The following is a 72089-nucleotide window of genomic DNA, read 5'->3' on the forward strand; positions in this document are numbered from 1 at the left end:
GATTTTAAATGGGGTATTATGTATTTTCCAGTCACATGGTGCCATTTTATACCGTAATCAAGCAAATATGTTAACTTAAGTCGTCATAAAAAAAAATTCAGTTTATATCAAAAACAACTTTTAAAGAAACATAATTTTGCATCTGATTGCTTCGAAACTGGACTCCGTCTCTTTTGGAACCTCCAAACAAAAAGTCATGGAAAAGTGCAAATGTCTTTGTGACCTTCAGTTCAGAAAATGAAATTCACACATTATATGGACTCTGACACATGAAGCTAAATATGTCAAGTGTTTATTTCTTGTTAGCTTAATGATTACAGATAATGAAAAACCCCAAAAGTCAATGTCTTGGAAAATTAGAACAGTATTGTGAAAAAGTGAAACTTGCGGTGGCATGCCCTAATTAGCTAAATAAGTCAAAACACCTGCAAGGGTTTCCTGAGCCTCTGAATCACAGGTGTCAAACTCTAGTCCTTGAGGGCTGCTGTCTTACAACTTTGAGGTCTGTCTTTCTGTTAACACCTGATTACGAAAGTTAAGAGGTTTTATGAGGTAATCTGTTTACTTTAAAATAACTTTTTCCCTGCCACTATTTTTTTTAACTATTACCTAGAACTTGAATGTTGGGGTTTTTGATGAGCTCTATGCCACTATTGTCAAATTAAAATGTGAATAATCTTCATACTATACACATTTTACTGTCTGGAATGAGTGAAAATAATGTTGCATTTTTAAAAATATTGACCTTTGTTCTCTTTTGTCCTCCTTGGTGCTCTTTTCAGCGGAGGAAAGTTTCGTGTTCTTCCAGGATTTCAGCCTCGCAGAACTCCTCAGACTTGGAAATGTCATTCTGGTGGTAAGTCGTTGTTTTAATAGTTCATCATAGACCTGATGTAAACTTTTTATTGAAATTTATGGTTTGAAAATGAACCTAGTGAGTAACACAAACTGGCAAAGTTTTGAGAGTCCTGGTGAACAGACTGATTTTATGTCCCTAAAGCGTTTCCACGTACAGCAGCGAGAGCAGCTGATGTCAGCAAAACACACTTTTTGCTAAGTGCAATCTACAGTTTCCATCATCATTGCTCCATCTGTTCTTCTCTAAAGTTTACAGTTGTTCTTGTGAATTTTCTGCCACACATGGGATCATATTATTATTGTCCAGTTTGTGCTGAAATGACTGCAGCAGAAGCAGGTCCTCAACGTTTGAGTAGCAAGGTGTGTCCCTTTAACTGTTCCAGACTTCAACAGTCTCGGATCACATCGAGCCCCGACTCAAAATGAGTCAGGTTCATTTTACAGGAACTTTAGAAAAGAATTTACGATTACATTAAACAATAATTTTACAGCTAATATTGTTTGTGTTATCATTATACTCAGTTGACTAATAAGTAAGTGCTTGCACACATAACAGGGATGACAAGCGTTTTTTTTACGTTTTGTTTCTGACAGATTGCATTTCTGCATTCCTTAAATGACTTCTCTTGGTATGTCTTCCATTTTGACCGTCTTCTCTTGATGCACCACTCTGCCTGTCTTTGTTTACAATGAAAACAACGAAGCCATTTAGGGACCAAGTCATGCTTCTGGTTATAAAACGGATGAACTGACAGACGGTGCAACGTTTTAATCAGAGACTGGCAAGGTCTTAAAGTGAGAATAATTGGGGATTTTTCATTGAGTTATTGCAGGAACATAATCAATTCGCCAGTCCAAACATCCGTCTATTATCTTCTACTTTGGTCATCCTTCGTCCCCTCAGACGTCTTCCTAAATCGGCTATTCACGCCTTCTGGTTCCCTTCCCCATGGGTAGTGAGTCAAAGTCATTGATATTCTGACTTTTGACCTGTGCCTCATTTTTTGACTACCTTTCTAAATTGTGGATTATCTGTTTAATTTGATTTCATTCCTTAATAAAGATCCGGTCTTCTTCTTGGACTCTGAATGTTTGTCACGTAGTCCCCCCAGCGTGTTCTGGGGCCTGGTTTGTGATTATTTTTTTTCCCCCTGCAATCAGTGGGTCGCCGGTTTGGATCCTGGCTCCGTCATCTTGCCACTATCGGCGTGTGAGCAAATGACTGAAACACTGTGAGGTCTTTTTACCTGGATGCGTCCAGTGAGATGCGTCCTAATCTTAGGGCATAATCTTTTTTATGCATTAGGTTATTGTAGAACAGGTTTGTGCGTGGGTACGAATATTGTTATGTAAGATTATTAGTAATATGTGGCTGGAGATTTACCGTCATGAGCTGTTTCCTCATTTTTTGTTTCCTCAATTTATTGGTATTCACTGTTGGTGTATTTCTTGTCATTTTTACCTTTTAGGTGTGGCTCCCTTTACTCCTCCCAACCTGCTAATTGCTTAACTCTATCAGCTGGCATAAACACTGCAGTGCTTCATTCTGCTTCCTTATCTATCTTACTTACTTGTTCCAAACCAAAAGAGCCTGCCTCTGGTGTTGTTGAGTGAGATGATTTACCAGTTATACACGGAGCAAACGCATACCAATGCTAGTCTCTCTGGTCAATCTCTCTGGTAAATTTTAATTCATTTAAACCCGTATGCATAGTGGAGACCGCTTTACATAAATGCTTCATTATTTCTAACCTGCTATTTTTCAGGAAGCCAGCTGGCTTTCTGCTAGCTGCTAAAAGTTGGGTTGGAAGAAGCCTTGGATCCAAAATGAATTAATCTGCTGTTTGTGTATCCAGTAACTGTCTCCTGGTCCCAAAATAATCCTGAAACAGGCTCATCTTGGCTCCCCACAGAAAAGAATGTTAAAGAACTATAGCTTTCCCAAGAGAAAATATTGTCCCTGATTACATCGACAAACTGTTTATTTGTCCTGAGAGAAGGTTGCATTTGAAACCACAGTTCTGCATGCTGCACGCATTTGTTAAAAAAACCAAGAGTGGTTCTTTGTTCATCGGACTTACTCATTGGACATCCTTCTGTTCCCAAGAATGGTTCAAGTAAGGAGTTGTGTTTGGGCAAAGAAAGTTGGTTTAAGATGAAACAATTGGAACATTGTTTGCTTCATTTTGTGGTGCTGAATCGTTTGAGTGCAAACAGGCCAAGTCAGAGTTTTAAAAAGTGGCGCAAAAAGTGGGTATGCACGGTATGCCGCGCATAGACTGAGTTAGAGGGGGCGCCAAAACGATGTGGGGAATATTTTTCTAGTCAGCATTTTCTGTATTTAACAGCTGTTTGTGCATGCATGAAATGATCAGAAATAGAGAAACGGTACTGATTAGGGTCCAATCATTAGGCGCACCCCCACCCAATCGTCCTGCCGCCCCTCCAGGTAGATTGAGCACGCGCCCCTTCCAGATCTCGCTGAGGCACGTTTTTTTCTTTTAAATTTGAATGGCAGTTCATTCCACAACATGGAGCTAAAGATGGGGCGGCAGAAAAAAAAACAACCTCCGGGCGTAAAGTAGAATAATGAAGAGGGGGAGGAATAAAGATGTTGGAGAGACGAAGAAAAGCTTTTCAAAGTGGTTGAAAGACAGAAGATAAGTAATGTCAGTGTATCAACAAGAGGGTTGTAAATATTCAGGTTAGCTTAAGCTAGGCTACAATGACAGGCGGTTGTTGTCTTGTTAGGGTTGACTGTTAATTGTTATGTGCCTTATTGAACCGATACCGGGCGCAATTTGTTCGGTATTTCTATATATGTCTGACCTGTCACACAAATCTCAATAATAATGACCAAAACAAAACATGGTAAATATTAAGGTCAGCTAAATTATCCTGGCGGGAGCTAAATAGGACCCCTGGACGCTGTTGTCATGGTTACCTGGAGACGGACACTACGCAGCCGCAGTGAGCTGCTATCAACCCGCGTCTTTTTAAAATGGCCACCCGATAAAACACCGTCCTTAGAAGCAAAACCTCTGGCAAAAAATACAGACGGTAGTGGGAAGACGGACATTCCGGGCTGAATAATTTCACTAACCTCAGAACCTAAAGAACCAGACATCAGAGTCTCTTCATCTCTCAATCATTTCCTGAGACCGAAAAATAATATAAATGGCAATTTAAAGAACAAATCATACAAATAGATTAATAAATAAATTAATAAATATTCTGAAGAGAAATCGTTTATTTTTTAAACATTAAAAAAGTTTGTTAGGATTGTGTAGGAAAAACGTTGATATCTTTTATAAATACAGTGTTTTGTGGTCAATATCATTTCACCATTTTATTAATGTGGGTTGCCAGTTTGGATCAGGCTTCCTGTCAAGCTATAAGAATGTTAGAAAACATGATGACAAAAAGCCTCAGACCTGCAGCCCACAGGCGGTTCTAGACACAGGCTAACAGAAGTGGCTCTTTGGCTCACTTATATATTAGGTTATGAAATATTGCCCTGTTTTTTGTTTCATTCTTTTTTTTGTTTTCTAGGCTGAAATTTATTAACACATTTATTATTATTTATACTTTAATTAAAGATGAGTTGTACAAGTTTATGTGTGTATCAAACAAATTAATCTTCAGTGTCACTATAGCCCTTAGACTCAAAAAGGTTGGTGACCCTTGTCCTAGGACTTTGCAGGGAGACACTTGAGTTTAAATGTCTTTACACAATATTACTATTGTTGTTGTGATGATGTTGTTGTTGTGTTGTGATGTATCTGATAAGTCAGATCAGATGCAGTGTCCAGTCAGTAACTGTTATCCGACAAGGACATCATTTAAATAATAAAAAAAGAAAAATCATTTTTATGTGCTTTGACTGCTGTAATTTTAAACCTACTTAACACAAAATTAATGTAATTTGGCTGTGAGGATGGAGAGAAAGAAAAGATGAATCAGGACAGACAGGGGAAGGCAACAGGTTGGTCTAATATTAGGTGGAAATGAGGGAACAAGCAATATTTTTTAAGCATTATTTTTAAAAACTATAGTAAGATCTGTAATTCTTTACAATTAATATATAATACTTTTTTGACCATATGATTTAGTGGAGAACACTAAAGACGAGGGGTGAAGGAGTGAAGTCAGTGATGGAGGAAACAAATGATGACATCAGGAAGGAATAATAGCATTAGGGAGGTAACAAAAACCTAAATACCGTGATGGTTTGAATTTAATTACTGTATTTTATAAGTGCAGGAATAAGGGAGAGCTATAGGGACATATTAAACCTGGGGAAGGAGAGGCGTGACATGTTCGCATACACGTCAGAAAGTATGTAGTTGCGCCCCTGGTTTTAAAAAGTGGTTTTGTAAAGTTAATGACTGGAAAAGACTTACCATTCGTATCTTTGTGCTAAAGCTAAAAGCTGTATTAATGGTAACATGCTACTCACTATTTGTGCTGCTGTCATCACAACCTTTTCTATTCATGCAACAAATGGGCGAAACACACTTTCAGGATTGTTAATATTGGTATCAATTGTACTGCAATGGTACCTTAAGCACTAAATAATTATTAGTTATTCATAGACTATGAATCACAGCCAACCAAGCCTGTTACTTAACAGATACTAAAAAAAATCTGTGGCACCCTGACCTATGTGGTAATTGAATTGTGTTTCTTGCAGACAAAAGGCGATGTGGGATTGTTAATTTACTATGACATGATGTCTTCTGATATACTAAGCCACGATTATCGACAAAACGTGGGATAAGAGTGAAAACAGCTGGTTTGTTCCAGAAATCTGGAATCAACCAAGTCTGGAATCATGTTCCAGCTGTCTGGTGGTAATTACACAAAACAGAAATTAGAGGCTTATGTTTAAGAAAATATAATCTTGTGTAGGTGTGACCAAATCCCTTTGTTTACCCTGAAATCTCCACTTTTGACTTTAATAAGTTTTTTTTAGGGTACTAAATTGTGACGTCTTCCCCGACCTGCTGCCTAGTCGTTAGCAGATGATGAGGACGACAAAGTAGAAAACAAATTCCTTTCATACCTTCCCGGTTGCAGCAAATGGGGGGAGGAGTGCAGCTTTTACATAACAGGCATACGTGTTTCTGTGTGTGACAAAGGTGCTAAATTTCCCCTTAGGTCAAATTGACACTAAAACTATGAAAAGGTGGTGCAGAGTGAGAGTTTGTCTATTAAATTCACTGAGGAAGATGAAGATGTAACCCAAGACTGGTGTGTAAAATCTTGTTGACTTGTGAAAGCCTACCAAAAGTTTATTTGATTATTCTTCCTTAGCACATAGGGAAGTGTCCTCTTTTACTTTATATTTGGAAATCTAAATAAGATCACTCCAACCTTGCGTCAAAGTGAGGCGCCATAGCCACTGCAGATCAAATAAACCAACAGATCAAGAGCAGAAGAAAATAAGAATCACACTTTGTTTTTAGCAGAACGAGAGCTGCTATTTCCCTAACTAGATAATGTATCTCAGCTAACAAAAGCGACATTGATTTGCTTTATCAAGTTATTTCATTTTCTTCTGTAGCAGACTGTTCACAAAACCGCACACCTACCACCCACCGAATCCATAACAACACACAGGAGAGCAACTGACCTGCTGCATTTTCAGGCCAGAGTAGTCGGGAAACTCAATTTGACTGGACCTGAGACGACCAAAAATATCAAGCTGTTATTTGGTCTGGCCCACTTTCACATCCAGTAAAAGCGAACCAAGCTGGTGTAAACTGGCAGACCAGTGGGCAGCGCCTCTGGTCCATTGTCCAGAGGCTAGTCCTCCACTAAGCTGTCCTGGGTCGCAAGTTTTCCTTTCCACTCTCTGGACCCTTTTCCTGTCTACAAAGCTGTTGAATGAAGACCACTAGTGCCACAGAAAACCTTAAAATGAAAAAGAAAAAATGTAAAAAATCGACTGTGTAACTGACTGAGAGCAATGCAGCCGTACAGAAGCATGACGGAAAGCAGAACGATTTGATGAGCTCTTAAGGTTGACCAGGGTTGATATGAAGGTTTACATGTGCTTTCACACCTGCCTAAGTGAGCTGTTCAAGGAAAACAACTTTTGCTCCCTCTAAAGCACTCCGTAGAGTCAAGAAGTGGCATTGGCTAATCTGAAATCTTAAAAATGCATTCAGGCATAATTGCTTTAAAGTTATTTTATGGTACTTTAAGTGTGACAAATGAGCTACAACGTATGACTACACTGGCAAAACACGAGGCTAACGTAAATACAGGTCTCATTTGATTATCCGAGTTTAACCGTGGATAATCTCCGCTCTTAGTTTCTGCATCATAACTAACATTTCCGTCTATTTCGAGAGGCCCGCAAGGTATTCGTTATGACGATTTAGTCATCTTTGTCACATCTGCGCACTTTCAAAGGTTTCTTTGCATTTGCGGAATGAATGAGTGAAGCTTCTGAATCAGAACCGTATTTCACTCGTCTCCAGGTGTGTGCCGAGAGCCGCGCGACGCCGTTCATCCCGTTCTTTCAGACATAGCTCCGTCAGGTGTGGCGGCATCCGATGCATCCGATCCAGCACCGACCAGTCTTCCCATTGTGTCAAAGAAAACGTGTTAAAACAGCTGGCTACAATTCAGACATGCAAACATTCGGGAGTGAATAGGGATTTGGAAAACGGAGCCGAGACACACAAAGCACATTCCAGATAGACGAAGATTAAATTGAATTAAATTACACAGGCTTTTCAATGGAAAGAAAATATAATGATTGACTATTTTGCAGTTGCATTCACCTCTCCACCCCCTCTTTTTTAAAACCACATTTATGAAGCACCTTTTTCACAGTTTTGACATAATGCAGTTTAATTCTTGCCACATTAAAAGCAAAGACCAGAACATTAAGTGACTGTGTGTTTACTTTGCACCGTTCCAAATGGCAGACAAACAAAGGCTGTTGAGCAACGGCAAAACTGCTTGGAATGTTGTGAAGAAATTGTCAGTCATTTGTTATTAAAATGATAAGATATGCCTTAGGCTGTGTCATTCAGAACCGGTTTCAGGAGTTTTTTTTAGTTCAGGACTCAGAAGTGTTAAGTACGCTATGATTGTGAGGTTGGTATATGTGTACCTTTTAAACAAAGAGATCTCTTAGGGGTTGATTTTGTTTTTCGCAGTTTCTAAACCTAAAGCAAATATGAACCAAGATGTTTTTTTAATTACATTTTTGGCACTCGTGGCCTTTATTGAACAATTACTTGACAGGAAAGAGGGTGGTGAAAGAACGTGTAACAAATGGCTCAAGCCTGGGAACAAAACCCAGGACAACAAAGCCAATGACTGCAGCCTGATCTACCGGCTAAGTTTCCCAAAGCCCCTGGAAGAAATTTAAAATCAATGTTTGCTACTGAATCGGTATTTATTACTTGGAAAGAAATAAGTGGTGTGAAAGTAATGCTTCTGAAATAGTTTATTTTCTAGTTTTCTTTATGGGTTCTTTTCTTTTAAAACATAATCCCACTTTATTTGATGAGCCAAGGGCAATTTATTATTATTTTCAACTGGAAACATATAATCGCACTGAGAAAGTGACTCAGTGCAATTGTCTGACTTTCAGCCAGTCAAACAAAAAATTTATATCAGATTTTGTTTTTCCATAAATAACGAAATCTCATTGTGAAGCCTCACTGCACTAATGACACTCTTCCATGTAGCTCCTCTTTGCTTTTACTTTTGTTCTTCTAAATTCCTAAAAAAGGGACCAGAATTTCAAAGTTTTACAAAAAAGAGATCAGAAATCAGAACTTTTGCTAACAATGTGTAAAGTGTAGTAAGAGGTGGGTGGTGGAGAAATAAAACCCTTAAAGTTTAAACTACTTGTTGGAACATTGCTGTATCATCAACTATAAATGAAACTGGTTAGGAATGTGTTATTTGGACACTTCGCATATCTGAATAAATACAGTAATTGGACACAAAAGACGGACAACCCCAACACGGTTCCCAAATGGCGTCTGTAAATATTCCTGTGCTCTATTTTAACATAGCACGACCATGGATGGTATACATTTTTACTTTATAGTGCTTGGATTGTGTTTTGACATCTTTTACTAACCACCTGAGTTTAATTCCAAACCTTTGCTGTTTTGACCTACAAAATTAAGTAAAAATAAAAAATTAAAAAATGGAGTTCAACGAGTGCAAAACACCTCCAGCAAGATTCCAGACTCCAGATGTTAATCAGAACCACTGTATCATTGTATCAGGACACGCAAAACTGAAAATTCCCGTCCAGGGCCATTTTGAACAAGTGTGAAATAAAGAAACGTGCACTCGCAACCCACCGAGAAACACCCCAGGTTTTGTGGAAAGCAAAACAAAGGAGATGACCCTACTTGACACTGAAAAAAGAAAATAACAGGATGACCCCATCTTTTTTTTGTTTTTTTTGTTTTTTGTTTCATCGTTCCATGAAACGATGAAGGAAACTTGTGCGGCCAGTTTCTGGAATGACACAAAAGAAGAAGATAAGATGTGTTGTGCTAACAGAGCGTGTCGCCCTGAGCTGTGATTATTATTATTATTATTTTTTTATCAGCATACAACTTCTGTCTCCATTATGGCTGATATGACGAGCTGTTAAGTTGACCAATACAAAACACTTGATTCTACCTTTTTTAACAATCATCCACTCGTTGCCATTGCATCTGTTCTTTTCTTTCTCTTAAAGAGAAAATATTTTGTAATTTCCAGACACATAGTGCCGTTTTATAGCACAAACTATGAACAGTTGTTTTAAAAAAGCTAAGTATATCAAACATGGCTTTGCAATATAATTCCTTGAACTTGGGCCTGAATTTTCTACTCTTTCAGACAATTCAGCACGTCATCACAACTATACATGCCACCTTCGCTCCATTTATAGGGCTTCTGAACCCCAGTTTTTACAAGATGACACTTATTAAACTTGATCAAATCTAAATAAATAATTGATCTTAGTTTTGTGGGTTATGTGTTATTGTCAGAGAACCACGTTTCCTTTCAGTAAACCTTAACGGGTTTCCATGGGAGCTCATTGAAGTGGGTATGAAACCCGGAAACTGTCCCAAACTGCAGAAATACAAAATGGAGGTTTGAATTACAGCACCAGAAAGGCATCGAAACCTCTGTAACTTCAAGTTTAAAGCTCCAAGGAATCTTGAATATATTTAGGGCCTTGGCGATGAAGTGCCCCGACCATCAGGACTAATATTTTAAACTGTGTCCCATAATATACAGGGAGCTTGGTGCAAGGAGGCTGGAAGAGGTGTAACGTCTTCTCTTTTGTCCTCATTAGGAATCTTTCTGCTCCATTTTGTAAAGTCTGAAGGTGATACAAACAGAGAAACTGTGTGGCTGACAGGGTCCAGGGCCTGTGCTAAAGTGATAGCACTAAATCAGTTTCCTACTTTGATATGTGTTGGTACAGAAGACATCGCTAATTGTTCCCTTCAATCAATTTAATTTTTCACCTTCAGAGTTAGTAATTACTAATAATTACATTCCCAACACATTCATTGTTTTAAGTTCTGCTGATCAACCCATTTCTCAAGTTGGATGGAAAATGGAGGATGATATGAGGTCTCCATTCGTTGTAGGTCGGCGGACTGAAGAGCTGCGAATCACAACATCACACTTGTCTTGCAAATCCACTTTCTCTTTGCAGTTCATAGCTGTTGAAACAGGTTTTTAAATACCTTCCGAGGTTGAACAATGGTGTAATATTAGTGAATTCCACCCCCACCCGCCGTTCTGCGTCGGGACATTTCAGCAGATTGTGAGGCATAATAGACACGAAACAAAAGGACTTTTTGAGAGAGGCTTTGGAAACTCCAGAGGTGTGTCAAATCTGCTAAAACATCCGGTTCAAATGTTGTATTTTGCATTTCATAAGCATTTCAAATTCAATAAGTCTAAGGTCAGAGAGTGAATTAGCTTAGGTTTTACTTAAAAAAAAAAAAATTAAAAAGCTGATGATCTGCCTCTGGAGGGGAAAATTGCAGCAATAACACTCTCATCTGGAATTAAAGAGAAGCCGTCCATCCTGTTAAATCGGCTGGTTCACTGGAAATAATTTGAGAGTGTTGGTGTGAACTTTCGTAGCTCAAGCACCTCATTATAGCCTGGACTCCAAGCTTGTCGAACTGGAGACAATTAAGATAATTTGACATTTGATTTAAAACCCGACGCGATCGCTGCTATCAAGCAGCCACACCCTGGACTTGCCCTGCAGAAGAAGAGCTCATACCTTAGTGTGAGATCCGCAGGTTGCGATTATGATTCGGATTATTTGCCATCATGCCTTTTTCAGCGCTATTAACCTCTATAAATTAGTGTATTATCTATATACAGTACAGACCAAAAGTTTGGACACACTTTCTCATTGAATTCAATGAAAAAGTGTGTCCAAACTTTTGGTCTGTACTGTGTATATATATATATATATGTATATATGTATGTATTTTTAACCATTGTGAAACACATTGCTTGTGAGCGAGCAAGTTTTGTGCTATAGTGATTGCTTCAGCATGCAGCAAAATTTGCACTGAATGCAGCCTATTGTTATGAAATAATGGGTTATTTTAATATCCTTTATGTGCCAGAGGTTTGATGTTTGGTTTTTTTAAACAACACTCTTCAAGAGAAGCTCTGAATTTTAGGTTCTTTCTTTCACCACACAGTGGCGCTGTGGCTCCAGATTTTATACCGCCTTTTTTTTTTTGCACTGAAACAGTTGCATTAAAACCATGCTGTGTGCAGTTCAGTACATTTAGTGTTGCACAGAAATATCCGAATCATGCTTCTACTTTTATTTCATTATTTATTACATATTTAATCAGTGATATGAGTGGAGCACATAAAGGTACAAGAGAGTTTCTTTGAGCTCTGCAGCTGATTTTATTGTCTAAACATATTTTTGGATTTTTATATACTGTATATATATATATATATATATATATATATATATATATATATATGTATATAATTTCCCTTCAAAAAGCTGAGAGGACTTTGTAGGACATGTGAAATCTGTTCAGACATATTTCAAAATCTAATCATGTCACTTTTATTACAGTACTCTGTCGTTTCTGGACCACCTTAAAGCAGATTCAAAACACAGATCCCACCTCTCTCCCTTTCTGCTCGTCAACGGGAACAGAAATTAAAATTTCAGAGGCAAAGGGTGAGATTGACACTTAGATATGTTTGGCGAACTTCTGAAAAGGTCACGCCAAAGAGAGGCTCCAAATGTCAAACATGCGTCTCTGAAGTTTAAACCTTTGTAAGATCTGATGGTGGGATTTTTATTTTTTTACTTTTTTGTCTGACTTCAAAAATGTCATTACTCATATTTTGAGAGCAATTTTTTTTAATTTAATTTTAGAGAGTAGTGATAGAATGCTGGACTACCAATGCATATGTAGGGAAAATTGTGAATATTATCATTTTAGCTTTAACAAACCAAAAGAAACCCAACCTATACTGACTTGGTTTCATTCTCAGTAAACAATTATCAGTATAAGTATGAATGCTGTGAATATTTTATGTGTGTATTTTTTTTATTTTATTTGGATGATTATCATGGCAAAAGAAAAAAATTATTGCAAGAAACAAATCTTTTTATATTCCACATTAACTTAAAAATTAAATCAAATAAAATAGAACGTGTTAAAACTAAAATACCTTGAGCTGCCCTGTTGCTATTTCATTTAAAATCTGTCCAGACATATTTCAAAATGTCTAGCTTTCGTAGCAGTGGCGCGTATGTGCAGCGCATGTTGGGTTGTGACGTCAAAAAACTCCATCGCAATCTGAGATCACAATATGAATGACAAAATTTGCATAAAGCTTTTTTTTCCTCTCCACGCTCCATTGAATACTAAAGTGAAGCTGAAGACAAAAATCTCCCATTTGCAGGACTTCCTGATTGGTGGATTTCACTTCTCTTGACAATAAATATGACTGCTTACGTTCTTGTCTATAAGAAAGTCGCACTCTCTGTCCTTGTGACAGAAAACGAACCTAACTTAAAAACAACCCACCAATCAGGTTTTTTTAGGAACATGTTGAGACACAACCACCATTTTTCTCTCAAGATATAAACTTCAACCGACAGTAGTCGTATCTATTTGTTCATCTGTGATATTCCAAATCAATCAACCATTCAACCATATTTTTCTTAGTAAATCTTTAACTCAATCCACCAGATTTTAATGCAAGTCAAATTTATGGGGATCTTATGGGTTTTTATGATAGTGCTGTTGTGATTTTCCACAAATCTCAACCTCCCCATCTCACAAGATAAAAAAATAAATAAAATAAAATCCTGGTTGTGGAACAAAATCTTGGAAATGGGCATTAATGAAGTGACATTCACATCCCAAAAAGAGACGTAGGATGAAACAACCAGCATATGTGTGTATTCTCTCAGCAAAGGGTGAAGGATAATATCCTGATAAGAAAAATGGTTAAGCTTACTTTTTTTTTTTTTGGATTATATTTGCTCTATTGCTCTGTGTGTGCTCCTACTCTGGATGTAACCAAGATGGCGGATGTATTTTGAGCAAATATCACTGACCTTTTTTTGCCCTTGGTGACCTTTCGAACCACAATCTCATTTCCAACAGTGATAACCACCTGAGACCCTATACAGACGGAAAGGGTATATTAACGGCACGGAAGGCAATTGTAATGTGGCAAATGTCACTGTTTGAGGGGTGAATCTCCAAGGCGAGCGTCTGCTCACCTCCCACGCAGGTAACATATCTGAGGCTTTTTCACTTGAAAAGAGGGCAGTCATTTTTTAATTTTGGAAATAAGTGACTCCCTAATTGAGTCTTCTGTTTTCATCCCAGGTGTTAGACCTTTGGATGTTTCTTTTTTGATTATTTCTTTGTCTGTTTGCATGGATCTTGCCATTTCAAAAAATGTCATTGTGTTAGTTCATTTATTCTCAATGTTTGTGTTTTGGACTTGCTTCCGAAGATTAATTAGTTTCAGGTTTTTCCTTGGCTATGTGGTTTCCCTGTGTCTAAGCTTTGTTTCATTAGCCATTCCTCAACCCATCAGCCTGCTTCTTCTTCTTTGGTGCTCATTGGCGGTTGGCAAACAACAAATCCCAGCCCAGATGCTTTCCATCTCCTAATTTCCCTTTGCCTGCACTCTCTCTCATCTGTCGCTCATTCTCATCTGATTAGCTCCTCTGGTTCCTCTGTTCATTGTCCAAAGTGCATGTGTGGCATTTTGGTTTCACTAACTGTGTTTTCATTGACCATAAAGTTCCACAACTTGGAATTATGAAAATACATTTGCTTGCTGGCAACGGGCCAGTTGTGGGGATAAAAAGGATGCTTTGGTTTTTCAGCTGAATCAAAACTGGCGTTTTGGCGCAAAACTGCAATGGAAACACATTTTTTTTTTGCATCATGCCAGTTTGAGTACAGCAGCATCGCTCTTATTTGAGAGCATTGGTCTCTCTGGACTATGTACAGCTGGCTCCACCAGAGGACTTATAGCAGTGTATAGTTCATCTAAACTTGAGTTTGTACTGTGAAAGTATTGAATCCATCGCTCTTCTGTAAAATTGGCCACTTAAAATGGTGCGCATGTAGCCCCTCTCAAGTATAAGGGGCTTGCTGCTCCAAAGTCTTAGAAAGATGCTCATGACTCCTGCGATGGCTAATGGATAATTTTTAATGATTTATCAGGTGAACAAGCTTATTTATGTTTGATTTTAATTAAACTTCCTATTTAATGGAAACACCACAATTGGGAATTTGTTGGGGTTTTTTTCGACATTAGCAGAATACCGAAAAAGTTTTGCGCACATTTGAAATAGAAACATAGCTATTGTTCTCCACTGGCTCTTTCCATTTCACTCCATTTAAATCCTGTTTCTTTTTTTTTCTTTTAAGTCATTCTTATCTGCAAGTTTTTAACACCCGGGTTCTCCTTTATTACCAAACATGTCAACTTCATAATGTTGGGTTCAACTTTTAGAGAAAGTTGCCCATTCACAGACAGGGCATGTTATTATAATGACCTAATGAAAAACTGGTTCTAAGACATTTTTTAAATAAACCAATAAAAACCTGGCAAGTACATGGTTGCATGAGCGTGAGAAACTCTGGCAATACAGTGTTTCTGGGAAATCTATACACAATCAAGACTTTCTTGTGGTCATGGGTTAACACTGTTTTCAGAAATTGGAAAACCGGTTTTGGGTCTGTCAACATCAAACCATCCTGCTCTTCAGACTGCATATTTTTAGATTTGTCGTTACTCTAAAGCACGTGACTTAAGAAGAACGTATTGCCTCCGCGGTTTCCACTAAGTTACTCAGAGGCCTGTCAGTGAGGTATCAAATCGAGCCGCTGCTGGCTGGCAGCACGTGAAAGTGGAGACGTGTCCAAAATATTTCAAGCATTTCACTTGGTAATTAATTGCCAGGAAGGAGGAATAACAGCTCGGTAAATTACAGTATGTGTCTGCGGGAAAATGTGCCTCCAGTTCTCGCATACTATCACTTTGTGGTTTGTTTTCCAGTCTAAACGTGTTTGGCTTTCAAACGTTTTGCGTACTGTGAAGTGTTTCTCATGTACTAGATAAGGAGAAGCTTTTTGTTCGTTGAGTAGAGGCGTATTAAATGAAATTTAATGAACAAGTCTATAAAACAATGAGTTAAATTAGGCAGTTGCTAGCTAAGTCTAGGAGAAAGAATTTAAAATGACAGGTTATGAAGGAACAACAACAGGCCAAAGTAAAAAGAAAACAAGAAAGGAATGAGAGATTACCAAGGTGGTGGAAGATGAGTAACAAACAACAGGTGGTGACAGAGTGAGCTCAGGATGAAGTGAACGTGTTGAGGACATCTAGGGGCACAGACAGGTAACAAAGAAAACACATTTAGACACAGACACAGAAAAAACAAAAACTACATTGTATAGCAATATGCTTATATTGGTTAGCAGAACAATGTGCTTTCTTAAGCAGCAGAAACCCATTGTGTTTGGTGTAACTCTGTCATTTTTAAAAAATTCAGTTACATTCGTTTAATTTTTGTTGATATTTTACATACTAGTCCTAAGAAAATGCCATAGGAGGCTTTTTTATTTTTATTTTACGTATATATGATATAGCGTTGTACTCTAAATACATTTATTTACTGTTGCCAGGACACTAAATTGTCTTATGTAACGAAACCAGTTCGAAATAAAGGTAAAAGGTTACATAAAGGAACACTTTGTGACTAACTCTCCACAATGTGCTGTCAGTTTTTTGTTTGTTTTTTAGTCCAGTACGTTCCGGAGCAGATTACATGTAGCAAGTCAAATCAAGGCACTTTTAAAGTGACAGTACATTTGGACGTAGTCATAGCTAACTCTTAGTACCTGCTGTTGGTATACAGTCTGTAATTTCATGTCTGCTGAATCTTTGCTATTAACTGAGCAGATCTCATTAGCTAATACTAATTCCTCTAGGTTTGACCCATGCACAATTACATTTCTTTTGAGATGATTTATCAACAAGTTGTATCAAAACTGAGAGAAACATGCTAGCACTAGCTTACCATATCAGAAGCTTTCGTGAGGACAAAATCGCTGACTTTTGAGGAAAATTGAACTCAGTCAAAAGAAAATTCCTTATCCCAATATTAGCTTCAGAAAGATGCATAAGGTAATATCTTAGGTTTCAGATATAATGAGTGACATACTGTATTCTTTCATAATTGATAGTAATTCATCTAGTGCATTTTTACATGATAATCTTTCCCTCCTGGACCATCATTGTCAACCTACAGCATAACTTTACCAGTTAAAAATAATAACATACACTAATAATGTGAGTATGTTGATTGAAAAACACTATTTAACTGGATTCCATTTTCTCTTGCCAGGCAGTGGAAATTTTCACATACATTTGCAATTATATTTCTTCTCAATTGTAGTCACTGACATGACAATATCAATCAGTTTAAATTTTTAAGAGTTGAGGTCCCACATGTTTTGTACACATATTTGCTCTGAATGCGTCTGTTCACATGTAAAAATACTGAATCAGACTTTGGCAACATTCAATAATATCCAGTAATAAAGTGGTTTGACTAGTGAGTAAGAGGCAGTAAAGTTAAGTGATTAAAACCAATTAACTCCGCATAGCAGAGCCAAAACACACCATCACAATGACAAAGTTAGATTTAAGTTGCTACGTAAGTTGCTTATTAAGAGACTTTTTTTTAGTTATACTTGTACATCTGAAATTTAAATTATTGCTGTTTTAAAAAGAGCTTTACAAGACAAATTCAACCTTCTGAAATGTACAGAAACACTTTCATTTATACTGTTAACAGAGTACAATAAAATAATGATCTAAATTAATTTACATGTATTGGACAACATGTAAACCCTGATATGGATAATGTATACGTCTTGATTCTTACGTGAAGTCTTTTATAGACTTTGAGAACAAACTGCTGTCGTCACAAAGAGCACATCACACAACTTCCAGCATCAGTAGACGATGGCAGCACTTCCAGGAGAACGATGTTTGAACTCTTTCAGTTTGGAAGATTGCATCACCAAGTCTGAACTTATGGAGCTTTGCAAAAAGTCTATGCCAGCCTTTCAGTTGTTTAACTTTTGTATCAAGGGGCTAACACAAAGTTTTTAGAAACAGACGAGAGCAACGATCCTTTAGGCCTTTTTACAGCTTTTCTTCGATTAAAAACGTGCACCGGTTCTAAATAAATGATTTTTAATAGAATCTTTTTTTTTTTTAATAACATTTGTGCACTAAAAAGTTATATTTAAAACCCCCATAGAGAAATTGGTGTTGTGCTGGATGGGATAAATCTTAAATGATATCTTTTGGCACTACCAGCAGTCTGCCAAAAAATATGCATATTTTTTTCCCCTCCATTTCTCCTGTAGCAACAAAATAAAAAGGTGAAGATGACAGTTTGACAGGCCCAAAAAAAAGCAGCTTCACACCAAAGAGGAGATACCCAAAGAGCTGTTAACCAAAAACTTGTCAAAATGTGGCACAGTGTGCAATGCGTCTTTAAATTATAAGGGCATTTGACAAGTTGGAAACAAAATTACAAATAGCACAGCTGAAAACTCAACAGGAGACACAGAGACCAGGAGCAAGAAAAAAAAAAAAAAAAGAATATAGCAAAATCTAAAAGGCATCTGAGAAGTTTACCATCTCTCTGTTCATCAGTCTTCTGGATGCCAAGTTTTGATTAACAAATCCCTGGAAACTGTTTGGATAAAAAAACCTTCATTTTGTCTGCTGGCTCCACCAACACAACCGGCATGTTTTCTCATCCAGATCTTCTCTATTCTGTGCAGACAACCCTGTTTCAGGGTTTGAGCTAGGTGCCTTTGTTTATGCATTATTCATAGATCAATAACTCACACAGCAAGACCTTAAATTATCAATATAGTCCTCATCCCTGGAGTAAACTACCAGAAGATTTGAGGGTAGCTTAAAGTGTGGAATCTTTTCAAACACATCTTTTTAATTTTATCATTCATTTGAGCTCTAAATTGTTCAATAATCTTATCATTATAATGTAACTTTTGTTGACCTTTTTTTTAACTGACGTATACTAGTAATTTAAGTTTGAAATGCATTTTCCCAGTTTCATCTGTTCATTATTCACCTATACATTTACTTCTTAATTCATACTTTTTAAATTCCTCCATATTAGTAATTGGACAATTTATATTAATCCTTAACTCTTTTTTTTAGAACACACACACATTTGTTGACAATGCTACTCATGGCCACACATCTCCACAAAGATTGGGCCGCTGCAGGAGCTCAGTGACTTCCAAAGCGCACCGTATGATTGGAATGTCCCAAAAGTCCATTTGTAAAATTTTCTCTCTATTAAGCAGTCCATTCAATTGCTATGCAATGTTTCCAAGTTAATTTTAGTTCAAACATGGAAAAAAAAATCTGACTTTGACTGGTCTGCATAAAACTTTAACCTCTACAACCTGACTTCCTCACTTTTAGGATAAATTAGAGAAGAGAATGTAAACTAAGTTTACTTGTCCAACATCAGTGTTTGACCTCACAAACACTCTTCCGAAAGACTGGACAAAATTACCAGAAACATACTCCGAAGCATTGAGGCCAGCCTTCCCATAAGAGTTAAAGTTATAGCAGTAAAGGGTGGGTCACCACCATAACAAAAGTGACCAGTAACGTGTGGTCAGGGGTCACCACCATAACAAAAGTGACCAGTAACGTGTGGTCAGGGGATAATAAAATGGCAAAAAAACATTTCATGTATGAACTGATTTTCTATAATTTAGCTTATGTATATATTGTGCAGTGTTTTTTGTCACCAACTGAGTGTGTAACGTGATTTGTGTGCTGAGGAGCGATCAGAAACGACACAACAGATTCGAGGTGAGGCAGGCAGTTCTCTTGCATCATGGCAGGGGGCGCTCATGATCCCAGACATTGTGACTCCACAACTGCAGAGTAAGAGACAGTGACAGCGAGCTAGTGATACAGTAAAGTCAAGTGCAGCGATATATTTATAGTTTTCTCCTATTACCACATCAATCACTTAATAATCGCAAAATAAACATTAAGCCTAAAACCATGCTACTGCAACAGACTGAATGTTCTGCTCTTTGTGTGGGAAATATTTCAGTGTTTTTTTGTTGTTTTTTGTGTGGCGTTGATGTCAGTTCCTATGGCAACGTAGCTGCGCTGAGCGAGAAAGAAGGTTTTTTTTTTGAGTTGTATTTTAACGGTTTCCCCCTTTGCTGTGGAGCACAGCACTAAATTAATAATATCTACATGTCCACGTTTGATTAAGTTTTAACGGAATTATTCTACGGCGGCAGCGCGGCTATACATGACATGTAAAAGAATAATGTTTTTGCCCTCCAGCGTTGTCCGCATGCGCAAAATGTCCTTAAGTAAACAATAACATGCAGGGGGTCTGTATTTGTAAGTCTGATTATGATTAAGTCGGTGCCTCACCAGCTATGAACCTCACCACACGTCACTGAAAGTGACACATCATCAAAGTTATTGTTTATGTAAGGAAAGTGACTCAATACTTTTGGGAATACAATATATGGAACTAACTATATATTTTTTATTCTACCTCATCTGTGATATTTGTGCATGTTTAATTTTCTTTCTTTTTGAGGGAGTCTTTTAGGAGGGGAGTGATGTTTTTTTTTAATGTAAAACAATTTATGTACACTGGTGGAAGTTGAAATAAATTCAGATGAATTGCGGATTAATTTTGCTCTTTAGAAGCAAAACAATAAAGACTTGAGTTTGTCCGAGAGTTTGGATGCGAGTCTGTGGGGGCACTTGGTGGATTTTAATAGTACTATTTTTACACGAGGTGACAAATCAGGAGTTTCATAAGTGCAGCAGCAGCGCCCTCTACTGCACAGACGTAGACCACAAGATTTTCTGACTAATGAGCTTGAAAATCTGAACATTTAGAAATGGCTTTTCTGTTTATGAATGCATCTCAGCATTAGGGAAGGTGATTTGAGTGACGGCATGGTGCTGAGAAATATGTTCAAAGGAAGATTTGCAAGATCCAAATTCTGCTCAGGTACCACTGGACGTCTCTTTTGAACACTAACGGAGCAAATGGGGTGAACTGAGACCATTGAGCGCTATACACTTTGTTAGAATAGATCCTGTGTTTGTTACCTTATTATGGTAGGTTGTGTGCTGCAGCCTTGTTGAACATTTCAGAGATTATGCGGACGCGCTACATTATCATATAATTATTATCTGCCCTGTGAGCCGCTGATTAAAGCTTGGCAAGAGGTGCTCAAGGCCTGTGAGCCGTGCAGTGACGCCGCTCGGGCTTAAAGCTGTTAATGGTTTTCAGCCATTTGGTGGAACTGACAAAACACAGCCAAGCACGAGTCACGGTGACCTCAGGTGCCTGTTGTTGCTTTGTTCTTTATCTTAAGTGTGTTTCTTTCTTCTGTAGTTATTAGCTTCTGTTATTTGGTAGCTAACGAATTCAACACTAATGAGAACAACATAAAGGAACATGTGTGTTTTTGTGCTGCATGGTTCGGGGTTGCGTTTTCAACCTGGCTGTCGCATGTTGCTTTGAATGAGTGAATCATATTCCCCCCGAGTGGAGACTAACTAAAGTCATGAAAGACTCCATTAACCACATTTGGCTGAAAAAGCGGTGAGAAAAAACAAAACAAAAAACCTGTGGGATTATTTTTTTCTTTTACAGCAAACAGGAGATGTTCTGTGATACATCTGAGGTGCAAATGATGATTCTGGGATAAAGTCATTTTTTCACCTATAGACTGTGTTGTCTATTTTTCCAGATTCCAAATACATAGATGTAATTATGCAGATGTAAATGCATAACTTCCGATTGCTTCCTAAATTGGCACAGCTTTGTTTCAGACTGAAGGATCTTAGTTCACGTTATTTAGAATATCCGATATTCTAAATGGTAGAATTGTAGTTTCTGGTTTTATCCAGCTGTTTTTGTTTTCTTTATTTTCAGATGTCTGCCTCTCCTTTTTCTGTGTTTCTCTGTATCCTTTTGTGTTTGTATTTTAGTCACTTCTACATCGAATTGTTCTGTTTTTGTGTTCATCGTTCCTAATGCGGAGTGTCAGGGCCATTGTAGGTCAGAGAAAAAAATGTTTTCCCTAAAGGCACGGAAACTTCACAAATCATTTTATATATTTACAGAAGAAAAAGTTCATATTTTGTAGAAAAGGTTTTGCATTTGCAAAAAAATAATAAAAAAAGGTACATTTTCCACTACTTGGGAAGGAATTTATAATATGGAAACCAGGATATTCTTTGACATTGTAATGCCAAAAATATGATTTGTAAGCTTCTTAAATTTATTAGGGAAAAATAAATAAAAGGTTTTTAGACATGGCAATTTGATGCAGCTAATGCTACAATATTCCAGAGATGTAAATGGTGAGCCTGACGAGAAAAGAACCTAGATCCTGGAAAATATCCAAGTGGGAGATCTCACAAATTTACAACTTTATCTTGTAGGACCTCTGGCATTTTTTTGTCCCCAACAATCTCAGTGGACCTCAAAGATTTATCATACACATTTCTAACTTTATAGTGGCAGAGAGTATAGTTCAAAGATCAGAAATGTATGCCTTGGCTTTAACCACGGAAAACTATTTTTTCCTCTTGCAAATGTGGGACATTTCGGCATCAGAGAATATCCAAGTTTTGTGTTGTAAACGCGTGAAGCCATTTGGTGGAATAATTTTTACATTTCTTTTTGGAGGACATTTATTTTTGTGAACCACAATGACCCTAATACTGTATTTTCTTGTTTCTTTGCGGCGTGTTAAATTTCTGTTCAGTGATTTATTCCGTTAGATTAGCTGTATCTACTTCCCCACTCAGCTGCTCTGACTCTGGTGAATTAGTCTCCACCAGTGTCTTGTTTCCTAATTGATCGCCTCTCCTTAAAGTATTCCCTTCTGAATTCATTGTCTCTGTGTTTTGATTCTGATCTTGGCTATATCTCATTAATAATATCTGGGTGTTAGTACCGTGGGCATTTGTGTTTATTTTGATCGTTTACACGGAGCCCCTCTTCATTTAAACCCCAACAGTTGCTCGTTTACGTGACACCGGCACTTTTCTCTTTTTTTTTTTTTTTTTTTGGAAACCGTTTCTCAAAGTGAAACTTTTCTGCAACTCCCCGCGGAGGTACAGAGTAGCCTACTCTGATGGTGTGGACGTCCTCACGTACAAGACGCACGCCGTCAGAAACCGGCAGAAAACAATAACAATGGCAGCTAGCATTTGTGCTACTTCACCTGTTGGGTTTAACACAATTTCTGATTGTTGAGGAATAAACACTTCGTTCATGGGGCACGGCGACGGGTTACTGTTTACAAAGAGGTGGAAGCTTCAACACCATGTGCGTTCGATGACATGCTAACATCACAGCGCCATGTAGTGGCCTGGCATGAGAACTACAACTCTAAACGTGAAATTTCGGTGAATGTTCTGTCACATAATCACGTTAGTGAACACATTAATTAACACATTAATGTTGTTTTCACCTGTATTCCTCCTCTATTTATCCGCCTCCTTTCCTCAGCCTGTCATGTTGCTTCTGTTCTCTCATGCCTGCGCTCTCTAAAAAAAAATCCACTTTAAAATATTTTTGCTTTGCAGGTACTTTGCAATTGGGTGCCATTTAATTTCTTCCTCCTACTTTAACTTCTGTTGATCCTCCGCCACAAAACTCTTAACTTTGACAACACGACTCTGTACTGGTTGGCAAACTTACATGGCAAAAGGAGAAGTTTGATGGTAACAAAACATGTCAGTGAATTAAACATAATGGTTCGGATGGTAGATCGGGTGGAAATTGTTTCTTTTATCAGCAGAGTTGTTCAAATCTTTGGAGCAAATTTTAAAGGTCGAATTACGTTTTGCAGTTTGAGTAACAGGTAATGAAAAACACGGCATACTGTCACCTGAACTGACGCCTCTGTGTTTATTAATAGAGTTCAATCAGAGGGCTAGGGGAATAATAATTGGGGGAGGTGCCACGGATCAAAGGGTGGCTGAGTTTGGAGGTTGAGTCAGGGAGTGTAAGGTTGTAGAAAAATCGAGATCTTAGATGTTTTTGAAGATTTTGCTGCAATGATTCAAACTATAAAAGAGCCAGATACTACAGGTACTACAATGGTGACGAGAAGTAAGCTGGAGTCAAGTGGTTCCAAACTACAATAAAATTAAGCATTATTTGTTTTTCCTTGAGATGTAAGGAGGAAGTTAGATGTGTTTCATCTGAAGCGTATTAGTAACCCAGTAAACAACCAGATTTCTCCCAAGTTTAGACAAAAAAAGAAATGCCAGTGTAGTTCATTCAAATGCGTTTAAAAAAAAAAAATCTTTACACTGTGGTTCTGTTTGCTTCGGGCGGTCATTGACCGTGAAGTCAAACTTTTTTTGGCTAACTCTGACCCTTGTTTGTTATGTAGCAAAGTGTTGCTGCAAGCATTTCAAGATGCTTAGACCAGGGGTGTCCAAAGTGTGGCTCGGGGGCCATTTGTGGCCCTCGATGAAATTTTGTGCGGCCCTCCATCACAGTACAAAAATGGCAGCTCAAAGTTGGAGGTTGATGCAGTTAAACAAGTCTTATAGTGAAATGTTCACTGACTTTCAAAAAATCTACAGAGAAAGTCTTCTAAATATGGAAATTACAACCCAAAGTACTCATTCAGTTAACTTTCATATCTACCAGGATCACAAATACACAGCAACTTTTATTCAAGGGCAGATTTTGTTGCACCCTTTCAGAAAATCTTAGTAAACTCTAATAAAAAAGGAAAAGTTTTTAAGAGCGGGCGACTCATCTTGTTCTTGTTGCTAAGAATAAATATAAAGAATTCAAAGATAATAGAAAATCCATCAACATTTAAGATCTTGTTTGTATTTTTTGTTTTGTTATTTACAGCTTGCCTTTCTATGGAAATTAGACGTGTTTATTTTATTAAACTATTATAATATATTAGTTGTGCAGATACAACTATATCATTTAACTTTATTTTCTATTTTTTATTATTATTATTATTAATAAAAACCTCCCTTTTGTGGCCATTGGTTCCGTTCAACTCGACAGTTTTGGCCCATGAGGTAAAAAGTTTGGACACCTGGTTTAGACGGTCATCTATTTTATCTATCATCGTTACGTACCAAATTGAAATATGAAATAGCCTTTTAACTTCCCACTTTCAGTCGAATCAAAACACCAGTTTGAAATAAGAGTTCCCCCATCCTCCCTTCATAATTTACAAACCGTTTTTAAAAGTGATCAAATATTTTGTGAACACTTTTCAATAAAAAAAAAAAAGACTCATCAACTGGATCACTTGTTCTGTAACAGAAAAGAGAAAAAAAAACGCAAAACAAAAAAGCATTTGGGTTTGGTGAAAGCCTTCAGTCAGGTGGATGGTAAATCAATACATGTCACCACCAAACGACAGCAGATGAAAATAAATTTTAGACTTTAAATCGTTTTCAGGCGCATCCATCTTTTGTCTTCTCCCAAGACTTGGATAAACTGCAAACTTTACCGCTGTGGAAAGAACAATATCCCCTTTTTTATTAAATATTAAAGAGGCATGTTGGGTTTTTGTGATTCAAGGGTCTTTTTTTGAGTTGTAAGAGCTTAGAGGTGTGCACTGAATATACAGCACCGCCAGGAAGTATTCACAGTTCTTGGTTTTGATTGTTTATTCTCAAAAATGAAGTACCACAAAACAGCTTTGTAACACTAGGGAAACCAGATTAAAATTTTCTTTATTCATCCTTTATGTGCTGCATTTATTAGCGATGCAAACAATTGCTTTATTAGATTAAAATCAGCTCCACATCCACTTAGAACTTTTTTCAGTGGTGTAGTGTGGCCACCATCCAGCAGAGGGCACCGCTGGTCATTTTTAAGTGGCGCCAACTGAGACAGAAGTAAAAATGACAGAGAAACAGGAAAGTGAAACGATCCCAGTGAACTTGTTGGTGGGGTCGGGCGCCCCATGTGGGAAACGCTCCTGTGTTTGACTTTCTGAATGGTTATCATCCTGCAGCACAAGGGAACATTGAAGTAGTGCTTTAATGACCTTTGGGTTCTCGGTTCTCTCCTTTACCGTGACCCTTCTTCCAAGAAGACTCGGTTTGGTGGAGTGGCCAGGATATAATCCCGGTGTGTCTAGACTTTTTTAAAAATTCTCCCAAATATGTTTTTAGGACATTTGCCCCCTGACACAAGTCAGGTTTGGGGTCTTCAGACAACTGCTTTGACTTCCTGGCTTGGGTCCTGCTCGGACATGCACTGCCAGCTGTCCCGTTCCAAATCATGTCCAATAAACTGAGTTTACCACAGTTAGACCCTTATGGAAGGCTTAAGGAACCCTTAAAGAAGGCTGGTTCTGTTCTGGGGATGACTGTGGAACTTCTGGAGATGATTATCCAAATCATTGGATTAAGGAAATTATGGACAATCCTGACCATCCTCTTCACAAGACTGTCTTGGGAAGGCGGAGCATCTTCAGTCAGAGGCTCTCTTCAGATTGAGTGTGGCACTGACCACTGCAGGAGACCTTTCCTGACGACAGCCATCCCCATCTTCAATAACTCTTCGAAGATGTTGCTGCAATGAGTTACAACAATATCTAGTTTCCTTTTGGGATTAATAAAGTCTTTTTTTAATTTGAATTTTGAATTGACTGAAGTTCCATAAGCATCTCGGGGACGATTGGTTTAAACCAGATGCATCTGAGCTCAGTGTCCACTATCGGAGCAAAAGGCGTAAATGCAGATGGCTTTAATTTTTTTAAAGTCAAAGTCCTGTGACTAGAAATAGTGTAGAAATGTCCTGCAGTGCATCCAGTATCGGCGCTCCTTCTGCAATAACACACAGGTAGATTGCATACTCACTTACAACAGTCTCTATTGTCCTGTTTTGATGGAAGGTCTCTTTGACACAGACTAAATTGGACGGATGAAAAGATTCAGGAAAGTATTCTCTCTCTCTTTTTTTTTTTCTTACCCCTCAAATTTGAAGGGGGTAGGAACTGCTCTGATGGCACAATCACAGTTCTCCGCCTGCGTTCACACCTTACTTGTGTCAGCGTTGGGAGATATCTAATTATAAAAGCCTTTTTTTTTTTTTCCTTTGGATTCAAAGCATATTAGAGGGAAGGGGGGGAAGCAGCCTCATTATGAAGAGACACTGAGGACGAGCATGACTGATCTGCGGAAGCCTTTGCAGTGCGTCTGCCTGTGAGAGACATTTCTAGATTTGGAATTAAGCTGCTTGCTATCCTTTCAATTAAGGACCACATAGTTTTCACATTAAGGGGTAACTGCTCACTCTTCTGTGGACGAGTCTCGTTTTTGAATCTCGCATTCTCTCTGTCGGCCGCTTGCTGTTTTTTTTTTTTTTTTGCTTTTCCCCCCGCTGTACCTAATTGTCATTCATCTTACAATCGCATCAGTATGGTAAATACTGCACTTCAGATAACTGTCAGTTTACCTTTTGCCGATGTTTAGTGGCTGTCAAGCCGTCAATAATAATGACTCCCTGTTACACTGAAGAAAAGCCGAGTCTTCTGGAAGCAGTCAGTGAATGACTGCTTCCAGTCATGATAGGGATGCAAATTAACTCAATTCTCCTGTGTTTTGTTTCTCTTCTTTTTAAAATTTTTTCTCCCAGTCTTATTTTGTCCTCATTCTCACGTCGACGTTGTGTCAAAAAGAGGGAAAGAAGCCATAAAGGAGCAAGAACAATTTTAGTTGTATCTTATTAGTGTTACGGGAGTTTTTGTCCTTGCGTTGCCGCTGTACGTGTAATCCATATTAGTTTGCAACGTTTGAGTAGAAGCAGTGAATGGCTTTGTTAAAGTAAAGGGACGATGGAGTTTTCCCCCCCCAAACATGGCGTCCACACCAAAGAGTTCAATCTTTTTTGTTTTATATTGATCAGTTATAGTCATTTCTTAAGTGACAATATTTGTTACGGGAATTAATTCAACAGTACCTTTCTACTGAAATTTGAAATGAAACTGTTCTAAAGAAAAGGGCTTCTTGTCTTGTTTCTTCGGAGCATTTATTGTATTACAAACATTAGAAAGTTGCCATTTTAATACCCGGCCGATGGAGGTTTGGTTTTAAACAAGGCATACTTCATTTTATTACGTGTTAGCAGTGTCATCTTTAACATAAGTATCGTTGCTTATTATAGTCACACAGGCAACTGAGTAAATTGATTAAATAAAACAGGAAATAAGAAAGATCTTAAACACATAAAACATCCTCTGTTCATTTTTTTCCTCCTTTTTCTTAGCTTCTTGTTTATTTTTGCTCTGACTGAAGAGGTGAGAAACAGTCTGACAGAGGTGGCAAGTATTTAACTTAACATTTTGTTTTACTTCAGAGTTCTCATTTTAAATCAATGTTGTAAATAAATGTGAGGTTTCCTCAGCTGCTTCTGTTATCTGTTGAAATATTTTAATTGCACAAAATAATCGCTGGCAAATGGATGTCAACAGCTTTTTTTTTCTTATTATTTTCCAAAATTTATCTGTACATTTAAGATGTGTTATTTTTCTCTTTTTTATGATGGCTCTGTTCTTTTTTTATGATAGCTTGTGGACAAACGTCCTCTCATCATCATTACTATAAAAAGAAAAAAAAGCCCTTTCACGTTTAATGTCTACAGGTCAAACGACAAATGAAAAATAAAGAGAAAAGCAGAAAAGTTTAGGTCTCAATACTGAGAGAGTTTAAGAAAAAATATTTTTTTATATACATTTGTAGAAAATATTTGGATTTTAATCGGATATTGAGTTGTTCTTGTACTGTTACCACACGTATGATGATATACGAAACAGAAATCTGTGGGTTGAAGAAACCCAGAATCTGAATCTGCCGGTTTAAAAGTTTTATGTGCTCCAAACAGATTGGAGACAATGTCCTAAAAGTAGGAAATTAAAAGGCAAATGTACTTATGGTGCGCGAAATAAATTAACACTACGTATTTTATTTGAAATGATGCAGAAAGCAGAGTGTGGATTTAAAAATCTGATCTTTTGCTGTGAAAAATAAAGAAATGCAAGCATCTAAAATATGCTAGACATATTTAAAAGAGATATTGGGAGACTCTTAACATTTTACCATTTCTCAACTTTAACACTCTTAAGCATTTTAGAAATACAAAATGCAAGGCATGCAGAGGTCATTTTTGACCATATAATCAAGCGCGGTGGAGGTAAATCAAAGCGGCTAAAATATGGTAGACGTCAGGCTGTTTTAAAACCAGTAGCCTCTAAGCAGGACCTTTGGGTTCGCAAGACTTTCAAGCCAGTGATGAAACACCTGAGCCCTTTGAAATGCAACATATTGTCCGTTTAGGTGCTTCCTCCACAGGGAATGCCCGGCGTTCCAGTGAAGGTAAAAGCAAACAGACTGGACTGACCGTTGGGGATCTGTTGGACCAGCTGCTACACGACACCGTAACCAAACATTTAAATGGAGAAAAAGGCAGCTGTATTGTTTAATCTTTAACTCTATGAGGTCATAAGGTTTTCTGCTCGTATGACTTTGACGGGAAATAACATATATGGACAAACGAGGGATGGAGGGGAACCTTTGTTTCTCTTTGCTCTACATTGGTCCAAGCTCAAGTCGGCTCTCAGTCCAGCTGATGTTTTCTGTGCCTCGCTCTGACCTCCGAGATCTTTTCCTGTAAAGATGTGTCACTCTGTTAATATCTGCAAAACCTGCGTCTTACTTCAGGAGTAGGAAGCCAGTTCTAACCTAAAAAAGAAGCCTCATTGCTTTTGAGCAAAAAAAACTTAAGTTTTAGAGGACTTTCATGTTTTTTAAATTTATTTTTACGTTATAATAAGTAGATTAATTTGAAGCAAAAAAAGAAAAAAGCAGGTATATTCCCTTTACCTTTTAATCTAATTATAAATGCTCTGACCATAGAAGTTGACTTTGAACATCAGTCTGAACCTGAATCGACCCAGAGGCTGATACATAAAGGAGATTTTTTTCTTTTCCTCCAACATCTGAACTTCTGTTTCCATGATGTCAATCCTACAACTTTTCCCCCGAGGTCTTTCTTTTTTTTTTTTCCTTTTTTTTAACAAGCACCTTGTGTTCGGTGTAAAAGCTCGGAAAGCTTCGGCTTGTGCACTTTGGAAAACAACAACAAACGCAGCGTGGCATGCTCGCACGTTTTATATAGACATTAATTTGCCATAAATAGCAAATAGCTGAGCAGAGGGAAGACTTATTTTGGTAGGTTTCGTTTTGGATGCTTTCGTACAGACGATGTTTTCACCCTGTAAACCAAACCGTGTTTTGTCTGATTATGCTTTTTCCGCTTTAAAGAATCTAATTATTCCATTAGATTAGAAGTTCCAAACATGCCAACATTTTCTCAACAATTATTCAATTCAATTCCAAAATACTTTATTGATGGGATTATTGACACTAGTAGCAACCCAAGTACATGCGATGAAGTTAAAACAAATAATTCCAGTAATGGCATTATGTGTAATAAAGTGAAATAACTTGGAGAATCATTTTTGAAAAGTGCAAAAAGTCTGTCAGTATTTCCAAACCAATCACGCTCCCAGTCCTTGCAAGTTAATATTAGGTGGCCATTTTCAACCATACGTCTATATATAGACATAAAATTTGCTAATATTGTGTAGTTGCTCCCCATCTACCAGTCATCAGAGACTGAATCCCGTACGGACATTTGTATTGACTTTGCGGTGTCTTTTGATGTCGACTGGACTTCTGAGGTGTTTCCCGACATCCACAGTGTGACATTAATGAAGAGTTTCAAGATGAAAGCGGTGGTATGTTATTCAAAAGCTGATGTAAAGGTGAGCCAGTCAAACACAACTAGCCCCACAGCAGAAGTTCAGCTCAACGTTAACTTCAAAATCCACACATTTCTAGTTCTGAGGAGCAATTATTGATAACAAAACGAAAGATCCCAGAGTTATTAGCACTTAAATACATAGCATGATAATGAAATTACTTTCTCGGGTGCTGAATACTTTTGCCCGTTTATTTGCGCCAACGTTCATGGAATGAGAGCTCTTCGGGAACGGTTTCTTTGTATCTCAGGAGACATAAGCAGGTCTTGAGTATGTCGGTCTTTAAATTGGTCTGAACAAAAAGCACATTTAAACAAAACGAGACATTTATGGCGTGCTACTGCATGAACACAGAATAACCTACTTTTTCATTAAGTTACTTTTCGATACCGTCTTAACCATCAAGTTATTGAGCATGCATGCCACTTTAATGTTCATGCAGTAGGAGGGATTGCTGCAAAGTCCGCGGCACCACCGTAGCTACACGCTAGTACAGGAGGAGTGAACGCTGCAAGTCGGCGAATCGATGCAATTATGCCAGATATGAAACATTTTTAGCCAATTTCAATAATAAACTCAACTTGACAGCATTTTTTTATAACTTTGATCAGCTGTAATGTATGTATAATTGGACTGACATGACTTTTTTTTTCTTTTGCAAAGTCCCTTCAGATGTCATGCTGTGAATTAGCGCTCCATACATATACTGAATTGCATTTAAACAAAATGTGAAATAGCCTATGTAGATAGTCTATATGACTAAATAAAGTGTTAAATTTTTTTTTAAACGATTAAGTAGAAGGTTTCTGAAAGGGGATTGAAACCAGTCTGAGTAAATGATTAGTGAAAGGGAAACAGGATCATCACATATTATAGGAGAATCCTTAATGTCAGTTTTACGGAAGAATTTAACACGAAGCACAAATACTGTAGTGCAGAGAAATGTATCTAATCCATTTCTGCCAAGATGGAGGATCAAACAGCTTGACTTTAATGTCGTTTCATCGTCTTTTCATGACAAAGTCCCCGTAAAATACTTTGTATTTTTAGGAGACCGCAAATGCACGTGTGTTGAACATCCACCGTGACTTTTAAAGTGTTTTCTCTTCTCTTTAAGAAAGGAGAGCTCCTCCGCCTGCTGCTCCCACGCTCCTCCTCTCTGTGTTTTTGAAGCTGGTGGAAAGTCGAGCTCCAATTTATTCCCAACATTTATCTTTCTATAGCACACCTTCCTTTAGCACCAAACTCTCCTGCCTCATTTTAAAATTATACTTCTCTACAATTAAAATGTCAGTTTTCTTCTCCTTTTTTATTTTTTTCTGGCATAATTTGGGTATTTCGTCAAGCGAAACGTTTCATTCTGACGGGGCGTGCGATGACAAAGGCTTCCCAAATGGAAACCTCTTTATGGGCCATTCACGCTAGCAGCCGTGGAGAGCACTCCACCTTAAGGCGGAATGTATAAATAAACAGGCAAACTGTGGGACTGCAGGCCGCTCTCCACCAAACTGTAGGTAGAAATCATCATTCATCGCATATGTCGACAGATACTCACGCAGCTGTTGGCGCTGCAGTGCATGCTGGTTCGCTCTGAGTGCACTAATTTTCTTTACCCTAGTATCATAACTGTTTGGGTTTGCAAATGTGCGTGCGTTTTTGTTTTTTTGGTCACACATTGCTCCTAGCTTCACCTTTGTTGTTAAACTTGTGCGAGCGTCGCATCAAGGTGGACTGAAGTGAAAATTCTGAGTGAAAGAAAGAAAGAACAGCGGGCTAAAAAAAAAAATGTTTTAAGATACATTTTGTGTGTTGGTTTTTTTGTGTGTTTTTACAGTTTTTTCTTTTTTTATTTATACCTTAAATCTCTTGCGTCAAACTCGAGGCCCTGGGGCCAAATCTGGCCCGCCGTAGCTTTCTATGTGGAGCTTTACTTCAAATTACATCAGTAAATTCTTCCAGTTTTTTCACAAATCTGTGAAAAATTCACACAAAATCAACAAATCCCCATTTTTTTCTGATTTTACTGCATATTTTCCTCAAAATTGGTCAAAAACATGGAGAGTAAGTGACTGCAGCCTCACTTGATGTCGAGTTATAGTCTGTAATTGATACGGCAAGTAATAAAAAGTTGCATTTAACATTATACATTAGCACAAATGTAAACATTTCTTACAAACGTTTCGGAATTGGCACCACAAAATCTGCAATTTTGATTGAAAAAGACCCACTAAAACAATCACTGGAGGAACAGCTATTTATTGACATATTAACAGTTTAATTGGTTTTGTCAATGTATTCTGGCAGAACCGGCTCTTTAAGAACTTTCAGGTTTTTGATTTGACCCAAAATGAAAATGAGTTTGACCTTAAATATTTCCACACTATCTTGTTCTAACCACAAACCTCCATGCATTTTTTTTTTAAAGAATACTGTGTGGTAGACCAACAAAAGCAGTGCAAAGCTGAAATTATTTTTCTTTCTCCTAGACGTAATTCTGAAAAGTGCGGCTTGTATGTGAATCGTGATCAGAGCAGCGACTCTCTTTGGCGTGTCTCTCCCCTATTTGCATATTGACAGGATATGAGGGCTTTTTTCTTTTTCTTTGCAAATCATTTCTATCAATGAGACCGGATGAAAAATGTCTTTGCGCATTTATCATTGAAGTCTTGCCACTTTTTCTCAGTCTCAAAGTGTTGGTCTTTGAATAGGCCATTTGTGTTTAGTGAGATTGTTCTGTTGTAGGCCGACTCTCCAAATTCTCAAACTTTTATTACCGTACAACTTTTCTTTTCCAACAATCAATCTGTATTCAACACCACGCAGACGAGATTTCATGTCCCTCTCTGACAATGAGCATCCCCACAGCATGATGCTGACGCCACCATGTTCCACCAAGTGCATGGTGACATGTAATTTAAACTTTTTTTTTTTTTTTTTTTTTTACACATATGTGGCATCCTGTAAAAAAATGTCAGTGTAATAGTTTAGTTTTCTAGTTTAATTATTGATTCTTCTGGTGACCAGATGAACTATAAAAACTAAAATGTCCAAATTTTGTGTCGTTGTGATTCTGAAGTAAAAAATATTATAACACATTCCTCTCATTCCTTTCATGTAGTTTACGGTTTCTGTAAAAATAACTTCAGACTGACAGAAATAACACAAGTTCTTGAATTAGATTGATATGATTTTGAATCTGTCATGACAGATTCGTGACTACATGCCCACATGTAGGCTTCTGTGGGCATTTATCCACCTGTAACCAATCTAATATCACTGCAAATTCTTTAACTTTTACTCTATTTTATCTCTGAACAGAAAGTCTCCTCAAGACTTTTTTTTTTCTCTTTTGGACACTTTGGTTTTCTGTGAAAACCTCTAAGGCCTGAATTTACACTGACAATAAATCACACAGGTTTTTATGTGCAAAAGATAAAAATAAATCATTAAAATCCATGCAAACCATATATCAACGTCCTCCCACTTCACAATTACCCCCTTCTTTGTGTTGGTTTATCACGTGATGCCACGATAGAAGGCAGTGGAGATTGTGGATGTAATATGAAAAGGAAAAAAAAAAAAAAGGTAATAATAATCCAAGAGGTTTGTAGGCAGACTGCGTGTACTCGATGCACATTCAGTGGGGGAGAAAAATATCTCAAAGTAAACAAAATTAAAACTGACCTTGCTGCTTACTTCTGAAGTTTCATACGAACGAGCTAATTACATTAAAGCAGCTTCTTGGTCCTGATCAATAAGTAAACCAAGAAGACAAAAACAAAAGCTTTTCTATGTGTTTTCTCCTTCCTTTGACATTCAGCCATACGTCCCGCTCCGCATGCGTTCATGTGTGTGTGTGTGTGTGTGTGTCGGTGCACTTGCAACGCGGGCGCATTTGAATTTGAATTTGTGCAGCAATCTTCAAACGGGCTAAAGCAACCATTATCATTATCTCAGTGTGCATCATAATTAAGAGGCTCACATCAATTGCGTCGTTCAGAGCATTAGTGCGGGGGGAATGGCCAGGGGAGAGAACTTTGATGGCTTATCTTTAGAGGTTAGTTAAAATCAGACCTACTCGCTTTTTTAGCACAAAGAAGAAAACACCCCCATGATAACCCCAATTAACATATTCATTCTCTGATCTTGCTGTCTAAAGTGTTTTTTGTCCAGTGGATCCTTCTTATAATGTCTTCTCTCTCGAGACGCGTTCGCCTGCTCGTGTGCAACAGAGAAGTGAAATGTGGATGTAGAAAAATAAAGTAATGCCTGACATTATTTTACTTACCTAAAGTGTTTCTAATGAGTTTAAACAAAAAGCAAAAAAAAAAAGCCCCATTTAAATGGATTAGAAATAATTGTTTTAAGAATTTTTAATCTAATTGTAGTCGCTTGACCTTTATGGCTACAACAGCAAAGGGAAAGCAAAGAGTATATGTATTATTATTATTTATAGATTTTAAAAAGGAAAGTATAAAAAGCTTATTTTAGGATTATTGGCTTGCGAAATATCAATCAATCAATCAATTTTTATTTGTATAGCACATTTCAGCAGCAAGGCATTTCAAGGTGCTTTACATCAATATGAGGTTTTGTGCATCGTTGCTGAAAACTGATAAACTGAGGTCAAGTACATTAATTGTGGAGTTCCACAAGGTTCAGCGTTGGGACCTCCACACTTTTTGTTTCATCATATGTCAAATATGAAGGACATTTTCCACTACAGTTTCTCTTTTTATGTATACGACACAATTATTTCTTAGAAAATCTGACTTGTAATTATCATCCAGCCTATGTTTAATGTCAAGAAGTTTAATGAGATATTCTTAAATTGGGGAAGGGAGGAAGCGAATTTAGTTTTTAGTAGCAATTTTAGATCACAGACCGGAATGGGAATCTCAGACTACGTAAATCATATGCAAAGTTATTGCAATTTTTTTTAATACAGCTGAGAGCGTTATGCACTTGTCAATACGTTTGTAAACAGTTGATGTATGAAAGAGATTAATCTTTGTTTTACAAAGTGGGCACAAGAATCTTTCCATGTTGTACATTAAAAATGAGTGTGCATTAAGTTTGGCTATTAACGTATTATGACGATAATTACAGGAGAAGGAAATGGTCTGAAAAAGTCCAAAATAAACTACACTGAAAACGACGTTTCAGTTCATGAAGTGAGCTAGTAATTTGGATAATGGCACTTTTAATGATGTTCAATTCAAAAAGTCCTATTTGGAAAAATAAATTATATACGACAATATTAACACATAGAAAGACATTCGAGGCAGATGATGTAAGCAGTTGTCTGTTTTATGCTTTAATTATACAGTTTTAACTTTAAAGTTTTTCTTTTTTCTTGTTTCAATTGCGTCTCAATTTTAATTGGTAAAAAAACCAAAAACTGAATTAAACAACGAAAGCTTTCTTCTTATTGCAGATTACTCAGAATCGGAGAGAAAATTCTCAGTGTCTTCTCCAGGCACTGATGGCTCTGATGAACTGATTCTTAAAACAAAAGTCCCACTGAAACGCCTGAGAGGCTTTCGTCACACTGCTCACTTCAGTACCTCTGTAATATTGACAACCAACCGCTGTGATGGCAGGCCTAATCTCACACTTTAAAAATGAAACACACAAGCCGACGAGTTCTCATTCGATGCTGCCGGACTCGGTACATGAAGCGTCCTCCTGTGCACTCGGAACCAAAGGTCACGTAACGTCCTTCGCAGAACCCCGTGTCATGCTCTTTAGAGAGACCCGTAAACTCGGGTGAGTTCAACAAGCGAAAAGGCAGGCGGACAAAGACGAACAGGTACGAGCGTGTTATTTACACCGCTTTGATTATACCCGGTGCGCCCTATTGTTTCAGCTGAATAAAATGAGCTTCCATTATCGCCAGATCACATGAAACTTCACGCCTCGCACTGGAAGGGGCTCAGAGTGTGTGTGGACACAGTCAGGAGAGCGCCACGCATTTGCATAACATCAATGCCAAGCTCACATGGCTGGATCAAGCTGATCAGTATTCCCACTGACACATAAGTGATGCACTCAGAATCTAAAATATACAGGTGTCTGATAATATCACCAATCATCAATTTCTACTCTTTTTTTTTTTTTTTTTTTTTTGCGAAACGCGCTGCCGGCTCAGCGTAATGGAATTAAAGAACACATGCACTGCCAACTAGGGCAAATTACAGACAAGGTAAGGCTGGAAAAGGTGACGTCCTGTAATGAGAGCAGACATTTTCCCTGCTGTTGTGAGTGGGACGATGGTAATGTGTCTAGTGAAATGGCTAGTGAGAGCTTCAGCAACATGTTCTTTACGCGCAGATGAAAGTATTTTAGCAGGAATTGTATTCGCAAACTTTTCGGGAGTTTTTGTACATTAACTGATGTATGTGAAGTCATGTTAACTCACGTGACATGTGAAGATACAGGCATCATAGGGAGACAATTTCATAAACCATGAAGGAGTCCTAACAAGAAAAGTGCTGTGAAAAAGTATTTGGATTTTTTTCTTTTGGTTACATTTACAAAAATATATAAATATTGTTGATCACACACCGAAAAGTTTAGATTTTCCATAAAGGAATGTTCCACAACTTTCATATGATCGCTTTCTCCAAATAATCGTCTGTCATTTTTTGACAAAAGTGCTTGATTTTTTTGCCTTTATTCATCGTTTGCCAAAAATTGACTTAGTCTGTCATTTAAAAAGGTGACGGTATGAAACGCTATTTTTGCTACTATTTCACAACAAAAATGCAGAGAGATAATTTTTAAAGGCCTAAAATTTCCCGTCAATTTGAAACGGATCACGTTACCAACACGAGTGGATATTTTTTATGGGTTTGATTTGTAATACATGGAATTGAAATGGAGTTTTGAAGTAATAAAATTTAATGTGGAAAAAAAAAAGTATAGGTTGAAGTACTTCACATGAAATTATTTCTTGGTAAATTGGTCTTGGTAAATTTCGGCTTAAGATATTTTATTATATCTACATCTTGCTGCACTTCAAGCTCACTTTTCTTTTTTTAAGTTAGAATGCTCATTTCATTGTGCCGTCAGAAATCAAAATGGTTTCGGATCACAACCAAGTGCTGATTAGACAAAAAGTAACAGTTATTTTGCTTGCGAGCAAAATTAATCTACGAGTTCGACTCATTCCTAATTTTTCCAGACCTTCGACCTTGTCTAGAAATTAGATCTGCTCATTTGAGCGTAACGTTTTTGAACCTCTGGTTTCCACCGAATCCCTCATCCAGAGCTCATACACGGGAACAGTGGAGAGAAATAACTGCCTGTCAGCAGAAGGAGGCTTCAGATATAAGGTGTGAAATGTAGTTTTTTCTTTGAAGGCCAATCCAACGTTCTTGTGGCAACATCGTCTTTTGCTTCCCTCCGCATTTGAATATTTGAATCAAGTGTCTTTTTAAACTTGAGAATATTTCCTATCTTTTTCAACATAGCTGAGATGTTGAAAAAGATAGGAAAAGATGGGTTTCTTTGTCAAAGAAACACAGGTATGAGAGGTGCTGCGAAAAGCAGAGACAAGTCTGAGTAAACTTAAAGGGAGAACAAGATGAGATGAAACACTTTATTTTTTTTAATTTGTTTTCTTTTAAATTCCACCTTCTGTATGTCAGAGCACAAATTGTCATATAGAGAATTTCTTTATTTTAAAATAACTTTCAGATTACGTCCTTAAGCATATACGTTCTAATTAGTGCTCCTTTCATGCCATTTGCAATCAACACTTTCCATGTCCCTATATTTTGAGGAAGAGTAAAAATAAGAAAGCGGCACATTGGCACATGTCAGATCATCATCGGCGCTTGTCAGGCTCAATGAATGCCACGTTATTTCCTTAGCCACCAGGAGCAGGCACATGCGTTTGATAAAACGGAAGGTGATGATTAATGTTTAAGTGTGCCACAGCGTGTGGGTGTTGGATTACACTGGGGGAATATAGGATAAGAACTGCATAGGTCTGTGTGTTCCTATATGGCTCCTGAAAATCAAATAACAGGCAGCAATTAACACCTTTCACGCCGATCCTCTATCTTGTAGCTCTTGCCTCCCGCAGCCGCCACACTGGGGCGTCAGCAGCAGCAGCAGCGACTCGCAGCACCTGCCTGATCCGCCATTTTTAATCTGATTGACACATCTTTCATTGACTGCTTTTTTTTCTTTTTGCTTATGCTCTCTCCTTGACTACAGTGGGAGAGTAATTTGATTGAGACATGGTGGGGGAAAAAATAGAAGACAGGTAAATTTAATAAAACACATCAAAGATGCTTGAAAAACACAAAAAAGAACCAGTAAACGGGGGGGGGAAAGGGAAATAAATGGCTTGAATTTTAAGTATTTTTCTCATGCTTTGTGCCTTTAAATTTCCACTAGGTGACAGTGACTTGAGGACAAATCTTAGGTCTGAAGGTTATTTCTTTAGTTTGTCAAACGAACAAACATCATTCAGGTTCACCCAGGTCACTTTGACTTTTGTGAGGTTGGAAAGTCAGACAAATTTCTTACGTCCTGCCTGGCCAACTTCTCTAAAACCATTTAATCTAATTGAAATATAATTTAAACAGCAGAAAGTCCTCTAAACGTATGTCCTGAAACAATAGATTGGCTAGGAGATTAAAACAGTCAGGGATTTTTCCACAGACAGAAACCTTAAAGGTGGATCAATATGTAAAAATCGACTTTTTTGAGCATTAGATCATGCTATAATGCTATTCCCTCCTCCACTAATGGCATAATGAGAAACACTGTTGTGCTGACATGATGAAGGTGGAGGGAAAGAATAGGAGCTTCTTAAAGAGACAGAGGCCCAATTCCAAGAAGTCAAATTTGTCTTAAGTCATGTTTACTATATATATACAGTATATAGCTCTGGAAATTAAGAGTCCACTGCACTGAACCCCACTGAAACCTCATGGTTATTCCACCAAATATTGATGTCTTAGAAACAAACATTTTATTTGGAGGTCTGACAGCGCTGCATCTTTTTTGTTATTTTGATCATTTTTAATTTTCTGCCAGTAAATATAAAAATTTTGTTTGGAATTTCAGAGACATGTCAGTAGTTCATAGAATAAAAGAACAATGTTCATTTTACTCAAACATATACCTATGAAAAGTGAAATCAGAGAAACTGATCTCTTAATTTTTTTCCAAGAGCTGCATGTATGTGTAGCATTTTTATGACTATTGAGGTCGATTGTGCTATAAAATGCCACTGTGGGCCTGAAAAATACATAATACCAGCCCATTTGAAGCTTCTTCGTCCAAGCTTCTTTTTTTCTTGATTCTTTTTTTCATGCGAGCTCAGGGCGTTCACAGGACTTTCATGTGTGTGCCCCCACGATGCGGCTGGAGAGCTGCTGGAAGGAGAAGAATGCTGCCGTGTTCTTTCTTTATTTTAATGCCTCTGTGACGTACCATGGAATCTCCAACTGTGTGGAAATCCCTCCAACTTAGAAGCGCGCCATGCCAGCGGGTTGTTGGAACTCTCAGTTCTTTACCGGCCTCTTCTGTCTTTGGTGTGCAACTCTGACTTTGTTCTCCATGTGGCTGCGGTGGATCCCCAATAAGTAATGTACTATTAAAACAAAATTATATGATTACATAGTTTTCCCATTCAACTGTGGGATTAACATCAACAGGAGACATGCCGTCTGTCTGATTTATAAAATGTCTGATGTGATTTTTGGGGGAGACAAAGTCAATAATGTTAGCATTATGATCAATATTACCAATGTAGCTCAACAGCTGTTGAGAGAGCTTGCTGTGACCCTTTTTGTTTTAGTCACTTGGCTCTCTTCGAGTCAGTTTGAGATTTGTGCCTCCATTATGTAACCACATATGGGCATTTTTATCATGAAGTGGGGAGTAGATGGTGAGGAGAAAAGCGGTAGACCCAGGTTGAAATGAAGGCAATGATGATTTAATGCTGAACATCTTAACCACCCAGACAGCACTGGTGAGCAGAGGCAACGACTCACACTGGTAGTAACAGGACTCGACTTGAAGACAACAGACAGAATAGACAAGGACCTGACAGTGAACAAGAAACACATGTGGGCTTAACTACACAGGGGTGATCAAGGGAACTAGACACAGCTGGGATCAATCGAGGGGGAGACGGGACAACGCAGAGACTTAACTGACACAGAGTCCTAAATAAACACACAGAAAAACTCAAATCCTTACCATTTTTACCCCAACCTGCTTCCATTTCATATCTGTAAACAAACCATGTTATATCCACGTAATGCACTTTTAAACCCCACTTTAATAGAATTTAATATGTAAACCAGTCTTAAATATTTTACCTCTACGGAAACAATCTATCAATCTGATGGGAATTGCTTCCTGTTTCCACTAAATGATGCGTTAAATTAGCTGCTTTGTTGCGCTCTTATTCAGGCGGGGATGTGGGGTGTTAAGAATACTCCACACATGAAAGACTTCACATTTCTACTAAAATACAGGGACTGTAAAGATTAAAAGGTAGACGTACATGACACAAACCTGCTGCTGTAGCATACAGAAGAACTTTTCTAACCATTTCTCAACATACATTCCTATATGAGTAGAGTATGGAGGTTAAAGTTGCAGGTTTACATACCTTGCATTATCCTTCAGTTCACATGCGAGAACAAATATTTTCCCAGTCCTGTCATCTCCATGACAACATATATAGAGTCAATTCAGCTTATTTGTCAAGTGCCATTTTGCAACAAATGTTGCCTCGTGGCATTTTGCAAGAAAAAAAAAGGTCAATTCGATCACAAATACATCTCAATTAATGCTAACTATCAAGCAATGCAATAAGCTCAGTCTGTTATACAAATCAGTTGAAAACGTTTTCCACCTAAGGGTAAGATCTGTTTAAATGTGACATTTCTGACACATTCTCTCTTGGTTTACTTTGTCAGACTCTTAATGTGAACATGCATTTGACATAACGTGCATATTCCATTTGCTGATGTTGGACCCCTTTTATTTTTTATGCCATAGATCTGGTAAAAGTTGTTGTTTTTTTTTCATTATAAATATATGCACTCTTTCAAACCTATGTTGACAGTCTGCATTTCATTCCTTTTGTTAAAAAATCCAAACAGAGTATAGACAAACTTTAAACCAGAAGAACATAAGAGCAGAAAGCAAAGACTGCTATTGCCAAGGTAATTGGACATACAGAAGATGATGATATAGTAAAATAACTCCAGACTATAGAAACATGATACCCGCTTATACATTTTCTCTAGACATTTTTAACAGATCAGCTTCATAAAAAGAGATTCAGACGGCAGTGTTGCATTTCATAAGCACCTCTTAGTTGCTAAGTTGACACCGACCAACTCAAATTCCTAATCAAATTCCCAGCGTGAAACCAGCACTGCCTTCCCACACATCCTCAGTCCCGACTCTTCCAGCACGCCCTCCACACACGAAGGATGCTGCTGAGGAAGTTGGATAAAAATAGTCTGGTATTGTTTTATCGCTATGTGACAAAATTGTGCCCAGGATATTTTTGTCAAATCTGGGCATTGGACACTTGGAAGCGGCAACACATCAACGAACTCATGTGGATTGAAGTTTCTTTGCCTACTATTTGAGAAAGAATAAAATGGGCATTTAGAAACTTTTCGGATTGGCTCTCTGTTATTTGACCATCAGGCGGCCTGATTGGGCCCACTTGTCATGGTCTATAAATTTATCGAGAGCTTGTCGATTACCACGCTTTCCGTATGTATTACTCATTGTGTTTTTTGTTTTTAATTTTTGTGTTGTGTCTCCATTTATGTTTTCTCAGTTAGTAGTTAGCATAGCTCTTCTTCAGTTGATCATTTTAGCCTGAGACGCGTGCAAAATATTTATCGGTTTTTTTTGCTCAGGCCAAGAAAATGTTCTCTGAGATTCAACATAAAAATGAAATTAGATGAATAACAAAGATTATGCATCCAAACAATAAATGCTCAACATTCATTTGACAAAATAACAAAACAACTTACTGAGACATGCCTCTACACCGTGTTCCAAATTATTATGCAAATTGGATTTAAGTGTCATAAAGATTACATTTTCTTGTTGTGTTATTAAATTTATAGATGGTATTGTGTGTCAGGGCTCTTTGAATCACTATAATTAATTTCAGAGAGCTGGTTGATTAGTTTGTCTGGTGAGCTCAATTAAAGGAAATCTACTTAAGAAGGATGTTCCACATTATTAAGCAGGCCACAGGTTTCAAGCAATATGGGAAAGAGAAAGGACCTCTGCTGACGAAAATCATCAGATAGTGTGGTGCCGTATGACAAGATATGAAAACATTAGATATTTAATGAAAACTGAAGCATTATTGTACTATGAAGAAATTTGTGGCTGATTCAGAACAAAGTTGGGTTTGTACAGATAAAGGCAGAATGAGGAAAGTTTCTGTTAGACAAATTCATCAGATTAAGAGAGCAGCTGTTAAAATGCCCTTACAAAGCAGCAAATAGTTATTTGAAGCTGCTGGAGCCTCTGGAGCCTCAAGGTGGAGGATCCACCAGAGGCTTGAGGTGCATGAACCTGCTATTGGGCCCCTAACCAGAGCTGACAAGCAGAAACGGTCCAGTGGGCCCAGCCGTACATGGAGATTCATTTTCAAACAGACTTGTTCACTGATGACTGCTGTGCAGCCCTGGATGGTCCAGATGGATGCAGTAGTGGATTGGTGGTGGATGGGCACCACGTCCCAACACGGCTGTGACGTCAGCAAGGAGGTGGTGGAGTCATGCTTTGGGCCAAAATCAATGGGAGAGAATCATTGGTCGGCCCCTTCAGAGTCCCTGAAGGTGTGAAAATGACCTCAGCAAAGTATATGGACTTTCTGACTGATCACTTTCTTTCATGGTTCAAAAAGAAGAGCCGAACCTTCAGCAGCAAAATCATCGTCATGCATGACAATGCACCATCTCATGCTGCAAGGAATACCACTGTGTCATTGGCTGCTATGGGTATAAAAGGGGAGAAACTCATGGTGTGGTCACCATCCTCCTCTGACCTCTGACCTCAACCCTATTGAGAACCTTTGGAGTTTCCTCAAGCAGAAGATCTGAGGATGGAATGCAGTTCATATCAAACCAGCAGCTCTGGGAAGATTTTCTGACATCTTGCAAAGAAATTCAAGCAGAAACTTTCCACAAACTCACAAGTTCAATGGATCAGGAATTGTGCAGATGATATCAAAGAAGGTTCTATGTTAACATGTAACTTGTCTGTTAAGATGTTTTTGATTGAAATAGCTTTTGATTTTAGTAGATGTGACCACTTAATGCTGCACATTCAAAGAATGACCGTTTGCAGTTCTTTATAATCCATAAAATGTTTAGAAAATCTGCTGTGCATAATAATTTGGAACAGTTAATTTTGAGTTTTTTTATTTTCGAAATCAATACTGTTCTCATGGGGAGCTTTGTTCAGTAAAATTTGATTTATACTGTAATAGTTCATGACTTGAAAATTATACTGACCATCATTTGCATTGACCATTTAGGAAAATCTGAGAAAATATCACTTGCATAATAATTTGGAACACGGTGTATTTGACCTTTGGCATTATTTACACGCTGTGATTTCATGTAGTACGTACAATAAGGTGGCTTTCCGTTCATACAGCTGTTCCACCTCTTTGAAGCCCGTGTGCCTGAATTATACAGCTGAAGTCTTACAGACCTGTGGCACGGGAGACAGCAGCTGCAAATCCTAAAGAATACCAGATAATGGCTACGACATTTCCAGGATGCTAAGTACTTGGGGGCAGTGCACGGGGCAGGGAAATGACAAGTGGAGTCTCTATGCTGCCTAAAACAATCAAGAGACTTGTCTGACTGCAGCCGAGCAGAAGCTTTGCCTTCTGGCTGTCACTACTTATTGCTTGGCATTCCTTAAGCTGTCTAAAGGCTACTGTATATAACGCTATTTCCGAGGCTCAGTGTCATTTTCCGACGTGGGTGGGCCACATAATTGTTTCCCTGCTTTGGCGGTTGTCCGTCTGCTCGACAGCTATATGTTTTCATTTGCTTTTGTGGCGTGGCGTCGCCTGAAGGGTTGGCATGTTGAGTTAGAAAGTGTACCGTTTCTTTTTGTATACAAAAGAGGCTTCCGTCAACACGGTCATGCCTCATTCCCAAAGTAAAGCTTTTTTTTTTTCATTTCCAGAAACAATGGAGGTGCGTAATTGATTGTTTTTACCTTTGTGTAACTCTGTGGTTTTTAATCAATGCAATAGCATTCATAAGGCTGTTTTAACATAGTTTTGATGATTTTTTAAATTTTTTTCCTTACCCCAAACAATTGTCGTCTGATATAAAGTTGGACTTTATACTCCAATTTTCAAGTAAAAAAAAAAAAAATAATAATAATAAATTAAACATAGTCTCATTTTGTAGTGTTGTCCCAAAATATGCTTTTTTTTTTTTTGGTCATTCTCCCCTAAACTAAATTTAAATGGAAATTTGTTGGTTGGATGGATCAGAGAGCAGGTTCATTTCTTAAAAAGAAAAAAAAAGGTTTCTCCTGCACTAAACAACAAATTCCTTTCTAAAAGTTCATTTAATCAATGATTTAATGTAAAGGTGATGTAATTTGTATCTTTTAAAGTGTTATTGCTCCAATTGTTTGGATTCCAGCTAAAATAACAGTCCGTCCATCCATCCGTCCATCGTCTGCTGCTTATCCGAGCAGCTCGTTCCATCTTGTTCTGGGGGCTCCCAAGGCTTTTCCCATGTCAGAAGGCATATATGATCCCTTCAGCGAGTTCCCTGTCTGCCCCAGGGCTCCCCTCCCTGTGGAATCTGTGTAGAAAACATCCAAAGAGAGACACCTCGGAGGGATTCTGATCAGATGCCCATAGCACCTCTGCTGACTCCTTGCGATGCAGAGGAGCAGCGTCTCTGTTCCAAACTTCACCCAGATAAATGAGCTCTTATCCAGCTCATGCTCCAGGAAACGGTTCCACATTTTTTCCTGTCCACTTTATTAGGAAGGCTTGCTCAATCACTCGTTAACGCAAATAGTGAGTCGGCTAATGACACGGCAGAATCTTAAAAGGCATCGAGGCGTCTGTGAAAACAGCTAGCTCAATTTCAAGCTTAGCATTAGAAATGGGCGTTTAAGTGTCAGGCACCATGATTGTTGGTGCCTGACAGGCTGGTATTTTGTTTGATGTACTCAAATGCTCACATGTTTGTTGTGTTTATAATGAAGAAGTGCAAGAGAAAATATCCAGTTGGCAGCAGTTTTGTGCTGCCAACTGACATCAAAAAAATGCATTTTTGATGTCAGAGGAGAAAGGCCGGACTGCATGGTATAAAATGACAAAAAAAAACAACAAAAAAGGAAACCGAAGCTCCAATAGCCACTCATTATCACCATGGTAGGCAAAATGCCATCTTTGATTGCACATCATGTTGAACCTTGAAGAAGATCGACTGCAGGAAACTGAGGCTACAATTTGCACAGACTCACCAGAATTGAACGATTACAGATGGCAAAGAAACGTTGTCTGGTGTGAGCAGATTTGTGATTTCAGCTGTTGTATGTAGATGCTAGAGTCAAAATTTGGCATAGTAAAAATATAATAATGGATACATCCAGCCTTAAACCAACAGTTTGAAATGATGATGTAATTTTGTAGGAGTTGTGAAATGTTCTGGCTCACTTTGGGCCCTTTCCAACTGAGCAATGCTTTATCCTCAAGCGGTCTTAGCACGATGCTTGGGAAGAGAGTGGCAGATGTCACACAGAGACAAACAAGGCAAACAACCATCCACACACACACTAACACCTAGGGAGAATTTAAAGAGACCAATTAACCTGACAGTCATGTTTTTGGACTGTTAGAAAAGACCCAGAGTACCTGGAGAGAACCCACCATGCACAGGGAGAACATGCAAACTCCATGCAGAAAGGCCAGCAACCGGACCTTCTTGCTGCAAGGCAACAGTGCTACCTACTGCGCCGCTGTGCAGCCCAAACATTCAAATCTCTCACAAAATACAGCCCGGATAAGAAAACTTCAGAAATATGATGGTTCAAAAGGAGAATCTTGTGTAAACTTTGTAACTTTAACATAAACAAAACTCGACCTTCATAAGGTTCTGTGGTTATTTAAAACTAATCTCATAATACCACATACTTGGCCAAATTGTAAAAGCAAATGAAAAAGATTAAATAATCAAACTTCTTATATTTATGCAACGTATCTAAGCTGGTGTACCTTCATTTTCCACCATTGTCAGAATTTTGAATTTAATCTTTCTAGGCAGATAGGTAAACCCATAGGTAGGATTTTTTTTTAAAAAAAAACAACAGCTTTGCTTTGTTGCTGGGATAATTGGAAATATCCAGAAAATCTGCCTATTTAGAGCAGAGGAGAGAATTTATCTTGAAACTATCTGACAACTTCCAGCTGAAACAAAACTGTCCTACTGAGTGTGACAGCAGATCGATCCCACTGCTCCATAAGTGTGTTTTCTTTCAGGAAGAAGTAACTGAAATATTTTCCAGTAGATCAAAATGAACCCGGGGATATTCTGCAGGCTTTGAGATTTTGAATTAAGACTTTCTTCATTTCTTTGTTTGCTGACCTCAACAGAATTTATGATTACCTTCATAAATGACGTTCAAGATAAAAGGTTGTTAAAAACGATTAAATATACAGTACAGACCAAAGGTTTGGACGCACCTTTCTAATTCAATGGGTTTTCTTTATTTTCATGACTATTTATAAGGCAAGAAATCCCACTTATTAACCTAACAGGGCAGGTTGACCTATGAAGTGAAAACCATTTCAGGTGACGACCTCTTGAAGCTCATCAAGAAAATGCAGAGTGTGTGCAAAGCAGTAATCACAGCAAAAGGTTGCTACTTTGAAGAAACTAGAATATAAGGGCTATTTTCAGTTGTTTTACACTTTTTTGTTTAGTGCATATTTCCACATGTGTTATTCATAGTTTTGATGCCTTCAGTGTGAATCTACAATGTCAATAGTCATGAAAATAAAGGAAACTCATTGAATTAAAAGGTGTGTCCAAACTTTTGGTCTGTACTGTGTACATCACAGTTGGTGCAAAAGTCTTAAAAAAATAGAAAAAAAAAGATAATGCATAGATATAATGTTATTCTGAGGGGTTGGAGGGGAGGCAGGCTTTTTTGCTCCAACTGTTTGCTATGACAACAGAGAACAATTTGATTGGATTGGCTGTAGGGAATGCATTATGTTCCGATCACGCCACAGTGCCGGGGTTGCAGCTTGATTTTCCCCGCTTCCTGAGGACAAAGAAGAAAAGATAACGGAAGTTCATATTATTCTACACCTCTTTGGGTTAGAAACCTGCTTTGCATAGCATAACATGGTCCATTATTTTTTGATAACTGCACAGCTTCTCATACATTAAGCTGTGATATTCCTTTGGCATCAGACTGGTGCCTGCTCTGTTCGGTTCAGGCACATTAACACAGTTTGGTTCAAAAGTTTATATCCATGCTCAGAGGAAGTGAACATGTGATTAATTTTGAGTCATCACCTCTAGTTTTTTTTTTAGGACAGAATAATAATAAAATATGCAACTTCAATGTTTGTTAAAAACAAAATGATATTTCCCACAGGATCAAAATGCTGGAAAAAATAGCATACAGTAGCTGGTACTGTATAATATTCAGTCTATTTGTCTTTTAGTTTGAGCCCGTGTGGATTAGAGGAAATCAGAATTGAGTTCAGATTTGTGCTCTTAACTTCTTCTTCTTCTTACTATATATTTTTTTAAAATTTTAATTAAACTTGTTGGGTGCAAGGCAACAGGCATTTGTCAGCTGACGGGTCAGACGATAAGCCTTCCTGTAAATCCGATCAAACCGAAATTACCCCACTGTACGTCTCCGTGTGTCGGAGCCCCGTCTGTCTTCTGATAATCAAACGCAGCCTGAACGTGTCGCCGCGCGAACCCAAGTCAATTAGAGGTTTTGATCCCTTTCCAGTGCGCTGGAATCGACTGAGGAGAGAAAGGCTCGGCGCTGGGTGGATGCTTCGCCGCAGAGGAAGGAGACCGTTTGACAGCCAGTGTTTAATCTGTCTGTGTCAGTCCATCAGTGTCAGCCACCGCTGCGACAGGCTCATACGGAGGAGGTGAATGATGGGAAACAATAGAGCAGCGATTGCGTCGGGAGCGGCACGTCGCAGTTCAAGCGCAAATCAGAAATAAAGCATTCAGAGGCACGCTCCAGAGTAGAGCTACTCTTTCCTTGGACCAGACACACTTACCTTTTGTAGCATAAACATAATTTGGGAAGAGTAGAGTCATGAAAAAGTAGTTTACCCTTCACAGATTTGTTCCATCTTCGCTTTTCTGACATGCAAATGTTTCATCTTTCAGGTTCAGTAGTTTCAAATGAAATAAGAGTAAACACAAGCAGCTGTTTTCTTTACTTGTTGATCAGGCCCACCCCTCCACCACCCGCCCCTTTGTTAAAGCATTCATTAACTTAAGGTGAAGTTGTCAGAAACACTTGCTGCCACCACGGATGACACAGTAAGTTTTTACATTTCAGAGGTTGATTTTTATTTATTTATTTTTTTTGGATAGTTATTTAATCATAGTTTGAAAACTATATTTCATATACAGCTCTGGGGAGGAAAAAATGAGCCCACTGCACTGACCCCCATTGAAAACCTCCTGGTTATTCCTCCAAATCTTGATTTCTGAACTCTTCCTGAGTTAAAACATTAGTGTTGTTGTTTCTAAATGAATATGAACTTGTTTTCTTTGCATTATTTCTGGTCTGAAAGCACTGCATCTTTTTTGTTATTTTGACCATTTCTCTTTTTTTTTTGCAAATAAATACGCAATATTTTGCTTGGAATTTTTGAGACATGTTGTCAGTAGTACATAGAATAAAATGTGTTCATTTTACTACCCATAATACCTATATTACCTATATAAGGAGTAAATTCGGAGAAGCTGATCATTTTAAGTGGTCCCTTAATTGTTTTCTCAGAGCTGCATACTCGTTTTTTTTTGCCTGATATTAAACTATATTTGGTCATCTGAAACATTTGATGGTGACAAAAGAGCTTTAGGTGAGCACTGAACAGTACATCGTAGATCATTTTATTGTCTCTGCTTGTGAGAATGTCGGATTACGCTTCTTGCTAAATATAAAGTTTTTCTCATGAGATCTCTTTTTTTAGTTGGTTTAAAAAGCACAAAGTTCATTTTTCACAAATTTAAAATACGACTGACGCCGAAAATTTGAACTGCCATGCAGGAAAAATGTTTTTGTTTTTTTAAAAACTGTATTAAATATGCAGGAAGCCCTGGCGAACCCGAACCATTAAGACAAAATGCCATCTGTGTGTGGAGCTAAACAAACCGTAAAGAAAACGCATTCACATGAGTAAGAGATCTTATTAGCAAAGATAAGATTATTATTATTATTATGCGCTTTTGCAAATAAATCACAAAAGCGAAAACAATCCGAAGAAAGTAATGCAAAGAAAAGCCTAATTTTAACAAAATGATTCAAATAAAAAATAAAGGCTCACTCTTGTGAATAGCGCCGGAGAATTTCATCGCGATTCAGGAGATTTCGGAAAGTTGCAGGAGCGATGAATAGCTTTTTCTACCTGTCTGAAGGGTCTGAAGTAAAGAGCGCGACCCTAAGTCAATGCCTGTGCATTAAAAAGTGTTCAGTGTGGCTTCGTTTTGTGAGGCTTCGGCAGCCCATACAGAAACCAAACAGAGAGGGGAGAAAATGAAAAACTCTATTGTGTTAAACTGGCCTGAGTGGATATGAGGATGCATTATAAGCTTTTATCTTGGGAGAAATCATATTATAAGGCCCATCAAGTTTAGATGGAGCTTTCAGCTCTGACACTATGTCTGAAAAAGGCTGCAGGAGGAGAAAGTAGAGATTTTATTTTGTTCATTATTCTCCCCCCCTCCCCCTTCAGAAAAGACATCTTTAGAACAAGCTGGAGATATTTATGTCTCCAATGATGGTTATTGCATCCTGATTTAAAACAGTGTTTCATAACACTAAAACGTGCAATAAAAGAAAGTCAAGTCAAGTCGTAAATCCTCAAGTAATATGTGTAGTTTTAAAACTCAAAATGGCTTTATGCAGTGAAGGATAAAAAGAGACAACTCCTTAAAGAATTTTGACTGACAACATAAAAGAAGTCATTTCATCATTTTAATAGCACCTGATATATATTTCATCTCCTACCTTTAGAAAAAGTAATAACTTGCTTTACATTGTCCGAACCGGGACACGTTTCAGTGGTTTTGATAACTAAAAGGGGGAAAAAAAATCTCTCTATTCTATTTCAACCTCTCATTTACAAAGCAGAGAGCACTAATGGTGTGATTGTGCAAACATGACGAGTGTGAGCAATTTGCGGTGTGGCAACATCTTCTTACATCTCTGTTGTGAAATCTGCTACAGAAATACAAGATAGACCAACAGCGGTGTGATTTCTAAATTTCAGCAATGGTCTGAGAACAAAGCAAACTCAAAAATCACAGTCAGAATCCCCCTGGCGGGGAGGAGGAAGGGCTTGAGTTTATAGGAGTTAATTATGAGTATGGGGGAATTTTACTGCCATAGAGCACAAGAGCACACATTTTTAGTCTGAATGCACACAGGTACACCCACCAGAAGGAAACAAATGCACCCAGTATAACACTTTCATTCTATTGGCGGAGACGGTTGCCAGGCGACAGTATTTTTTTGTTTTGAGAGAGAGAGCAGAAAGGAATGTGCAAGCAAGCAGAGAAGAGTTTGAGAAAGCACAGTGAATATTTGAAAGTGAGCAGAAGTTCTGAGTACAAGCATGTCAAGTTTTGAGAACAAATATGCAGTCCTGCTTTCAAACTGAAAATGTGTGCTCTCAAATTATGGCAGTAAAGTCCCCCCATATGTGAATAGATTGTTTCTTGGTTGTTTTGTTTAAGTACTCTCTTAAAACAGATGTATTTAAAAAATAACACACAAAGAAAATGTGTCATCACCTTTAATGCACATTTTGTGTTCATTTTAACACACAATGTGTTAAAATTTACACAACATGAACAGACTGGATGTGTTGAATATTTCAACACGTTTTTGTGTTGATCTGTGTTTGGCAGGCAGAATTTACTCCCTGCCGACATCAGATTGTGTAATTCCCCTCAATGATAGTTTCCAGCATTTTTTTTCTCTAAAATGGTTTTCAAAATATTTTTAGTATTTATAACAATTTTTACTTCATCTAAAAATGCAATTATTATTATTACTGTATTGTGGCAGGATTAAATGACTTTTATAAATGTTGCAGGACAAAAATGTTTTTACACTGCATTGTATATTTACTCATCTTCAAAACTAATATGCATTATAGATTTAGATTTTTTTTTTTTTTTTACATAATTTTGTTTGCTAAAAAAACAGACAATTCTTTAACATTTTCAATAAATATAATTAGAAATGGCTATGAGCTAGAAAGGTTAGCTGACAACCTCACGCTGGCTGATAGCCAAGTTGCAACATCAAGTCATCATAACTGGGTGGGATTCAGCCACCAAATGAAGCCTTCTGATTGGAGGAAGGTTTTCCCGCGGTATGGCTCACGTTGACAAACGCAGCAAAGATTGACGCCACATCTGTTGGAATAACCACGTTGGTATGTAAAAACCTTGTATTCGTTTTAATGAATTGGTATCATGTTAGATTTATGGGAATTTTCTTGAATCACTAGTTGGAAAAAGTATTATGGTATTTTTTGTTGCTATGACAGGGTACTCTGAAATGTTATGCCGGGTTTTATGTCAAAGCTAGCTAGCTAGCATATTATTATGGCAGACAGGTGGTGGGTTGCCTTTGAATTGAAAATGGTCCTCATTTGTGTAGTTAATGCAATTATGGCCTAATTCACCCTTTGAAATGTTATTTACACTTTATGTCCCATTACATGTTTGCATTTCTTTATTCCAAGTTATAGGTTGCTGTCTCTTTAAGAAATTCTTAAAGTAACAGAGCAGCTAACAGCTAATAAGCACCGCTGTGGAGTTCTGTGATCCGGTGGAGCCATGCGGTGCTGCAAAAAGTTACAAAAAGCAACCTCAGCACTTGTACTTTGGGACAGGTTTTCATTTCGTCCTCATATCAGTATATTCAGTAAATATTCCAGAGTATTACATACATTTAGTTTGCTCGGTTTTATGGACTAAAACTTGCCCTCAGTTATAAAAGACTGAGAAATTTGACTGCTTTTATGCTGTTATTTATTCCCCTTTTGCTGAACCCTCCAAGTGACTGTTTAAAACTCCGAAATGCAGATGTAATGGGAAATCAAATCTTCAAACGTAGTCCCGTTTTTAAAAATTTCATTTGCTGACTTCAAGCTTATTTTTGATACTTTGTAATTTTTTTCTTTACAAATCTATAAGCTGAGGCAGTAAAGTGTGATCTTATTTTATTTTATGAATTACTAAGATGGAATGCTGTTCTTCCCCCCCCCAGTTACCTTCATAATGCAGACAGGCTGAATGAATATTAATGGTTTCTGGACATGTCAAATCTGGTAGGTTTGCTTCTTTCCCCCCTGTAACATTATGACTGACACAACGATGTTCTACTTCTCGTTTTCTAAAACTTTTTTTTGCTTTCCTTTGTTATAGCTGGACTCAGTTTGGAAACTTATTTCTTCGTACATGGGAAGCCGACATCATACCAAAACTCAAAGACATGGACGAAGGTATTTATGTGGAATCGGGGATTTGTGATCTTTGTAATTAAAATCTTAAAAATATAAAACTAAATTCAGGCCCTAATGTTAAAACATGAGAAAAGTTTACAAAGATACTTTTGTTGGAAGAAAAAAAACAAAACAATAAAATGTTTACCTACATTAGAGTAAAGTTTTTGTGATAGAAAATCTTTTATATAATATCAGCGAGTGATAGGAAGGTAAATTGCTTATTATATAAAAAGGTGAATGATTTGTATTTATAATGGCCCACAACATAAAGTACAAATTTTTAGAGTTCTGCTATTTTTTTGAGACGCTTGTGTTGACAGATCTACTGCCTCCTGTTGGTGCAAGTCATCTTAGTGCCAATGCAATATTATACATTTTGGATTTTGTGGTGGTAGATATTTATCTTTGACAGATTGTATTTTTATCAGAAATTTTACAGAGTGGCTGATCATTTCACTAACAAATTTGTTTTGTGATTTTTCTGGTCTTTTGTCTCTAAGCCTGGTACAAGCCTAGTATTGCTCGGCTTCACGAAGCCATCATCCCCAGTTGATCTACATCTGCGAACTGAATTCACTGACACAGTACGACACCGATATCAAGAACAACAAAGTCCCCATCCCTCTACATCTGGTCTCATGAATGCTGTGGACAAGCTTTTCAAACTCTACTTGCTGCGTCCTATCCACCAGAACTCCACCCCTGTCTTTACGTTACATATTTACAATCAACTGTTCTCCATACAAAGAAAAGCACCCGTACTAGAACTGATTGGACAACCTGAAGCTGGCAAGTAAAATGTTCAATTGTCCAAAACGTAGAGAGACTGCTTTCAAAGAGGTGTGGGGCTTCAAGATAACAATATCTTGTACTTTGGTTGACGACTGCTGGACTGTAAATGCATGTTGCCATTTGACTGCAACATGCAGTATGGATTTTAAAATCTGTGGTGTGGCATAACTTTAGAAAATGGGTATATTTTGTTAGCTTGACTTTGAAGAAAAAAAAACTTGTCGACTGGTGAACTAATTGATGATTTGAATTTTACTTGTACATATGAACTACATATTGTAGCTGTCGCAAAACTTATTGTTGTAACATGCGTTTAATTTTAATAAAAGTATGCACTGTTATATTCTGATATGAAAATGTTCATTTTTATTTGACCTAATCTATGAAAACACATTTTACACCTGTGTGTGTCCAAATGACACATTTTAACACATTTTTTGTTGATTTCAATGACACATTAGTTGTGCTAATGACGACACATGTGTTGTCCCTGAGCTGATTCGGCACATGTGTTAAAATGTAACGCATTATGTGTTGTTTTTAACACATCTGTTTTAAGAGCGTAGAGAGTCTCAGCAGATGGCAATGATGTGAATTCAGGGATAGCTTAGCATGATGGGAAATATGTAGGTAGTGCTTCATTTTATTGAGAGAGCGGACAGGTAATCAGTGAAGGCGGTTTTGTTGAAGTTTTTACACTGGATAAAACGATTATCACTCGAGGCTTTAGTGATGCACTCGATATATTGAATATAGAGTCGTCGAAAAATTGAAATGCAGCCCGGACGCGTTCATAGTTTGATCCTGATTTAAGCGGCATTTTAAATGTGCAGCAAAATTCATGAGATGTGTTCCACAAATACAGGTATAATTTTCACAAGAATCAGGCAAATTCACACTGCATTACAGATTTAGTAACTGCTACTGGGTGCTTATACTCACAAAGTACAAAAAAAAAAAATTAATCAGTGATTTTCTGACCAAAATTGCGTCCCGTTATTTTCACTTTTTAAAGTGTCTTCTCTTTTGCAAAGTCAGATATTTCAGCAATTTATTTTCATTTTCCAGTAATTGCATTTTCCAGTGTTCTTTGCCTGTTGCAAAGAACACTGGTGTTTGAGCATCAGATACTTTTTGAGCTGACATTAGTCTAAATAAATATGGATGTCTAGTTTTAAAAAAAAAAAACTTTTTTGAGCTGACATTAGTCTAAATAAATATGGATGTCTACTTAACAAATGGGCAAACTTTGTGAGCTCAGAAACGGGCGGCTGGTGGCAAAAACATTCTTGGTGAGGCTGATGTGCCACTAGATTTTCCTTCCATGTCCAGGAAAAGGATTCAAATGAACCATAGAAAAATACCTGCAGTTCCACAATAACATGACATTCTTTCTACAGCAAAAAAAACCCCATGAAAGGTTAAATTAGCTAAAAGTAAGAGGTTTGTCCAGTAACTAACAAAATATACAATATTTAATCGCTAAATCAGTGTCAACAATTAACATTCAATCAGATTCAAAACTGATTGAGTGACATTGCTAAAAAATAAGTTTTAGCAATATTTACCTAGAGCACCATTAGCATTATGCTAACCAAATCAACAAAAGCATCATGAAAACCATAGCGATGTTCATAGCTCTCCTCTGTCATTCAAGGAGGAGAATTCAGTCTGAGCTTCCCTTGACTGCCATCATCATCATCATCAAATTTATTACCATAGCGACCCAAAACTTTCAGTAGGTATGTGATTCCAAGCGCCCCAGAGGCATTAAATTCAGTGATGCTGATTGGCCAAGTGTTTAGTATTTTTCTCCTAGCAACCACACACGATTGGCTAGTTAGCTTCACTTCTTGGGCGCTAACACCATCGCCCCAGGAGAGAGCTGGCAGGAGTCTGTCGGGGAAAATTCACTGGTAAATGAGAGCTAGTTGGTGGAAATGTTGTGTAATTTAGCCAGATTACCTTTAGGTATACACTATAACGGAAGACAGAGTAATTCTACTAATGATACCACCAAGACTAATAGATGTCCTTCCCCCTTTCTCATCAGGGAAGGCAGCGCCCCCTATAGACCAGCTGCCCTTGTTCAGAAATTAAATTAAAAACAGTTACACTAAAAGATTTTATTAAACAAGGATTTTCAGCATTTTTTTAATAAAATGAAATGGGTTAAGTTTTGGGTTAAACTTAACAAAAACTAACCAGACAAACTTCAATGACTGCCGAACAAAGACCGTAAAAAAGTTCAAACGATGCAATTAAAGCAAAAAACCATAAAAGAAAGCCGAGCCTCTATATAGATTAAGCATCTTTCCATTTTAATGGCATTGCTACTGAAATGATGGTTTCTTTAATGTGTATTGCTGCAACATGCAGTTTTTTTCTAAAGCAACGAAAGGCAAAAAAAATACAAATAGAGTGAAGAAGATGCATAACAGGAGAAATAAGGGAACATTTCTTTTTTTTTTTTGAATAAACTAATTCTACTAACTCAACAGTGTTTGCAAATAAATACATTTAATAGCTAAGAACATTTGTTTCGAGCAAACAATATGCCGTGACGGAAAAGCAGAGTTATGTTTGTTGTTCGCCACATTTCTACAGCCAAAATGAAACGGAGCCGGGAACACTCCAAAAATCTGAGCCTGGTGCCAGAGAGAGGGAGAGAGAATACGATCCGCTCTCAGAGCTTCGTCCCACACCGTTCTGTTTGGATGAAAGAAATTAAAAAGTACTGGGACAAACGCTTGACTGTTTGTGATGAATAGTTTTCGGTAAACACAGTCATGGCGACATTGTTATCCTCTTTACATCTGTTAGGCTGTCCTGCATCTCTCCATAGCTTCTCTATTAAAAAAAAAAATCCCTGAAGAGAGAAAACCATAACCGTACTTGCTGACGCAAAAAGCTTCTTTGTCTGTCATTATATCATTTTAAACGCAAGATAAAACTTTTTACTTATTTAGATTTAAGCACAGGGTGAAATATTTCCAAGTCTCCATTACCCGTAATTTAATGACTACCCTTTAAAGACAATAAAAACACATAATTATTTGTCTCTGGAGATTAAAATATTATATAGGAGCAATAAAAAGTACACTTTAAACAGAAATGTCAAAGTATGTTCATTTCTAGTGCTTGGTTTTCATTAGCACTGCTGAGGTTTAATGGTAGCACATAATTCTCATAGCATCTTCATTTGGCATTAGTCCGGATTAATTTGGGCCAAGACGTTTATGCTAACCGCTAGCCCAAAAAAGGCTGGAGACTCCAGTGACAAAAGCACTATAGCAATTGTTGGAAATGCCATTTTATTACTTCAGCTGTTGTAATTTGCTTTTTAGACCGACTGTACTTTTCACACACCTACTGTTGTTCTGACTGGAAGCACTTCATTTGATAGCATTTAAGTTTGTGTTTTATTCAGGAAGAGCAATGGCCAGGTATCACTTCCACACTTCATTTCCAGCTTAAAACAATTGCATGCCTTTGTAAAAAATAACCACTCTGAAACGCTGTGATAGCTTGGAGTTTCATAAAACTTCTGCGTAGAAGAACAACGTTGTTGAAAACCATTTTGGACTCTGCCCCTCTCAGACCGACTGTCAGCTTTGCCCTCTGGGATTAACAAATATGAATTCACTGAAAATGAAGATGCAAACCAATCTTCACCTCTAGGTTTCTGAACCGTCCCCTTAAACGTTGCAGTAGAGAAGACAGGGCTGCATTCTGGAGGAGTCGGCTAAACCAGGTAGCAAAGTGCAGCCAGCAGGTGGTTGATGAAAACTTAAAGCCCAGTCACTCTGAGCACTGCTTGGGTCAAGAAGGTGATTTGGTAGTGGGATGCTCTTTCAATGGCCATTCCTTTATCGCTGCACATTTCTTTTTCTCGTCGGTCATCCTAAGATAACTCCTCCAACTCTTTCTCAGAAGTAGAATTCTGTATTTTTAAGCATAAACTCACACAAAAAAAAACGTTAAAGTTTCAGCATAGCACCTAAACTCCGGTCTGTGTACGAAAGGGATTATTTGATTTCACTTCTTAACGCCTTAATGGTTTTTCAAGGTTTTTACGTACTCAAATTGCAATGAAGAAAACGCAAACGGAGAGAAGTTAAAGGAAATAAACGAGCTTATTTTTGTTCATTCCTGCACAGACGTATGAGTGAATAGCGACCTAAAAAGTAAACTACGTAGGAATAATGAGCTTTTAAAATGTAAGATCATAAATTTTTTTCCTAATCATGCAGTAAAAAAATTAAGAAAACCCCTGAATATAAATTATCCCAGCCTCTTCAAACCTCAAATTAGACGATGACATAAACAGAACACTAAACATAGAAAGACAAAGGAGGTAGAAACACGAAATTAAAAACCAAAATGATTGATGAAACTCAGTCGGTATGAATAAAAGTTTACAGTAACTGCAGGCTTGAACAATTTTTCTTTGCATAACATTCTGATGTATGTAAGTTGATGCTTCACACAGCTTTATAGACGGCTGTGTGAAGCATCACTGGCTTTACACCAGTGATGCTGTGGAGAGTGAAAGGTTCAGGATGAATCATATTGTTTTGTTAGCCTTGTGATAAAATATGACTAAAATAAATAAATAAAGTCGATTGCAATCAATTTGGGAAACAAAAACATTTTCTATCACCTGTGTGATTCATTGGGTTTATCTTAAAAAAACAACAAAAAACACTCGTATGGGTCTCGCCCACAAACTGTCAGTCATTCTGGTGTATTTACTGCTCCAAAATGCACATGTCACAACAATGTCAAGGTGATTACCAGCCCTTTCAATGCATCTAAAACTAAAATGGTTCTCTTCCACTAAAATGGATGTGAGCCACCATGCTGATATTAGATCTCTCTAGTCAGTTTGTTTGTTTTTGTTACCATAACTAAATGTGACTAATGTTCTTTCCCATGTTACACCTCGTAGCCTCATGTTTTCTGATCCGTGGTTGAACTCTTCATTTTGGGTTTCTGCTCCTACTTCGCTGTCGTCTTCTCTTGTGCTTTCTCTCGCCAGAACTGGCAAAAGCAAATTACTTGCTCAGGCTCAGTTGAAAGCGTGGGTCCTCCTTTTCCCGTTTTCTCCTGATAATAGCTCATATTTTATACATTTTATGTTCTCCGCATTTGATCCGCAGCAATAAAATTCTACTTCTTTTTGTCACTGGGCTCTGCTCTTGCCCGTCGTCGGCCATTTGAACTTCAGAAACATTTGCGTTCTTTTGAAAACTGATGTGTTTTTTTTCTTTTTTTTCTGTAATTCAGAGCGCAGAGACTCAAGCACTTCTAAAAGCAACATGGATCATTCAGTTTGGTACCTTTATCCTTGTATAAAGTATGTGTAAAAATCAGCAAGTGCTTTGTTTCCTTTTCTTTGTGTCACTGTCCTTCCACTTCACAATTATGTGCTACTTTATGACGGGTTTTTTTTATGCCAAATCCACATAAAATACACTTAAAATTTCTGGTTGTAATGTGGCAAACAGTAAAAAAGATTAACTGGTGTGAATATTTTTCAAATGCACTGTGCAGGACGCCGACGATTGGAAAGTAAAACCTGACAATAGTAGGTTTGTCGTGTTGAGTATTTGTGCACTCCTTGATCTTTGCGATCAAGAGTCACTGTGCAACCGAATGCAACGTTGCAATCTGTTATTATTCGGATTGAGACGAAGACTTTGTGCGTGGCCATTGGGTAAAGGTGGTCGGCGAATAGCTTGATGAGGACGAAAAATAAGTGAATTATCTGCTTCAAGGTCACCAGAATTTAATTTCAAAGGTGTACCAGAGCTGTTGGGCTACATGTAATTGCTCATTGAGACAATTTGTCATTGTACTATAGCTTATCATTTAATATAAAATGACTTGGCAGGTGTGTCTGATTTACAACATCCATAAAATCCCACGATGCCCCTGTTTACACAAATTAAAATCAAATTGGGCCGCGTTACGGGGCGCTGTTTTTTTCCTTCTCGGTCTGCACAGACTGACGACTCAATCATGGGTCCATCCATCTTGGAGATACAAATCTTAGCTTACAGTTATTGTGCTCTCGGTCATTAAAACCCAGCCGCAAATCACCGCACTGTTCACCATAAAAGTGCCGCGCGAAACATCCGAGCCATTTATGGCGTGAAAGAGTGCCAAACGTCTTTCTAAAAAAAACATAAAGCAATCAAGCATATGCTTTATATTACTGACATTTACGGCGTTAATGAACTCCGGAGAGTGATAAATGTTTGTTGATGAGTGCGAGCATTAGCATGAAAAATGTCGGTAAAACACATCGCTGTGTGGGTAATTGTCAGCAAGAAGAGGAAAGAAAGAGAAAAAAAAAACAACAGATGTCTCATTCCTGAGATGGAAAGCCTCGTGGCAATGATAATGAAAGCAAACCTTGACAAATAACACAGATCTTTTGTGGTTAGGATACTCTTGTTGCCATGGAGCGGTTTTGTGTGCAGACTACTGGTTGCTAAATTGCTGTAACAGGCAAATGGTCCATTAGGAGGTGTTTGCTTGCAGGCTGTTAAGTTTTCCAGTTCTGGATATAATTTCATCAAACGCCACCGCAGCAGTGCGGAAAGCTGTTGCCCGTCCTTTCCAGTATCCTTTGTTGTGAAATGCACTTAAAAATGTTTTTTTTATTTCTTTACTTTCAACATAAAAAAAAACCTGAACTGGATAAATCAAGTAAAACTATAACATGAAGGACAGATTTTAGTTGGAGGACACCAAACCAGAAAAAAAAAACAGTATTTATGGCAGGAATTAATTAATCATACAAGAACAACTGCAGGCTTCCAGGTCTCTGATTTTATAAGGCCCATTTGAAGCTCCCATCAGTCAAAGACCTTTCTTACTTGTGACTAAATAAGGACTAATGAAATCCAATCACGTCACAATTTATCTTTTAACGACTATCCCGGTCTCAGTGAGAAACTTCCAGTGTTTGATACGGACCACTTTTCTGGCCGACTCGCCTTTCAATACGTTGTTGTACTTGCACTTGTGAGACGGTAGAAAACGGAGCATTTGCATGACTATGGCGAGCGTTTCAAAAGTGCCTTTACCTTGAGCACTCCATCTGTGTGTGTGAGGGACCAAGCAGTGAAAGCATAAAGAACACAATAAAAAAAATATCTTCAAAGTGTTTTTTTTTTATTGTTATTATTTTACTTTATTTTTTTGACCCCATAGATTTCAAGAATAGCAAAGTACAAAAATGTCATTATTGGGCCGGTGCAAGACGTCTTCAAAATACATCTCTGCCAAAAAAAGTGATTTTCATAAAATGAACTGTGCAAACAAAATTCACTAAAAAATATTATCAAGCTAAGCACCAATACTACCAAATAAGGACCAAAGAAATTAACAGAATCTTAAACACCCTTCTTTCAACGTCCTCAGGCCACGCCTCTTACCCAAACAGGAAACAGGAAACTCCCCAGACCAGGTAAATCAGAAGGAGGAAAACAGAACTAATATAACAGAATACATTTTGAAAACCTCATTACTTTTAGGAGTATACTTCACAATATCACTAATAAGTCCAGGTGAAGACATTAAGTACATTACTAAAAGACACATTTAACTTCCAAACAATAGAAACTAATGACGTGAGTGTGTGGACTTATTTAACCATTGTGTGGTCGAGGCAATGCATTCCTTAAACGTTTAACTTTTAAAATCAATTCAGTTCCAACTGATTGTTTGGTTATTTAGTATAAAATCAGTCATTTTAAATTTGCCTTACCCTGCAGTGTTTTAAATGTTCATGGACAATATAGTGTCCACTTTGATACAGTTGTGTAGGAACATTTTTGAGAATTTCTACTTACCTTTGTCAATGTTGGATTCATAAATCTCATACACTACAATTCTCACACCTTTCAGCAGTTTAGTATTTTGAGGCAGTACCTTAAACACACTGCATTCATTCAATTTCAAGTGTATTTGTAAAGCTAGATTTCACCAACAAGGCAGTTCAAAGTATTTTATATCATAAAAACATCATATAGTCACCAATCGTAAAACAAGAGATAGACAATACATTTTGCCAAATGCCGTCATCAAAGTCGTCAATACACATCAAATACGTAGGTCAGTGTCCCAATTACTACTAATCTAAGGCAGCTCTAGGAAGGTGGGGATTTAGTCTTGATTTAAAGGAACTTAGTGTTTCAACTGTTTAGCAGTTTTTTGGAAGTTTGTTGCAGGTTTGTGGTGCATTGAAGCTGAATGCTGCTTCTCCAGCAGACCTGAGAGGTCTGGAAGGTCGACAACTACAGCAGATCTCTAATGTATTGTGGTGCTAAGCCGTTCAGTGACTTATAAACTAGCAACAGTTTTTTAAAGTCTATTCTCTGAGCTACAAGGAGCCAGTGGAAGAAATTTAGAACTGGGGTGAGGTGCTCCTGGTTTTAGTCAGGACTCCAGCAGCAGCATTCTGGATCAGCTGCAGCTGTCTGATTACTTTTTCTATTCAGACCTGTGTAGGCACGATATGAGAAATCAATGCAACTAAAGATAAACACATCGAGTTTCTCTAGATCTTGCTGGTACATTATTCCTTTAAGGAGGGAAATGTTTTTCATGACGATAGAAGGCCGATTGTGTAATTAACTTTACGTGACTCTGAAGGTTCAGGTCAGAGTCCACTGCTACCCAAAGTTCAATATATTTTAGATGGGAAGACAAAGTGCAGCAGCAAACTGTAGGGCTGCACTGTATCCTTACTTTCTATGGTTGAGTAGCATATACTGCTCAGTGGTAGATACGTTCTGTGTGCAGACAGCACCTTTGCACATATATGAGCTTTGGATGAAAGAGAGAAACTCTGGAATGTGATATCGGTAGCAGAATCAGTTACAGTCAAGGCAGATCAAAGCACATATGTATGCTGAAAGACTGAAAGGTCAAATATACTGTATGACTAAAGCAACTGGTACTGTTAAAAGAGTACCTGAAGAATCAAGCTCAATGAAAAGCTGACAGTGAAAAGCAAACTTTCACTCAGAAACTCCAAAGCCAATTTTCTGTGGACCAGCAATGACAACATATTACACAAAGACTAGGAAAGGAAACATTGTTGCAGAGAATGATTCAAGGTAGACGTAGTATGCTAATAGCACTCCAGGGATAGAAAAGTTCCTGAATAAAATAGAAAACCATTAGCAGCCTTACACCGGTAACTTGGTGACGAATCAGCATAAATCAAACAATTAATCAATTAATAGAGAACAAAGAGCTTTATAAGACATACAAACACAGAGTTACTACAGCAATGACAAAGCAAGCAACGGAGAAAAAGAAAGTGAGCACCGAGAAGAGTGGAACATAAAATTGACAAAATGTGTAGGTGACAGAAAACATTTGTTTGACTGTCTGATGAAGCATCCCTGAGAGATTCCAAGTCTTCCAGTCAAGCCAGAGACGGAGAAAGACCTGACCTGCAGTTCCAAGTTCTTCAAACACTTTTTGCGTCCAGATGATCTGCTCTGAGTGGGTTATAGGAAGCCTGATCCATCTTCCAACAGCCTCCACTGAGAAATCCTTCAGTTGCAGCATTAGAGATAGGTATGTTAGTTTGGTTAGGTTTTTTATTGCGTCTCTATGCGATTGAATCTAGCTGTACTGTGCCCTTATAAACTTTACTAATGAAAGAATCATGTGAAGTGGACATTGAATTGTCTGAAGTTCTTCAATAGTAGTAAAACAATCTTAGTGCATGTTTCGTAAATTCATGAACGTTTCAGTTGCCTAAGCACAAAATTATTGAAACAACATCCCTGGGACTCCATACGAGTCACTAAATCATGACCTGGATCAGTTCAAAGAGGCAGTTGTAAGAAGGAGAAGTCAGCTGCTTTAATCAGTGTAATCTACTGGGTTACTACGGTTGCTAAATCATAGAAGGATAAGAGGTGGGACACTCGGTACAGCCAGGAGAGTAGGACTTCTCCTTTGTCTTTTGGGAAAAGACGACAAGCTATTTCTCCCTCTGGCCTTAGATCATACATGGTTGTTTTGGTTGTATTTACCCAGAATGCCCTGCGCTGCAGCTTGCTTCCTGCTTTTGGAGCGGCCTCCGGTCCAATTGGCATTCACATGTGCATTCAAACTGCGCCAGAGTTCACATCAACCGAACCGAGACCTAGATGTAGATGTCACTCTTCTGGTCTGCATCAGAGTTCGATTGATTGATTATTCACACCTCCCCAAACAAACTGGACCTTCTGGGCAAACAAACTAGAATTCGATCAACGCAGACCAGATAGGGCTGGTGTGAATTCACCTTTACATACAAACACCTGTGGGCTTTCACAGATACTTCTTTTGATAGCAACGACTTATTCATAAGCTGTCTTTGAATAGAAATGTTTAAGTCATATTATGAGGCTACAAAATTAACAGGTTCGAGTCAGAATAGCGTGTTGCTAATGGAGCTCGTTCTGTCAACATGGCAAAATAGCATTTTACACTGATATTTTCTGCTCAAAATAGTAAAATAACCCATACAAGATGTACAATCTTCATACACAAACCAAGTTACGTACATTTATTCACAGCCAGATTGCTTTTACAGCTGTGCTTTGAAAGATTGCATTTAAAGCTATTTTTTTTTACGTATGCTGACAATTTCATGACAGCATTACAGCTCAACATGTATTTATATTCGGGTGTTGAAAAGTTCACAACTTGCACTGTAAATGCAAAAAAAAAAAAAAAGCTCAAAAAAAGTCACTAAAAAAACAAATTCACACATAAAAGCTGAATGCGGAGAAAATAATAAGAACATATTTAACTTTTAGCGCAGGATTTATTTGGAGTCCTGCTGTTTCCCCACAAAATAAGTTTGTTTTTCTTTATGTCAACAATTTGTTTAGCTGTCTTGAGTCTGACTTTCAATTTCCCTCCAACTGTTTTTTTTTTTTTTTTTTTTTTGCTATTACCCTTCTTTAAGTTGGTTTTCCTCTTTTCGGGAAAATACATCTCAAACACATCAGCACTCAATCAAAGTTACCCCGGCGAACCAAACAGTTCTGCTACAACATTTGGGATATGAGTCAAGCCTTTTGACGGTGATGAAAACGCAGCAAGACATTTGCTCAGAGGCTAAAGCTTTAGATGCCAGTGGCAGAAGAAATGAACACAGCTCTCAGCTTGCATAAACGTTCGCGGAGCACAATTCTCACCATAGCGCGCTCTTCAACAGCTTTTTCAACCCTTCCTACTGTTCGGCGCTTGATTTATGTGCACATCAGGTCCCGAATTAATCTCAACCCTTTTGAATTTCAATTCTGACTGCCCGTCATAATTTAAGTGGTAGGTTCAAGAAGCTTCGTATTAAATAATTCTGAACATTTGACTGATGCCTCGTTGAGTTTTTAATTCAAAAGAGTTTGAGGGACAGCAACCTGACGGGTGGGGGCTGAAAGTGGCGCTTGCTGCTGGAAAGTGGGGGAGACTGAAGGAACAGAACATGTGAAATGAACTGTAATTAATGTTGAACAAGGAAGGCAAGAAGAAAAGGCCAGCGCACGCTTCTCCTATCCAGCCTGCTGCTAATGGGAATATGATTGCATTCTGTCTTTTTTCTTTTTTTTTTTCTCCTCATGAGGGTTCTTTGTCTAATTCAATCAATACTTCGGGGCATTCAATGCACCCTGAGTGGATGCTCTGAATGCGGTAAATCAAAGCAAAGCGATTCCGACAGCAAAGGCAGCCAGATTGACCTATGGTCTAATTTAGCGGAAAGCTCGAAAAACGCGGGATTGTTTTTATTCTCGGCGAGGAGAGAAATCTATTCATGACCCAAAAGTTTCCATTAAATTCAAAAGCCCATGTCACGTGGACTACGGCGCTGTAGGACGGTACATTGGAGACGTGGGTAATGATAGAAACATTTATCAAGCTATTAAGGGAGTCAACATTTTCTTTTTGTGTGATGGAAAACAATTCTGTGTGTACTTTTCCATGAAGGCTGAAGTCCTCTGGGGGGGGTTCAGCTGCTGCACTGTTGTTTGGCGTCCTTTGAACCCCCCTTCCTAGTCTCCAATTGATTTGCCAAGCCATGTAGCGCAAAATGTTGACAGATGACAATGACTATGGTCTTAAGGTTCAATTTACGAGCATTTTAAAGGTGGTATCTTTATGAAACCTTATATAGATGAATGACATGTGAAGTTTTGTATGATTGAAGAGGATATATGAGGCTTTTTTTCTTAAGTGTCATAAGTAGCTATAGTCAAAAATAGTCAAAAAGTCTGGAGTGTTCAAGTCAGTCTCAAAAGCTGACACTACAGATTTGTCTAAAATGTCGTTTGGTATCGTTTTCTTCTAAGCGTTTTTTTGCCAATGTCTCAGTAAATGAAGTCGCCATTGCCAGTCTGAAAGTTGCTAAATTTAAACTAACACACCACCTGTTTAGAGTTGCTTTTGAAACATAATCGATGAAACATTAATCAACAATCTGATGTTTAATGATGGATAAAAATTATGTTTCAGTTGTTGACTGTGTGTTCAATGACTAGTTTTGTGTTTGTATGATGTAAAGCACTTCGAAATGCCTTGTTGCTGAAAGGTGCTATGCAAGTAAAATTTTGTTTGATTTTGATTTGAAATTATATAATTATATAATTTTCTGCGCAGAAAGGTACAGAAAAAGGTAAGGTAATTTTATTTATATAGCACGTTTTCAGCAACAAGGCAATTCAAAGTGTTTTACATGAGTTAGAAGAAATACTAACAAAATAAAAAAAAGAAAACCAAATAAAAAATATAAAAAGTTTACATAAGGTAAAAGTATAGAACTACATATTGGTTCCCCGTGTTTGATAAGTATAGGAATTTATAAACTAGTAGTTCTTGACCGGATAAAACTAGATGTTGGTTCTCCATCTTTGATTCTATGAAGTAGATGGTCCAAAATGTTCATCAAATGTAGAGTTTCTCTGGATTCTAAGTTTGTCCTAATTGTACACTGGAACTGAAAAAAACCCAAATCCATTAAAAACAGTATTTTAGCACTCTTCATCATGATTTGAAATCAGTCTCCGATTGTGAGTGCATCTCTAGTCCACGCCGCTCTGCTGGCGATCCCACAGACTTTCTGCTGTGTTCAGTTTGAACTTTCTGCCATTCGAATACTTTCGTTTTCCTCTGCAGCCCAGAGTTCAAGCTCGGTTTCCTTAAACTTTAACAAGTTCTTCGTCCTGCTCTTCTGCTGCGCAACTCTACCTCCAAATCGAGACACGAGAAAAATATAGGCGATTGTTGAGCACAAACGGCACTCTGCAGAAATTTCTCCAGACCTACAAACTGTATGGACGCATATAAGTAAACGTCAGTAGACTGGGAAGATTTAAATTGGACATTTGGGTGGATTTTTATGGGACATTTGGGAGGATTTAATATTAAATGTCCAATAATAAATCCTCACAAATGTCCCATATTAAATCCTCACAAATGTCCCTTTAGTCACTCCACCCAAATGTCCCATATTAAATCCTGAATTGCTGAAATAAATAAAATAAAACAAAATTTTAGAGTGGCCTACTCAATTTCCAGACTTAAATGAAACTGAAATGCTTAAACATGTTTTTCATGTTTCACTATCCTCCGATGTGGAAGAATTGAGACATTTCTGCAAAGTGGAGTGGATCAAAATTGCTTCATTTTGATATAAAAGAATTCACATTATGAAAATTCCAAAATCTGACTCAGATTGGTCTGATAAAATAAATTGACTCTGGTGATTTGGGACGAAGCAACGTGCTTTAGCATTTCAAACTCGCAAATGCTCTGGCGAAGCGCTCTCACACGCGCCGCAAAATGCACAAATGCAAAGAGACTTGTACTTTTAGAAGGATCGACGTTAAGCCTGCTGAACAATTGCCTTTGTTTTAGAACATAAAAGCTTTGGATGTCTTTCAGGAGTCAAAGCTACTTAAGAAGATTATTCCAAACACAGCAATTAAGTTTCAGATTCTTAGCAGAATGGAGGAAATGTTCCCCATCTTTGAGACTATACTCAACATCTTTGAATTGACCATGACAGGAAAATATCTTAGTTGCCTTGCAATGAAACGCATTTCAGTTGTCCTAAACTGCATGTAAAACAAAAAATTATATATACTGCTCAAAAAAATAAAGGGAACACTTAAACAACACAATATAACTCCAAGTAAATCAAACTTCTGTGAAATCAAACTGTCCACTTAGGAAGCAACACTGATTGACAATCAATTTCACCTGCTGTTGTGCAAATGGAACTTTGTACAGAACAAAGTATTCAATGAGAATATTTCTTTCATTCAGATCTAGGATGTGTTATTTGAGTGTTCCCTTTATTTTTTTGAGCAGTGTATATATATATATATATATATATATATATATATATATATATATATATACTGTATATATATATATATATACTGTATATATAGGCATATTTGATTTTTATCACACAGCAGTTTGATGAAAGAGTTTTTTAAACATCTGCCTTAAACGCCAGGAGTGTTGGAATGAGGTCTGATATTATCCTGAACTGAATCCTGGTGGAGCCGGCTTCTACCCTGAGAATCACTTTCAGTCCTTCCAGCAGCAGTTTTCTTTCTTTCTTTTTTTTTTAAAAAAGGAAAAGAAAAACACAGGATTTCCATGTCCTTTAACGCTTCCTTCAGCTGCTCCACAGACCGCTCTCTGCTGGGGCTTTAATTGCCACATTTTTCCTGTCACATTTTGTTGAGGAGTTGGACCCGAGTCCCTCTGCACAACTTCAGTGTGTTTGAGTTCATGGTAGGAAAGCGATGGCTGAATTCATGGTTACATCAATTAACTTAACCATGACCTGCTGGTTCTTTCTTTTTTTTTAATTTTTATTTTATCACAGAAGATTCATGCTCAGTCTCTTTCTACTATTAAAATCATGAACAATTACCTTAACTGAGGTAAGTGAGGTCAGCATGGGTTAAGAGATTTTCTGCATTTACTTCTTTTTTTACAAGAGGACTAGTTTGTGGACTAGTTTTCCCTTTATAAAATAAGTGATCATTTAAAATCTTGTTTTTGTTTGTTGTAGTAACTTAGTTTGACATTAAAACAGACCTGACCTAAAATGCCAAAATGGACAAAATCTATAAGGGGCAATTTTGTACGGCACTGTACAAATGCTCCGAGAGGGATTATTGGATTTTATGTTCACTGGCATTAGAGCTCTTAAATTGAACCTATTGTTGCTCTTCGAACATTTTTGTACCTTCATTTGGGTCTCTGCAACTTTTAGAAACAGTTCAAGCGCCATCAAAAATTATTCAGCTTCTTCCTGGCAACAAATGTGCCAGGAAACGTCTGGAAAACGAGCCATTTCAAAAACCCCACGATTAATATGTCACCGACTGCCCCTCACCAACCAGCCAGGTGTTCTGTTCTACGTGCCGTGCAATGGCCGCTGGAAAGTGTTTTGTTGTTGACTTACCAGTCAGAAACCGCTTGCTGCATCCTTGATGGCCGTGCCGCTACCTCTGACTCGGGGTCAAACATGTACAGTTGTACATCCGCGCGCCTGTTGGCAGCCATTTTCCAACTCCAAACTGTCTAGAAAACCTGAGCCCATACCTTTCCCCCATGCTGGAGGTTTTAGTTTAGCAGTAACAATACATGACGTTACCGTTAAAATGGATCACACAAAGTAACATCTGGACCCAACAGTAGAGTCAAAATTCAATGAAATCAGTCAGGTTGTGTTTTGTCTCATGCAAACTTTGCTTTAATTCTATTTATTTTTTGTATTTAATCATAAGAGTTGCCAAGCCATGAAACAGGAACTATTGTAACTATTCCTTGTTTCAGTGCATGAAAGTTTTAAAGAATGAAAGCTAAACAAACTGAGTAATAAGACCCAATGCAAAATATTTATATTAATAATGTTTTCTCTTGTAAGAATGAGCAATTGCAACTTTGGTTTCAAATAATTAGAATAATGGATCATTCCTGTTTTCTTTTCAGATGAGACAACTGTAATTACTCACATTATGAATATTATAAGAGTAACTAATAAAACTAATAAAATGGAGTTGGGGGCGTGGCCAGCAGCAGCTTATTTGCATAAAAGTGACAGATCCCTTAAACATCTCACTCTGAAAGGAGCTCAAAATAGGCAGAACTGAGCAGGTAAAATCTGCTCATGATTTTGTGCTAAAAATGTAATGAGCTTGTTTTTTTTAATAACCCATAAACTTATCCTAACTAGACTGAGCATTCACAACAGGCTGCACTAGCTACAGCATAGGGAAGAGCAGCCACATGAGATTGTGATTGACAGCGCTAAGACCTGCCTCCTGCCTCTGATTGGTTGTTTCTAGCACTGGGAGAAGGCAGAGGAAATAGATTTTTCTCATATTATCTCTCATGCCATACTGTCAGAACATAATGACAGTTTTAACAAATATGTGAAATTAAAAAAAAAAAAAAAGTTACATACTGCAGCTTTAATTTCACTTAGGAGAGGAGGGGTCAGGAGGGACGTGGGTTAGAGCTGCTGCTGACTGACTCACCTGTCTATCCACCTCTCTCGGAGAAAAACTGGGTTACAAATTGACACTCTTGTCTTTCTCTCTCTTATCTCTCTCTCTCTTTTTTTTGAAACCTAGACTTTTTTATTTTTCTTAGCAGCACAGTAACATAGCCACAGTAGTTCTTGTCTTCTACTGTCTGCTGCTGAACACTGTCAAGTGCTCCAAGCAGGAACCAATCATTTCATGCAGATCCAGGGGGGTTCAGGGGAAATATGCATGTGTGTTTTTTGGTCTGAGAGTGAGAACATAAAATTTTTACTGCTAAAAACAATCTTAGAACACACAATATGAATATTTGGTAATTGACAGGCCCCCATTTTTTATTTTATTTCTATGAACAAAAAATAAATAAATAAATTGTGGAGGGCCCCCTGTCGGTCAGGGGCCCTTAGAATTGTCATAACTCCCCCCCCCCTGTACTGCGCCTTTGCTCATAACTGAGGTAAAATGTGAAAGCTAATAATAAAACATTTCATTTTTCTACATACTTTGTTTTCTGCGTTTTCTGTGCGTAATTGACTGTGCGCGGCATCGAGTAGCTTCGTACGTTTACACGGTTGAGGCCTGACTTGGTGTCCGCAAACGGCTCAATCGCTTTGACAGTTTGGAGCAATTGTTCTTCCAAAGTGGAATTGATAATTACAGGACGAGTTTGAAAGGGCAGGAAAAATTGGTACATTCAGCTTATTTGCCGCGAGTTTCAACCTCATTGTCAGTCAGCGCAAAGGGGCAGGAAGGGGCCCCATCTTCACTCATGCACATAACTCAGCCGCTCTGCAGTCCTCCTCCCCCCAGTAATTGTGTTTTCCTTTGCACTTCAGCAATAAAATAGCTTCTGTTGCCCATCTACTGCTTTTTCGCTTTTATCGCTCCAGATGTTTTATCAACGTCAAGCGATTTCTGCTATGAAAAGCTGCGCAGCCCCAGGGTGTGCAGCTGCAGTGTTTGTAGAGAGGCACAGTGCGCTTCTAAAAGACACAATAAAAACAATGTACTTGTAATCAAACCTGTGAGAGCAGTAGCAAGAGCTCTCTTTTTTTTCTGCAGTAGAGCTTTCTTCTTTCTTTTTTTTTTAAAAATAAGGCCGCATGATGTTCTATTTTTTTTTTGTTTTGTCATATTATGAGACATAAACATTTTCCATAAACATGTTTGTATTTAAAAAAAGAGCAGAGTTTTAATATGTGAATGAGCAGTCAAAAATAAAATCGAATCCCCAATGTTCAGAACCGCACACCAGAGACTGTACTGTACCATTATTAACTTTAATGAAAGAATAAGCCAAAATAAAAAAAAGACATATAAAACTTGAATTTTATGTATTGAGTTTTTGTTTTTCCAGTGACTGTACATGTTCTTCATGTTTCGTCAGTGCAAATAGTATTAAATCTGTATAATCTCAAGTTAAATAATAAAAAATTCTGAAACAGTATCCAGTTAGCTGAACTCCCTGAACATGTTTATAAAATAAAGTTTAAGCAAGTTCAACTGTGAGAAATTAGTTACGTTTATTTCTACAGCATACAGTAAACCAACTAAAGACTTGTGTCTTTTTAAAAATGATTA

General features: G+C 37.7%; 1 long non-coding RNA gene across 1 annotated transcript; it reads left to right on the forward strand.

Annotated features, from left to right (window-relative positions):
* The first annotated feature begins 454 nt into the window (after positions 1–454).
* LOC114149203 (uncharacterized) lies at positions 455–54126 on the forward strand. The gene is made up of 6 exons (XR_003596464.1): positions 455–552; positions 783–856; positions 52890–52950; positions 53048–53124; positions 53448–53518; positions 53628–54126. It is a non-coding gene; the product is annotated as an uncharacterized LOC114149203 (long non-coding RNA).
* The last annotated feature ends 17963 nt before the right edge of the window (positions 54127–72089 follow it).

Source organism: Xiphophorus couchianus, chromosome 8, assembly GCF_001444195.1.
Source record: "Xiphophorus couchianus chromosome 8, X_couchianus-1.0, whole genome shotgun sequence".
NCBI classification, from domain to species: Eukaryota; Metazoa; Chordata; class Actinopteri; order Cyprinodontiformes; family Poeciliidae; genus Xiphophorus; species Xiphophorus couchianus.